Source organism: Electrona antarctica (assembly GCF_951216825.1).
Source record: "Electrona antarctica genome assembly, chromosome: 5".
Classification (NCBI taxonomy): domain Eukaryota; kingdom Metazoa; phylum Chordata; class Actinopteri; order Myctophiformes; family Myctophidae; genus Electrona; species Electrona antarctica.
The window spans coordinates 52,337,847-52,409,935 of NC_136810.1; the positions used below are offsets into that span (position 1 = coordinate 52,337,847).

At 42.5% G+C, this 72,089-nt stretch overlaps 3 protein-coding genes across 6 annotated transcripts in view; 1 reads left to right on the forward strand and 2 right to left on the reverse strand.

Moving 5' to 3' along the window:
• The window catches only part of ambra1b (autophagy/beclin-1 regulator 1b), a 37,712-nt gene extending 29,871 nt beyond the window's left edge, over positions 1–7,841 (reverse strand). For all 3 annotated transcript variants that reach the window (XR_013789975.1, XM_079500749.1, XM_079500748.1), the window contains exons 1-2: positions 7,494–7,841; positions 2,717–2,920 (exon numbers count right to left, since the gene is read on the reverse strand). Coding sequence is in view for 2 of the 3 variants with exons in the window: in XM_079500749.1 (XP_079356875.1) it covers positions 2,717–2,848 (132 nt within the window). In the remaining variant the exon portion in view is untranslated. The remainder of the gene's footprint in view (positions 1–2,716; positions 2,921–7,493) is intronic.
• Positions 7,842–12,810: 4,969 nt separating this feature from the next.
• On the reverse strand, positions 12,811–26,300 carry nox5 (NADPH oxidase, EF-hand calcium binding domain 5; the record flags this gene model as incomplete). The annotated part of the gene is made up of 16 exons (XM_079502381.1): positions 12,811–12,942; positions 13,690–13,856; positions 14,185–14,284; positions 14,954–15,038; positions 16,375–16,499; positions 17,388–17,438; positions 17,801–17,995; positions 18,323–18,462; positions 18,955–19,087; positions 20,319–20,501; positions 21,463–21,635; positions 23,261–23,414; positions 24,274–24,514; positions 24,848–25,058; positions 25,563–25,713; positions 26,181–26,300. 16 exons carry the CDS (start codon positions 26,298–26,300, stop codon positions 12,811–12,813), a joined length of 2,361 nt encoding a protein of 786 aa, XP_079358507.1.
• A 6,747-nt stretch (positions 26,301–33,047) lies between these two features.
• LOC306923133 (neuroplastin-like) lies at positions 33,048–58,965 on the forward strand. 2 transcript variants are annotated; one of them, XM_079501160.1, is made up of 9 exons: positions 33,048–33,334; positions 37,278–37,364; positions 44,452–44,620; positions 45,297–45,391; positions 47,130–47,263; positions 51,686–51,959; positions 55,682–55,703; positions 57,321–57,396; positions 57,747–58,965. In XM_079501160.1, the coding sequence occupies exons 1-8, from the start codon at positions 33,232–33,234 to the stop codon at positions 57,379–57,381; spliced, it is 945 nt and encodes a 314-aa protein (XP_079357286.1). In that variant the 5' UTR covers positions 33,048–33,231; the 3' UTR covers positions 57,382–57,396; positions 57,747–58,965. The 2 variants fall into 2 exon arrangements, with proteins under 2 accessions (XP_079357286.1, XP_079357285.1); XM_079501159.1 differs by lacking the exon at positions 37,278–37,364 and adding an exon at positions 42,701–43,060.
• The last annotated feature ends 13,124 nt before the right edge of the window (positions 58,966–72,089 follow it).

Here is a 72,089-nt window from a genome sequence, read left to right on the forward strand (position 1 = left end):
ACATAGCCTACTTGCAGCAAAACAAGGAAGTGATGTGGCTCGCTCTGGTGGCGCAAAGCGTAGCTACTTTTGTGAATTTAATAGTTTTATTAGGTTAATATTGCTATATGTGTGTAACCGTTTTAGAAAAGCAATACACCACTCGAGGCCCCAGCTTACCGGGTATTTTACAATGGCTGGGAGGGTAGAAGACCCTCGGCAGTGCCTCGGGTCTGCCTACGCCTCCCAGCCATTGTAAAATACCCGGTAACCTGAGACCTCTCGTGGCTTATTGCTTTAATGACATGCGTATCATTGACAGACAACAGCCAGGTGAAACAACTCTGTCACAACCTCCCGGCTGTTGGTTTTGTTCGTTTCAGACGTTCCTTTGTTGGTGCAATCACTGTGTTTTGTTATGCCTTTCCTGTAGCTCCAGACAGAGCTCATAACATTAGCCGCTGTTGTCAGTGGCTCGCTCCGCGCTGCAGCGTTACAGACTCTGGGTTGAGACCATAGAGTTTATAATATATCTATCTAGATAGCGGATGACGAGCAACAGGACCCCGCTATTCACTTCAATGTTAGTCTGGGGGCTTGGTTTGAGACATCCGTGCAGCGTTTCAGAGTATGGGGTCAGACTCCCATTGGCTTAGGCGGCGTTTCAGTGTATGGGGTCAGACTCGGGCAGCCAATCATGACAAGTCGTGCAAAAGTAGCCATAAGTTGCCATAGCCAACAGCAGCGATCATAAGCCAAGTTTCACCTGGCAAAAACATAGCGTACAGTTGCACAACACACCACTATCAAAGGCATAACGATGCAAGAAAGATGATGATTTCCATTGTAGGAAATAAGCAGTTGGGGTGACAGGGCCTTCGCAGTGGCCACGCCCCTTCTCTGTGGAACTCACTCCCAACACACATCAGAGCTGCCCCCACCTTCGAAATGTTCAAAAGCACACTCAAAACCCACCTTTTCAGACTGGCTTTCCCTACATAACCAACCGAGTGTCGAGTTGAATTCTTGGAGGCAGAATTTCTTTTTGCAAAAGAAAATTTACAAGCGACAACTTGATTCATCCAATTGTCAGTTGACAATATATTCGTCCCATCTGTGCGAGCACAACATTTGCATAGAGTATCTGGTGGCAGTGCACAGGGCAGACAGTAGCATACAAAAATGGTTTAGAGCAGCGTTTCCCCAACCTTTCTATTACCACGGACCGGCTGACGGTTCATAAATTGGTCGTGGACCGGCGTGGCTGGGGGTGCGTCGCAGTAGCGCATCATCGTAACAAAACACGGAAGACAGTCGACTGGCTTCACGTAGCCTATACCCACTGCTATATTATTATATCACAACATAATGTTATATCGTGGTCAATGAGCATATCATTGATCCTGGTGACGCAGTGTTATAGATTCACGGTCGGGAAAACTTGGGATTCCGTTCTCGCGTAACACTAGTGGGACTTGGCCCGCGTACCAGCACAGGTACACGTACCAGTGGTTGTGAACCTCTGGTTTAGAGAACAAGTAGGTTCATAGGTTCAGTATTTTGTAGTGCACCCCCCATCCAGTTATTACACTGGCCCGGAGCACAGTCAGAAGAAAAAGAAAAGAGAAAAACATAGGGCAAGACATAGAAGACTAGACTTGCCCATTTTGGGCGGGAGCCCCTTTTGGTGTTAGCATTATGTTATGCTTTAGCTATTGAAAAATAACAGATCTACAAGCTCGTAGCGCGCCACCGAGTGGCGCGCTATGAGCTTGTAGATCTGCTATTTTTGAAAAATCAAAGAACCACTGACATAGAAACATAGCTTTTTCAGAAAACTGTCAGGATGTAGAAGACATTTTTAGAATCTGATCTCAGGTCAAAATGGGCTAGGACAAGTACATCAAGAACTGAGTTACAACAGCAGGGAGTAGAGGCAAAACACACACACATACACACAAAACAACAAGCGAAACCTAGGAGTCCTCTACTGTGAAAAGGTGGGGTCTTAAGCATGTTTTTAAAAGTCCCTAGGGTGGGGGCCAGCTTTGATCCTCAAAGGGAATTCGTTCCTCAACGTCGGTGCCAACGCAGTCAAGGTCTCTAGCACAGTAAGGACATACTGTGCTAGACCGTGGAGTCTTCCCATACAACCAACTGTCAGATCCAGAGTGTCCTGGACCTGGGAGATTGGTCTTACGTTTCAACAATACAGGAAGAACGTTATGGGCCTTGAACACAAACGAAGGAATCTTAAATGTCATCGACGTTTCACTGGGAGTCAGAGGAGCGAGACAAGACTCGCACTTTACACATTCATATGGAATGGTTAGTTACCGTCAAAAATATGGGAGTCAAAAAAATATATATATAACTTTTTGCAATTGAAAACATGACTTTTACAATTACCATTAACACAATTTAACCCATTTAGGCCCGAGATCAGATTCTAAAAATGTCTTCTACATCCTGACAGTTTTCTGAAAAAGCTATGTTTCTGTGTCAGTCGTTCTTCGATTTTTCAAAAATAGCAGACCTACAAGCTCGTAGCGCGCCACTCGGTGGCGCGCTACGAGCTTGTAGATCTGCTATTTTTCAATAGCTAAAGCATAACGTAATGCCAACACCAAAAGGGGTTCCCGCCCAAAATGGGTTAATACATATAGAACAAATGGGTTATTATTATACACTACAGTACACATTCGCAGGATAGACTTCTTCATTTTAGTTTTTTTACCTGACTCTGCCATTTCATCCAGCGCACTTTTTCCTCAACTAGTTGTTGCAGATGTCTCTGGTAGCCGAAATTCTGGGAGCCACGCTCCCGACTGGACAGAATCCGAACAGAGTTCCTCTGGCGTGACGCCATGATGCTGCCGCCTGGCTGGGAAACAACTCACTCCTTCTGCTGCTGCTAAAGTGTCGCCATGCAGAGAGTCACCTAAAGAGGGGAAACACAAACGACATGATCGGATTCGGACCACACAGTTCTCAATAGAGGGTATGCGCGTGACATCATCATCATACCAGGAAGTCATGCAGGAACGCCTACTGAGTGGCAAAAAACTACTTTCTGGCCTTGACAGCCCATACATCCAAACAGAAGAGTCCTATTTGATTGCATTAAACAACGTTAAACAATGCTAAACTCACTTTGCATGTTGCTTTGCCACTCGATTTGCCACTCGACGTGCCCTTCACTTTAAGCATGCGCATACCCTCAATAATACACCTGCTGCTAAATGTGCCCGGCACTGTCAAATTAGAAAAAGATGCTTCAAAGAAATCTACAGTGAGAAGAATATTAAGAATGATAATAGGAGGCCTGGGCCGTGGCTCAGTGGTCCAGGCACCTTGGCTGGTAATCCAGTCTGGCAGTGTGCCGCGGGTTCGACTCCCGATCCCGATGGCATTTACTGCATGTCACCCCCCCCCCATCTCACTCCCCATTTCCTGTCAGCCTACTGTCTGTCCCTCCAAAAAAAATAAAAGGCGAAAGCCACAAAATAAAATACATTTTTTAAGAATGATAATAGGAAACTTCATTGGGCACAGTTGGGAACTTGGGATACATTTATTCCCTAAGTAGCATGTACGTTTTTTACTTTGTGTGTAACTAATAATGTAATAACATAACTAATTTGTTACTACCTTGTGTATGCACAAATGCATGCAGCCACGCACGCACATGCTCAATCTCCTCTGATATACACTACACACACACTCAAAGAGAAGGAGATAGCTGTACACTGTACTTTATTACATATACAAAACCTAGTATATGGCTGGATCACAATGGAAGTAAGTAGGATAATAACTTAATAACTTCACGTTTACATTTATTTAGGCTGAATTTATTTAGTTTCACTCCATTATTCCCAGAACTTTTTAATGGGCGTGGCTAGCGATTCAGGGGCTAGGGGCCAGGCTATTATCCTTGACATTTTCAACTAGAAATGGGCATTCTGGGAGACCTGATGCATGGGCTCAAATACCTGACAGCAAGTCCCCGGTTCAATTCCCGGACAGACGGACCATTGGATTGGATAATGGCTGGTCTGTCCCTGCTCCATGTTCACCATCAGTGTGCATGTATGTATATGTGTACGTCGATTAAACACGCTTAACAATCAATTGTCTTCCTCACACACGCATTTCCTATATAATTTGGTTAGGTTTATGTGCGAGGAATAGGATACAGCATGCACGGCACGCGTCCTGTGGGCACACACCGCAACTGTAGTAAGGACTTGAAATCCAATTCTCATCTATAAATACATAGATTGATGTAATAATAGATTTTTTATGCTTTGTTTTTAAGAAACCCATCTTATGTCAATCAAAATGCAATGGATTTTACATATATTTTGAGTGAAATCTACGCACCGCACTGCCAGCAGTGGTATGCTCTCGGTAGGGCAAGTACCGTAGAAACTTTGATGGTGCAAGTATATTTGGAGAAGTACTTGCCTTGCAGGGCAACTTGGGCAAGTATGAGGAAAAAAAAGTAAAATCAGACCCTGGGGTAGCTGCAGACAGACAGAGATAAACGCATGATCTCCTGGCAGAGGAAATAATAAAGTGTCGCAGTGCTTAGAGGACCACCGGAGGTCTACCCTGTACACTTTTTGTTACCGTATAGCCCTGTTCAGACTAGCAGCCAAAATCTAAAATCAGATTTATGGTCTATATCCACATTGGGAAAAATCTGATTTCAAATTCATTCCATAGCCGCCCGGAATGGGCTGGCAGTCTAAACAGGCCAGGGCCTCAGTGCCAATTATACATTTATATTGCGTCATCATCATGATGAAAAGAAACTGGAATTGGAAGTTGGAACGCCAAGCAAAACTGTTTTGCCCTTTTTCATTTAAAAAAAAGAAATAGTGACAATGCCATGCAGCAGGGAAATGCATCTCCACTGAGTGCAGATAACAAGAACTGTTATCAGACAAGTTGTTCATCATAGTATTTACTGCTTTGTGTGTGTGTGTGTGGGGGGGGGGGGGGGGAGGGGGGTCAGTGCCTGGACTGGATGCGGCCAGGGAGGGAAGCTGGATGAAATAGGGCCACGCTGTGTGCGGCATGCACTGGGGGTGCGTGGGGAGTGATATATATATATATTTATATTGCCAGGGCATATAATATTTAATTAATAATTACCTGGCAAACTTTACAATCCGCTGTGTGAATTACAATTCTAACCATCTCACTTCTACCAACTATTCTGCCAACTATCCTACATCCTTTAGCCCATGCCATCTATGCCCAAGGCCACATCACAGAATAATATTGTTCCCATAACACCAAAGTTTGTCTGCGCTGTATATACTGTAGTTATTTCAGGAAGAGTTTATATAATGTAGTACATCTTTGTCTTTGACAGACTTGGGAAGATTGAAATTGATTAAATTAAATTCAGTGTTCTGAAAGCGCATAAATGCTCTGTGAAAAGTGCCTAGATTACTTCTGTTGTGAGTTGGATTTTGTACTAAAATAAAATTGATTTGACCTTCGGGGTGTCCCAAAAATTGCCCCCCAAGGCAATGATAGGGGAAACACTGATAACGCTAGTTCTAGTTCTAACTAAGAATAATTTATTTCACAAAATGGCAGTCCAAAGATGTGTGTAGTTGAAAACTATGACTTTATCCAGTGTTATTACGTTGTGCAGCGTTTCATGGTGTCAGCAGAACTCTTCCTGATTCGAGATCCACATGTGTTCAAGAGATGACTTCCATTACGAAAATCTCCTCAGGCCTTTCCTGTCACCACAGTCTCAGCCCATAGCCACAACTTCAAACCAACAGACCCAACAGCTGCCTGACAGGGTGCATGAATGGCTCACCGGTTCTACAATTCAGTTATATTTAAAGACTAATTTAGGCCAAATGCTACAGTGAGAAACTGTATGTGAAGCATCGCTTCTACATTTTCATTTTATGTCTAGGCCTAAATCAGGCCTTGGCAACCAAAAGGTAATTTAAATTGTAAACGACGAGGCTAGATTTTGACAAACACGCAGGGTTTAGCCTTGAACCAGAACCAGGACACACACACACACACACACCCACACCCACACCCCTTGGCAGGCTTGGCCCTGCAAATTATTTTAAACTGCAATTCCAAGAAAGTCAACTCAAGAGACATCCAAAATTCCACACAGATCAACATTGTGCTCCGGTCATTTAGATTGTCATAGACGAAAAGAGAGCACCATTTAATTGTCAGATCTCGCTGCAGGATTTGTTTATATCCATTTTAAGTGTTTTTCTGTTTTTGTCCTTAGTGTCTCATGGGGCTGTGGTAGGGTTAATGCTTGACTTGAAAGTCATCCTTAAACTGCTCCAGGAGAGCAGATCAGTAGTTAGTAGTCAGCAACAGCAATAATAGAATCTGGTTGTACTTATACTGGGCAGCTCCCAGGTCTCGAGTGTTAAAGTACACACTAGTGACAAAAACTGGTCTGTGTTCTCTAAATGTTCCCCAGAAGATGTTAGTTGAAAAAACAAAACCACAACACAAGATAAGTTAACACAACTAATAATGTCTGCAGAATTTTCTCAAGAAACTAAAATCAAGAGTAAACTCTTGGACTCCTACGGCTTGAATTCTGAAATTAAAACCTATCATTTAGTCCAGTCAGAGGTGTCCGTCTAAATGTGTCGCAAAAATAGAGCAGTTCTCTCACACAGAAGAAAATGGAAGCCTGCCTTAGTTTCCATCCAGATGTGCAGCAGAGCAGACCAATCGTTATCTGTCTGGAATAACCTACATTCATATAATGGGAGTCTCTGGGGAGAGACAGATTAATTTGATAAAATAATGCCACCATAATGGTAATTTCTGGGCTGAACCTGACAGGCTTGATACTTTCCCTTCCTGAATCTATTATTAAGTACAGTACTAGGCTAGCAGTAGACAAAACTATTTTGATGATGTACATTGTACAAGACTTGGATCGTGCAACTGTCTAAACTATAATGATTTGCTTCAATTTGCTGGAGTATTTTAATATGGTTTCAAGCTTCCTTTTTTATTATATATTAAGCCAGTGACAACTGGGCCAACATTAGAAGTCAGTAATGACAGCTTAATGGCTGGCATCGCCCAGGTTTTTGACACATAATCAAAACTAGCCATATTAAGTCAGACACCACCGGTTCGTTTTGCGGCCAGCAAACAAGCATCCAAATGAAAAATATGCGTATGTTGTTCATGTGTTGACGTCATGTAGCTAATTCAACCGGTTAGATTACATTAGTTATGTGTGTTAATATTGGCTTTAATTAACGGTAAGCTAGTGTTATATCCCGCTTTAAGCTAGCTGATGAGGGGTCCAGGGCTACACATTAGACAATTCCGGTTCTAGCTAGCAAGCTAAAAAAATGAAATATTAAATTGGCTTGTGATACCAAGATTATTTCCAGTAATAATACAAAACGAGTGTTTTCAACGGTGCACGAAAGCACACCGGTATGAAATAACCCCGAAGAAGACCCAACAAGGCCTACCTTCCTTCTTTTTCACCGAGCTTCAGTCTTCAAATTGACCATCGCAGGGCGAAGCTAAAAGACTAGGCTAGCTAGCTCGGAGAAGAGAGAAAAATGTTGCCGTTGCAAACGACAAGCGGTCTGCTCGAACATCGGTAATTGTTAACAACAGCGCCGATGACCGCTAACTAACGTCCACTGCTGGAACCGAAACGAACAACGGTCATATTATCATCTGACAAAGATGGCAACGTAAAAAAAAACCTTTCCTAAACTAAGACATTTGAGAGCTGCCGACCGCCTACTGCGTAACTAGTACTAGCTAGCCTAGCCTAGCAGTAGAGCTAGCTTCGGTATCAGACAGGGCTGTCAACAGATCCCAGAGTCCATCGGTCGCACTGATCGAAATAATCGAACTGACTCAGAGACACCTTTTCCACCGGTTGGGATTTCGGAACCGGTTCAGTTCAGAACCAGTTTTTAGTCCATGAGCCAGACCTCCAAAATTGGAACGTTAATTATGAATTGAGTGGGCAAAACTATACCTATATTAAATTGTTTATAGGATCAATATAAGTCAATTAATATATGATAACACATCCACAGTAGTAGCTTTTTCATATTTTCTATTGTTTGCATATTTTCTTATATAATGCCTCATTTGCATATTTACAAAAAAAAAAATTCATGGTGATAACAATCTAATATAGGTATGGTTTTGCCCACTGAATTCATCATTTACGTTCCAATTTTGGAACTTTGGCTCATTGACTAAGAACCAAAAATAACTGAACCGGTCCCATTGGGAACCAACCGGTGGAAAAGGGGATAGTGAGTTGTTTGACTGTAACTTAAGAGCCATTTAAGGGGCCAGTTTCAAATTGCAGCCGTCCATAGGTGCCAATCAATCAATATCAATGCCCCTCTGAACGATGCCCGTTGAGAAAACATCATGCCCCTCCTGGCCCCCCAGTTATGCATTGTTGTCATAGATACCTTTTGTCCATTGTACCCATCTGTCTGTCTGCCTTCCCTTTATACCCATATATGGAGATCTCTGTATCTGATTGTATGCGGCATACAACGTGCCCATGGAGTGAACAACTTCACATCAACTTTGAAAACAAACCTTTTGCAGAACAAACTCTGACTGACAAGATAAAGTAACATTAAAACATATTTTATTTATTTAATTGATTGATTTTTATACAACGTACGTCAACATGCCAGTCATGTAGAAATTATGGAACTGAAGCTTCTTTGTTGCTGTTTCATGTTCCAAATTCATACTTGAAAATGTATTCATTTCTCTTGCTGTGTTGCCAGTTTTGCAAGATAAACAATTGACCAGGTCTATGAAAACAACCACAAATGAAAATAGCTGATCTACAAGCTCACAGCCACACATTGTGAGGTTGTACATCTGTTATTTAAAAACACATTGAGAATAAATCAAAATATTTTGAATATTTTTTAAACATTTTAATAAAAAAGGCACAAAATATGTTCAGATGGACGTCCGTGGACAATTACATATTAATCTGGGGTTCCTTAATGTGAAGAAATGTGAAAGCAAGCCCAAATAAGCAACTACTGTACACTTTAGAATCAAGCCCAAAAAAAACATCAACCAGCAACTACCAATAATTTATTTATAAAGTGACTTTACAGAAAAAAACAAGTCAAAGGTTGCTTATAATAAGCAGACATGGCAACGCGGCCCAAAGCAAGCAAAGCACACACACAAGGAGCCCCAGTGCCTTGGGGTGCCAGTGCCTCGCCCTCAGGATAACTTTGGGCAACTCCCACAATGGAGGGGTCAAGTGACGTTTATGGCCGACTGCCATGAAGGGTCAACCTCGTCGGGTTTTACTGTACCTCATTTCAACCACTTACGCAGCTAACCCTATACTTAGTTGACCAGATTCCCAAGGGCTATATGCTATAACCCCCCCCCCCCCCCCACACTCTATAATATCTTCACAGGAAATATATCTACAACCAACAACGTCATTGGTGCAACTCATTGTTCGTTTCTAGATCTGCTATTTTGGCTGAATGTTCCCTCAGAAAAAGGTCATTCAAGGGTTTATTCTTCCCCAGGCCATATTCTAATCTAGACTAGACCAGATCTAGATAAACCCTCTCTATGGATTCTGTATGTGGAACCCCCCTATACTGACCCTATATGGTCATATACTATAGTACCCTATTTTGTAATATGTATCACCCTTTTTGAGTGGTGCAAACCACTCCAACAACCAGCTTTGTCTGTACCTGTGTACCTGTACGTGTACCCGTGTACCTGTACGTGGTACCCAAAAAATCACACCCGTGTGAACTGAGTGGTGTAAGGTCTTATATAGACTGATCAGCTGTGGTCTGACGTAATGTCTGACGTAATGAAATCACACCCGTGTGAACTGGGTGACCGTAGCAACCGTGCTCATTTTTTGGTACGAACAGACAGACAGACACGTAAACTAACAAAGCCAGTCGTAGGAGTGGTTTACACCACTCAAAAATGAGCATGGTTACTATGGTCACTGACATTACGTCAGACCACAGCTGATCAGGCTATATAAGACCTTGCACCACTCAGTTCACACGGGTGTGATTTTTATTTAAATGTTTACACAGCTGGGCGAGGAGGTCATGACATTATAACAGTATTCTTTGGTGGTCTGCTAGGGGATATGTCATACTTCAACTGACTTACTACCAATACATGTATATACTTTCTTGGGTGGAAGTGTTCTTTTATATATGGGGTGTCTGGGTGGCACAGAGGTAAAGAACTCCAACGAATACAATTTTGGCAGTGTCTGCAGATGCAAAGCTGGCAGGGGATTCTACTGTATATCCGTGCCGTTTACTTGTACTAGTGACTGCCACTAGTTGGTCTATGCACCTGTTCATCAAGGATATCGAGGGGAACTGCATGGTGAAGATAATATCAACCTCCACATGCACTCGCTGTCAGGTGAAAAGAAGCGGCTTGCAACTCCATGTGAATCAGAGGAGGAACATGGTTGTCAACAGTACACACAAGTTGACAACACACTCCGCTGGCCAAATGTGGAGATTGGCAGCAACAGGGACTGACTGCTGTGCATATTTATTGGTATTGGTAACTAAATTGATTGAAAATGGGGGAAACATTTTAATTTATTCTTGGAATGTCAGTTCTTAAAAAGTGTTAGTATAGATAGATAGATAATAGATAATAGATAATAGATAGATAGATAATCAAAACGATAATAGATAATAGATAGATAGATAATCAAAACGTGTTGAGTGTCAATCAAACTAGAATTTCCCTGTGGGATAACAGACGCTAAATTGTCTCTGGAAAGTACACTCAAATGTATATTTAAAAAATCTGCAAAACTATACAAGTATATCAAGGATTTGATTGGGTATGCCCTAAAATTATGATTGCAGGAATTATTTGGGGTATTTCTGATTCCGGCTTGTGGTTTCCTGCCTGATGACTACAAATCAATGACTACAACATGACGTAAATTACCATCCGCTCCCGACCGGATCATAAACCCGAAAAGGAATGCTTCCCAGGCTTCCCAGGATTTCCCTTCATACCTGAGTTGTATTATGAACAGCTCGCTCAACAGTATGGGCCATTTTTACATTACAAGTTTTTTCCCAGAGTATAATTTGACAGGATTCCTTTGTTCCTTGTTGTCTCATTCTGAAGGGGTCAAAGAAAGGCTATTTTATTTCATTTTTTTTTTACCTTGCACGTCTGGTTATATTAGGTAATGTAGTGTAGTTGGCCCTTGGGTGTTTTAATATTTTCTAATATGGCCCCCTTTGAAAAAGGTTTGGACCCCCCTGGTTTAAACTGTCATCAAAAGAGTTAAGACCACGATGCACCGCCTTTGGGTGATAGGTCGTGGTATGAGGACATGCAGTTTCTCTGTTGTACTGTACTGGTCGATTGGTTTCTTCATTGATTCAGTCAGTACATAACTATGCCTACTTGGCCAAATGACATTGTAACTCAGCCGAGCATCCACAATGACCATTATCTGGAGACTGGATTTGAAGCTATACTGCATGCAGATGGCAGAGTCCTCGAGTGAGTGTTTATTTGAAACCCTTCCTCAGCATTTGTATAAATAAATGGAGATTACTAGTCATCCTATCCTTGTGGTCACTTGATATTAAATCTTGAAAAATAATTAAGTAAACGGAAATTGACCACACCCTCTGGTATAGCGTTCTCGAGGTTGAGAGCTTTAAAAGAGGACACTAAATGATAGAGTAGATTACATACAGTATGAGCATACAGTAGGTCCTCTATACAGTACATGCCCAACCCGACTTAACGACCCTTCCCAAGCAACCCCAGGCCCTTCACTCAAATTACATTGTGTTAAGATTCCTTCATTCAAGTTCCTGAGGTCCTGAGTTTTATGTTCTGCTACAAATTGCAAAAAAATAAAATAAATAAATTGAACATACAGTATACAGTATGTTTCAAACCTCCTCCTTCAATGACAACATTATCTAGGTGGCATGTTGACAATATCTATTCAGGCACATTGTAAATACTGTACTAGTAATGATAACACAAAACAGGAATGCATGTATTTCCTATCCTCCATAACAAGAGAGAACCCACGCACACACACACACACGTGTGCGCGCACACGCGAACATGCGTGCACACAGACGTCACATATACTGTATGCGCGTACACACGCACAATGGTGGTCCCCGGGTTGATTCTAAGTCAGGGTGGTGGTCCCCGGGTTGATTCTAAGTCAGGGTGGTGGTCCCCGGGTTGATTCTAAGTCAGGGTGGTGGTCCCCAGGTTGATTCTAAGTCAGGGTGGTGGTCCCCAGGATGATTCTAAGTCAGGGTGGTGGTCCCCGGGTTGATTCTAAGTCAGGGTGGTGGTCCCCGGGTTGATTCTAAGTCAGGGTGGTGGTCCCCAGGATGATTCTAAGTCAGGGTGGTGGTCCCCGGGTTGATTCTAAGTCAGGGTGGTGGTCCCCAGGTTGATTCTAAGTCAGGGTGGTGGTCCCCAGGATGATTCTAAGTCAGGGTGGTGGTCCCCGGGTTGATTCTAAGTCAGGGTGGTGGTCCCCAGGTTGATTCTAAGTCAGGGTGGTGGTCCCCGGGTTGATTCTAAGTCAGGGTGGTGGTCCCCGGGTTGATTCTAAGTCAGGGTGGTGGTCCCCGGGTTGATTCTAAGTCAGGGTGGTGTCGCACATGTGACGCACCACACCAACCACACCACACGCATGCACAGAAGCATGCATGCACGCACAGTTGCTGAACTTGCTGGGCAGGAGTCGTATCAGAGCAGCGTTCAGAAGTTCTCCTTGTTGAAGGTGAAGCCAAAGTGTTCACACTGGGCTTTGATGATCTTGGCAAGAGCAGGAGCTCCACAGTAAAATACATGGACCTTTCCTTTGTTTTCCTCAGAGACCTTCTGGAACACCTGGCAAACCAACACACCGACACATTACACACATTACAACTGGACACAGAAGATATGGGGAACCATTTAACTACTAGTACAGGAAATCTATGGAAAATACAGGATCAACCTCTAACTAATTGCAAAAAAACCAAACTCAGCTGATTTCGCATCTTCAATATATCCTGAATAACAGAAAAAGAGTTGCCTGGAATTGTCTGAGGGGAAAGTGTTGAAAATGGCCTGTACAGTATGGCCACCATTGACATCCTATTATAAGGCAATATTTTCTAGATTTCCTTATGCTTTAAGTAGCATGTGACATATCAAACTAGGGGGTTTTCATGGTGCTGAATAAAAACACTCATTGGGCTAAATTTGGCCATAGCAACTTGCCCAAAAGTGCTGACATCATCACATTTTGGTTTTAGTTTGATATGTCACATGCTACTTAAAGCATAAGGAAATTTAGAAAATATTGCCTTATAATAGGATGTCAATGGTGGCCATACTGTACAGGCCATTTTCAACACTTTCCCCTCAGACAATTCCAGGCAACTTTCTTTCTGTTATTCAGGATATATTGAAGATGCAAAATCAGCTGAGTTTTTTTTTTTTGCAATTAGATTGAGGTCAAATTACATTATTACTGGACTATACTGTACACTTCATTCTAAATCACCAGGCAGGCACTTCAGCAAAGACAAAATAAAATTAGACTCATGCAACCAAATAATGATCGTGTCTGTCGCAATGTGGTCTGTATACCTTGCCCCACTCAGGTCGTCCTGGCTGCGTTCGGGTCCGCAGGCCCGTGATTGAGTCTCTCTTCTCCTTCTTGGCCAGCAGGTCTAGTGCCATCTGTAAGCCGATGGCCTTCATGTCGTTCTTGCTGAGAGCGGATGTCATGTACATATGCATCTCTAGAAAACGGCCTGGACACAGAAGAGTTATTTAGCCGTAGGGGCCATTTTTTATAGAAATATATTTATAGCCGTTAGTAGAAAGTAGGGCTGTCCCTGACTAAGGATTTTTATAGTCGACTAGGATTCGACTAGGATTGTCATTAGTCGACTATTAGTCGACTAATGGGGGGGGGGGGGGGGGGGTTGATTAAAGTATCATTTTGTTATATATACTAAAGCTAAAGCATAGGTCAAAGTATTTTCTCCCTCTCTCTCTCTCTCTCTCTCTCTCTCTCTCTCTCTCTCTCTCTCTCTCTCTCTCTCTCTCTCACTGTATTTCTATGTTTATGTCTCGTACCCTCAGGCTCTTCATCAGCTTGGTCCATCTCCAGTCTAGTCAGCAGACTGACAAACCATTCAAATGATTTCTGGTCTCTGTTGATCCAGATGAAGTCCACCTGCAAAACACATGCAATCCCGTCTCAGTCTAATGTGAAAATAATGTCACCTAGGTGGGGGAAAAAAAGAACATAACATATTTTTCACTAAGCCAGCTTGAAAATAATACAATGATTAATACATAGAAATTCTAATGTCAATAAGTCTACTAAAAGGGTCCATACAATTATACAAGGTACACAAGGTACAAAGAATAGACAAAAGAAACACGACAGGCTGGTCGTTAAAAGGATTTAAAATAAATAGTGCAAAACTTAACCCCCAGGCACCAGTGCACCCATAGTCTGGATGTACAGGTGCTTTTTCTTCTGTAATATAATTCAAAAAGTAAAACTTTCATATTGTAGATTCATTGCGCATAAAGTGAAAAAATTAAATAGGCCTATTTAAAACCTTTTTTTGTTTATGGCAAAAACAACTAAAAAAACCATGTGACCATCTGAAAAGTATTTTAATTTATGCACTAAATACTTGTTCTGGGCTAATTTAAACTAATTTCATCAATGGGGCGTGGCATGGAGGTGATAAGCCTGTGGCACTGTTGAGGTGTAATGGAAGCCCAGATTTGCTTTGATAGCAGCTTTAAACTAATTGATATTGTTGAATCTAGTGTCTCATCACACCTTCCTCTTGATGTGGCTAGATTTAGCATGTTTGGGTGAACTTACTTTACGAAGTTTCATCTCACTGTCTTTAATATTTTCACACCAGGAGTAGTTACAGTTGGGACAGTTCTGCTTTCTCTGCCGATATCTCAACAAAACAGAACAAACAGAACACATAGAAAACACAACAAGCTTTACAAGCTAGTAGTAGTTGTCTCCACCAGGCCGAAGGCATGGGGAGATGTTTTGCACTCCGTCCGTGTGTGTGTGTGTGTCCTTCCGTCCGTCTGTTACCAGCTAATCTCCGGCACCGTTAACCCGGTCGATGCCAAACTTTGCACACACACTCCCTGGATGCCAACGATGAACCTCTGCCCCACATTTTCCAGAACGGCCTGTTATAGCGCCACCATGAGGCAGCTTTTCACATTTTTTACCTAAAACTGCACCGATCTGCGTGAAACGTTGCATGCACACTCCCTAGAGGCCAAGGACAAACCTTTGACCTGCATTTTCCGCATCTGCCTTTTATAGCGCCACCAGGAGGCCGACTTTTGTAAAACAAATTTTTTGATATTACTCCTCCAGATTCTGTCCAAAAAACTCACACATCGTTACACAGTATCTCTATGGTCATGTGCTCAAGTCGGATCTGTCCGATATTTCATATTCCATCGTAATTGGCTATAATTGGCTTTCAAAGTTTGCAAGATTGCCCCGTTTGGAACAAAAGCCTCAAATCATGAACATTTTCTTACTAGGCTGAGGAATATATCCCACCCTTTTCACATTGGCCTGTTATAGCGCCACCAACAGGTTGATTTTTGCAAAACACATTTTTGGAACAAAATGCAAAATGCCTCAAATCATCCAATTGCCATCAAAGGCGTATGAAGAAATGGCACCCTTTTCACATTGGCCTATTATAGCGCCACCAGGAGGCCACAACCTGACCTGTCCTGGTGGAGACCTGTGCCCCGAGGGGCACTTTTTCTAGTTTCATATCAGATTGTTTTACAGGAGCAAAACAAAGCTTTACTGGATAGATTGTCCATGTATACCTAGTCCTTAGTGAGTCTGTTTGTTAGCTAGCTTGAGAGTGAATGGGACGATTTTCAGGAAACATGGAAGGAATGATCAATCAGGTTCCCTGGACAGATGGTTAACTTTTGGGTAAAAACCCAAACGCCCTGAAGAAATGGATACAACCACTCCCTGTTTAATACTTTTGACCTCGTAGATCTGATATTGTGCTATTTGTATTGCAAGTTTTATAAATTATTTTTGAATCGACGATGTTTCGAAAAGCTCAATATATAAACAAAATCTGCAAAGCAACTATAGTAGCTAAAGCTGTCAAATAATTGCAGTGGACTAAAAGGTGCAATATTTACCTCTGAGTTGTATAATATATAAAAAATACTCAAAGTAAAAGTACCTCTCTTTCTCTCCCCAGTGTGTTTTGATGTGTGTCAGAGTATTACCGGTACATGATGCTTTGTAGAATGGAGGCAAATGGAGTGATTCCAATTCCAGCTCCAATCAGAACAGCGTGTTCAGATGCAAAAATCTGCCTGGTGGGAGTCCCATAAGGACCATCTACATGACACTGACACACACGCACAAGCGCACACACACACGCACGCACACACACATACACACACACACGATTATAGTCCTTCTATAAAAACATAACACAACACACAAAACACCCAATTTAAATATTAATTTCCAAATATTTCCAGCATTTCCAAATGCAGCAAATTCTCAGCATGATAGTCATGCGTTTTGATTATTGCATCTCAGGTCTGGATCAGGCCATAATATCTGATCATCAGACATGTTTGCTCTTGCCAGGCAACATGGGAAAAATGCCCTTGTGTGCTCTAGTCAGTCAACCATGGATAGACTCCAGAGACACATTACCACAGGCGTCCTTCCAGGTGGTTTTGCTGGTTTGCGGAACTTGCGGTTATACACTCTCCACTGCCATTCTGAGAAACATTCCTCAGTCACATTCAGAAATGAGGTATATACATACAGTATATATATACATTATATATTGTATATATATATATATATCCATCCATCTTCAACCGCTTATCCGTAGTCGGGTCGCGGGGGCAACAGCTCCACCAGAGTGCTCCAGACTTCCCTCTCCAGAGCAACATTAGTGACTTCCTCCTGGGGGATTCCGAGACGTTCCAAGGCCAGTGAGTCGATGTGTTTCCTCCAACTGCGCCTTGGTCTGCCCCGGGGTCTCCTCCCAGTGGGACGTGTGTCGAGGACCTCCCTAGGGAGGCGCCCGAGAGGCATCCTAACCCGAACCACCTCAGCTGACTCCTTTCACATATATATATATATATATATATATATACACACACAGTATATACAGTATAGCTAACGATCACTTACACACTATAGCAGGGTTCGTCTGCTACAGTAGCATAATGAATGTGGATGAACGTGAGTGATGATGAAAGTTGTATGAACTCACCTTTATGTTGCAGAAGCGAGTGTTCTCCTTCTCCCCCAGCTTCACAGAAACCTACAGAGAATCAGCTTGTTACTTTGATTTGAAAGGAGAACAGGAATCTTGGACCAGTTGATGTTTTTTAACCCATTTTGACCTGAGATCAGATTCTAAAAATGTCTTCTACATCCTGACAGTTTTCTGAAAAAGCTATGTTTCTATGTCAGTCGTCAGTCATTTCAAATAAATAGCAGACCTACATGCTCCGAGCTTGTAGATCTGCTATTTTTCAATAGCTAAAGCATAACATAATGCTAACACCAAAAGGGGTTCCCGCCCAGATGATGAATAAAAGCGAATCCATGCCCTTGTGTACATGGAGCTAGGAACGTAGCTGTGTGTATGTGTGTGTTTGTATTTGAGCTATTCCACCTGACCTCTTTGAGTGGGGGTCCCTCTCCTCTCTCTGCCTGGCCCAGATGTTCTGACGGGGGCCCCTGGGGGCCCTGCAGAGCTGGTCCAGGATCCAGAGGGGTTCTGGAGCCATTCTGACGGTACATTGTGAGTTCGACAGCCTTGTCCTCGTTGTACGCTACTGTCCCATTGCTGTTGGTTGGCCCAAACAATTCTTCCTGTCAAAAGACAACGAACAAATATGTCATCAGGAGGATAAATGGACTGGAAAAGATGATTATGTTATTGTGGGATGGAAGTTTGACTTACAGTATAAAGTATACAGACGAACAGGATGAGATTAAGAAGATGGATGTGTGTGTGTGTGTGTGTGTGTGTGTGTGTGCGTGCGTGCGTGCGTGCGTGCGTGCGTGCGTGCGTGCGTGCGTGCGTGCGTGCGTGCGTGCGTGCGTGCGTGCTTGCGTGCGTGCGTGCGTGCGTGCGTGCGTGCGTGCGTGCGTGCGTGCGTGCGTGCGTGCGTGCGTGCGTGCGTGAGAGAGAGAGACCTGTGCTTTCAGCTGTCTTCTATTCCGCAAGCTGTTTGCTAGCCTCTTGCTGCTGACTGTCTGACTGTCTGGCTGTCTGAAGAATTCAAACAAACGGTTTGTCCACTGACCCATAGAACGGATGTGCAGCCACAGAGTCTCTGTAAAGGACACAAGAGCTATGTTGACTAAACTATACATCAAACATATACTGTATACAGTACACTATTTATGGTCACTTTTTACACTACAGTATGTTAACTTTTAAAATGAACAGTGTTTACCAATAAACAATAGACGGTCAACTTATTAGGAATAGATGATACACTATTTTAACATATAAATTATACACTATTTTAAATTATACATTATGTTAACTTATAAATAGTACACAATGCAAATGCATAGATGTGTGTGAGTGTGTTAAATTATAAAGGGTACACTAGGTTACATTCTGATCTACTCTGATCTTGTATTTTGTAAGTCACTTTGGATAAAAGTGAGCCTAAAAAATGGAATCATGTAGGATCTACATGGGATTTACTCCAAAAACACAGACAGATAGAGAGACACAAAGAGCGACCTCCTACAAAGAAATGCCGGAAGAAAGACTAAATTGTAATTTATAAAATAACTTATGCACTGTTTGTTACCTGGCTGTTCTGGGGCACTGCTGATAGTGAATGGATGCCACTCGTACTTGGCGATGTCAGGAATGTTTATGTAGAGATAATCTCCAGGTTTAAAATGGAAAAACTGAGGCCGTTTAATCACCAGGTGAGTCACCTGTAGAGAAACGGAAAGATGTACTCACACCCACACCAAATGACATCGGTGATCGCAAACATTTACAGGGTTTAAGATATTTAAGAGATATGGAGCCGGCCAGCAACTCTACATCTGACCTCAAACCCTTAGGGATCTCCATATATGGGAGCTGACCTATGTTCTGACATTCATTATGTTGATCTTACCCCACCCGTCCTTCCTGTTCTGACATTCCAAATGTTGATCTGACCTCATCAAACCCTATGTACACTCAAGACACGCTCCATATGGCCAGTACAGAATTCATTCCATATGTTGATCTGACCCCCCCAAGATAAAGCGCCAGTGCTCGCCCAGCAGTCTGCTGTCACCCAGGTGGATGCGTGCATGTCGCTTCTGCCCTTTTGGGGCGAGGTCGCTTCTCGCCCTCAGGGCGTCTTACTGGTATTTGAATATCATTAAAGATGTGAGAGATGGTGAATTACTTCAACTTGAGTTTGAATCATTGCCCACACCACAGATTGCTATTTAACCTCAATAAAGTGAGCAAATTAATTTCAAATTAAGTTAAGGTGGTGCAAACCCTGCCTAAAAACTTGATTTCAATTTACAAAGGAATCCAATGCAACATACCTCCTTTTTCTACATCTCTCCACATTCCTGAGATATGACCGATTATGTACAAAAAATGTAATTTATATTTTGTATTGATTCTTTTTACATTTTGACAGCATGTACAGTACATTGCTCATAGTGTCTTCTGTCCCAATATTAGGTCAGCATGTAGTATGCCAGAATAAATATAAATTCAAATCAGTACCAGAAGAATAACTAAAAACATTAAAATAAGAAACAGTTAAAGAAAAACAGACAGGAAAAAAATATATATATAGTTGACCAAGATAATAACAAAAATAACATCAGAGAGAAAGAAAAAAAAACTAGATAAAGTGCCCCTCAGGGCACAGGTCTCCACCAGGGCAGGTCAGGTTGTGGCCTTCTGGTGGCGCTATAATAGGCCAATGTGAAAAGGGTGCAATTGGATGATTTGAGGCATTTTGTTCCAAAAATGTGTTTTGCAAAAATCCACCTGTTGGTGGCGCTATAACAGGCCAATGTGAAAAGGGTTCTAGAGTTAGGGGTAGGATGTCGGACTATTGCATGTCGGACTGTTACACCCAAATCTTTTGTATCCATTTTTGGGGGGTTAAACCATATATTGATTCACAGGACAGGTGTAGATAGATACCTTGGAAGGCAGTAGGTTGACCTCCACAATGTAGAGACCTCCCATGTGAGAAATTGTGATTCCTACAATCTTCTCCAGTATGAAGGCCACGCCTGGAACAACAAACCACTTCCAGAAGTTGGCACAGTGGACCACCAGCAGAGCCCAGACCAACACATAGGCCAGGTGTGACCAGTAGAATATCTGTAGGTACAGAAACTTGCAGTAAATAGGCCGACATTGGTAATGCAATTTTGCTTTCCTCTATTCATAGTATTCTCTCTCTTTTTTCTTCTTCTTATTCTTCTTCTTTTTTTTTGTAAAGATTCTTATCCCAAGATATTGTAAGCCCTTTTTCACTCGGTGCCAATTGGCTAAACTGTAATCCTTCAGTGCATGAGGAGTGAGCAGGCCATTTCTTGCAACCAGGTCCATTCCCCTCCATCAGGCTGCGCCACCATACTTCATAGCTTGTTTGCCCAACAATGCCACCACATTGGCCATGGTACCATTAAAGGACCACTTCACCACTTTTCAACCTATCTTCATATAATAGGTCCTCACTAATAATCATGAAAAAATGGTGCAATTTTTTTCTACTCTGTCTGTGTCTCATAGGAGGGCTGTGGGCAGTTCAGAAACCGTCTTCCAGTGACATCATCGATGGGGAATACAAGCTAATAGAAACTGCAGGCTTTGTAGTCCTGAAAAGTTGCAATGCGAAAATGTAAGCCATCGTTCTCACGATAATGAAAATCTAAATATTTTTGTAAAAAAAAATGTTAAAAAAAAATCTGCCTAATGATGATGTCACTGGAAGACGGTTTCTAAACTGCCCACAACCCTCCTATGAGACACAGACTGAGTAGAACAAAATCGTGCCATTTTTTAATGATTATTAGTGAGGACCTATTATATGAAGATAGGTTGAAAAGTGGTGAAGTGGTCCTTTAACAAAATAAAATCACTTACGGCATCTTTAAAATCTGCAACCTGCTAACATATGAGAAGATTCCTGTTATCTCCATTTTCTCTACATCTTTGCGGAATGTTAGGATATTTTAATATGGGTTCAATCCAATTCCACCTGTCCACCTCACTCAGAGGTGGAATGGACCTGAATGACAATTGAATGAGTTCATGTCAATCAGGGTCAGCCCACTACCTCAAAATGTCCGCTGCGGCGCACAAAGGTGCTGGAGCAAAACACCATCAGGCCAATCATGACCTGTAGTATGACACCCGTGATAGAAGCTGTGCCCACGACCCATCCAACACCAGGCCGCGTAGTTAACAGATATTCCCAAAAACTGTAGTCAGTTGTCTCTGAAAGATTGACTGTACAAGAAACAGAGACAGAGTGAGAGAAAGAGAGAGACAAAAACAGACGGAGGGGAGAGAAAACTGGTGTCATAGAATGTAACAACCAACATAAATGATTATCATACCCCATAAGGCATATTTGAAGCTATTTTGGCTGTGTTTGTGTGTTAATTAATTTCACATCCTTCTTTAATATGAATGGATGGTTGAATATATTGTGTATAGTATATCTGCATACAATTTACAATTTACAATTTAGGCATTTAGCAGACGCTCTTAATCCAGAGCGACTTACATTAAGCAATAACAAAAGCATGGCATACATCACATATATAAAAAGTAGTTATCATGAATCATGCGTAAACTAAGAACGTAACAGTGGAGTATCTATGTAAACTATACATACTATGCTATATAATATATTATACATGTGTACTATAAAGTGCTATGACTACATAAAGTGCAGTTCTAGAGCTGTCTACGTAACAAGCTATAAGTCTGTTTAAAATACTATCTAAGTCTACATAGTGTGCTATCTAAGGGGCTAGGCTAGGGCAAGTGCTACGGGCCATGGTGGAGTCTGAAGAGGTGGGTTTTCAGACTACGGCGGAAGATTGGGAGTGAGGCTGATAGTGAGTGAGGATAGTGAGTGAGGCTGATGTGCATGAGTGCATGATAGTGTGTGTGTGGGTGTGTGGGTGTGTGTGTGTGTGTGTGTGTGCGCGCGTGCGTGTGCGTGCGTGCGTGCGCGCGCGCGTGTGTGTGTGTGTGTGTGTGTGTGTGTGTGGTGTGTGTGTGTGTGTGTGTGTGCGTGCGTGCGTGCGTGTGTGCGTGCGGCTCTCTCTCTCTCTGTGTTAAAGTTACTATTGTAAACTGCTTGTGTTTATTTGTTGTGACTGAGAGGCCTGCAGATTGCAAGAATGCCCAAGCCAAGAGCTAAGACATTGGCTAAATTCTGTTCAGTGTCTGTGATAATTGGCCGTCACCACATATATGGAGGAAACGATGCATCTTGTATTCTGAAACACTTGTTGAGTTTCCCAAGTTTTTCCCAAATTTCTTGTTAAATGTGAATTGTGTGTGTGTGTGTGTGTGTGTGTGTGTGTATGTGTGTGTGTGTGTGTGTGTGTGTGTGTGTGTGTGTGTGTGTGTGTGTGTGTGTGTGTGTGTGTGTGTGTGTGTGTGTGTGTGTGTGTGTGTGTTTACAGTATGTGTACATGCAGTGGTTCCCAAAGTGGGGTCCTTGAGGGAGTTCCATGGGGTCCCCAGCTGAATGATATAGTTAGTTAGACAACTATCATTCAGCTGGGGACTCCCTGGAACCCCCTGGAACTATCATTCAGCTGGGGACCCCCATTTGTACACTCTCAGAGTTAAATTAACATTGATTTTATAATATAAATTGGGGGTCCCAGAGATAGAAATGCCATTAAATGGGGATCATGCATGTCAAACTGAGGGTCCTTGAAATTAAACGGGTTGAGAATCACTGCTAGAGCTATAAAAATCTTCTCTTATGGGGGTCCCTGGCATGTCTTTTCAAATGGGGGTCCGCGGGGCTAATTAGTGCCAATTTGGGGGTCCTTGACGTGAAAAAGTTTGGGAACCACTGGTGTACAGTATGTGTGCATGTACCGTACCAAAGTTGAAGGTGTGTGCGGTGGTGTGTAACAGTGTGAAGCAGAGAATAGCGTAGCCGACAATCTGATGCAGTAAGATATTCTGGTCCAGTGGGAAAATCCTCACTACCCAGGTCGTCCTCAACCAAGTTATGCAGCGACGCAGCATCAACACCTATGGGCACACGCACGCACGCACGCACACATGGAAACAGGGATTAACTAGATACTGTAAAGTGCCCCTGGGGGCACAGGTCTCCACCAGGCCAGGTCAGGTTGTGGCCTCCTGGTGGCGCTATAATAGGCCAATGTGAAAAGGGTGCCATTTCTTCTTGTACGCCTTGGATGGCGATTGGATGATTTGAGGCATTTTGTTCCAAAAATGTGTTTTGCAAAAATCCATCTGTTGGTGGCGCTATATGTGAAAAGGGTGGGATATATTCCTCAGCCTAGTAGGAAAGCCTGTGAAAGATTTCACGTAAATTACACGCTACGTTCCTGATTTGAGGCTTTTTGTTCAAAACGGGCCAATCCTGTAAACTTTGAAAGCCAATGTTAGCCAATTAGGATGGCAAAATGTGTTTTACAAAAGTCTGCCTCCTGGTGGCGCTATAACAGGCCGTTCTGGAAAATGTGTGACAGAGGTTCATTGTTGGCATCCAGGGAGTATGTGTGTAAAATTTGGCATCGACCAGGTTAAGTGCCGGAGATTAGCCGGTAACAGACGGATGTCATACGCACACACGGACGGAGTGCAAAACATACTCTCTCCCCATTCCTTCGGCCTGGTGGAGACAATAATCGTCTTTCAATCAAATTAAATAAATATACCTAGTCTAAAGCCTGATTTAAAGTAGACAAGAGAGTAGCCCGAGTTTGTAGGTCAGCTATATTCTTGGCCAATCTTGGTGCACCACACCACTGCACGACAGAGCATAAATTAGGCTCGCTTAAGTATTTAGTCATGATACAGTAGTTATTAGTCATGTCAAAGTCTTTTTGTTTTCTCAAAGTCTTGAGTGTCAAAGACTCACCACGATGAAAGTACAGTTGAAGTTGAGACACTGTCCAAAGCCCTTGGCGATCATGTACCATAGTCCACCCTCTTGTTGATGCTGCCAGATGGCAAAAGTAAAGAGCGTCAGGTTGAGGCAGACGTACGCGCACAAGAACAACAGTTTTCGGGTGTTGTTGTGCCAATAGGCTGGAGTCAGGTAGCGAGGAGTCTGTCTTTTCTTCTGCTCCGATTGTGGGGGCTTCAACCAGTTGGCAGCACTGCAGTGAGAGGGGGCGAAAGAGTCAGTATTATGTGTGTCTTAAGTACCAGGTCTTATTACTTAACTTAAGACCTGGAGGCGTGATCAATGCCATTTGGCTATTCTGAGTGGCCAAACAGCATTGACCACGCCTCCAGGTCTTAAGTTAAGTCATAAGACCTGGTACTTAACACACGCATAATACTGCCCTCAGAGAGTCAGAGAAGGTGAGAAGAAATCCACATACAATACAACAGGGTGTGTAAACGTATAAAGGAGCAATTCTACAGTATGAAAGTTAATTCAAATCTAAACAGATTGTATTTATTATTAGTATTGTTCGGGGTCAGACCTTATGGTGAGGTTCTCCATGACTTCAGGGAAGGTCTCCAGTTCAGCTTTCAGTTCCTCGAAGGTAATGGAGCCGCTGTTGTCCTTATCGGCTGACTCAAACAAAGCGAGGGTCAGGTCATCCAGTTTCTCCTCTGGCAGAGAGATGGCACTCTCACGCAGACACGACTTAAGCACTGTCCTCAGCTCATCTGGATCAATAGAACCACTTCCTGCACACACCAAAAAAAAACAGCCTGAATCCATCTGTCATTATATCAGAGTCTGACAATAAGTTCAAAGTCAGCTGTCACATGATTTCACCCTATACTTCTAAACCTATACCCACAATCTAGAACCTAACCTTGACCCAGAGTCCTCTTGATTGATTGATTGATAGATAGCCCATTTTGGGCGGGAACCCCTTTTGGTGTTAGCATTATGTTATGCTTTAGCTATTGAAAAATAGCAGATCTACAAGCTCATAGTGCGCCACCGAGTGGCGCGCTACGAGCTTGTAGGTCTGCTATTTTTGAAAAATCGAAGAACGACATTTTTAGAATCTGATCTCAGGTCAAAATGGGTTAATAATCTATAATAGTCCTGTCATGTCATTGTTCTGAAGTGCCGTTGTTCCGAAGTACTTCGGACTATATGGTGAGTCCCACGGGTCGGGTCAAGTCGCAATCATTCTGAGAAACAAAGGTTGTGTGGTGGACTGGCTGGTGGTGTCTTACCGTCCACATCATACACTTGGAATAGAAAGTGTAGTTTGTCCGTCTCACTGCCATGGATGAGCAGGTCCATAGCTTTGAGAAGTTCATCCAGACTGATTGAGCTGCTGCCGTCTGAGTCAAACAATGCAAAGAAACGCTCTGCAAAGAAAGACTGCAGAGCACTTTACATTAGAATTCGTTTTAAGACATATACCTGCACGTGACTCAGTATCATCACGTGCAGACCCACACACACACAAGCACATATACATGCACGCACCACGCACGCACACGCGCGCAGACATGTTTCAAACCTCCTTCAATGACATCATTATCTAGGTGGCATGTTGACAATATCTATTCAGGCACATTGTAAATACTGTACTAGTAATGATAACACAAAACAGGAATGCATGTATTTCCTATAATCCATAACAAGACAGAACACACGCACAACACACACACACACACACACACACACACACACACACACACACACGCACACACACACACACACACGCACACACACACACACACACACACACACACACACACACACACACACACACACACACACACACACACAATCTGTCATAGCTGTGTTGGGACGTAGCTTGTGTATAATTCATTGCTAGCTACCTCTTTGACATTGAGTGCTCTTTTAAACTCATCCAGGTCGATCTCTTTATCGTCTCCTGCAATGCTTTCAAACTGCTTGGTGACCCACTCCAACCAGCGAGCATCCTCCTCTAGAGTCATGGCAACCTGTGAATACAAAACACTTGGCTGGGCAGTGCATGGTTACCCAAGTAGAGTGGGTGGGTGGTGTACACTTGGTCAATCTGGACATTTATGTAATGTGTTTTCACCCCTGCATGTCCGTGTGTGTTTCTGTTTGTCTGTCGGTTTGTGAGTTATCCATAGAGTTTTCATTTTTCGCGCAGACGAAATGAAAGCCTGGGTATCGAGGCTATCCATAGAGTAAGATTTCGATGGAAGTTGCTCAGTGGCGTTTTGAAGCACCCGGAAGACGGAAGTACAATTATAACTCAATGGCTCGAGTGAGCGGAAGTTAAGCCCGGACCTCAAAGCCCGAACCTCAAACCCAAGCCCCCAGTAAGGCTATCCAACGTTGAAGCTGCCACTATACCTACTGGCGAAATGTGGAATTGCAGCACTTTCATGGGGCGTGGACGGACGTTCATGACGTCACGTGCGTAAGCCCGGACCTCAAATTTGAGGTCCGGGGCTATAGGCTAGGCTAAACTTCCGCTCGCTCGAGCCATTGAGTTATAATTGTACCCGGCAGTCTTCCGGGTGCTTCAAAACGCCACTGAGCAAATTCTATTCTATTCTATTCTATTCTATTGAAATGAATAGCGGGGGGGCGGGGCCAACGCTCCGGTTCGGTCTCTATCCTTTTATTACTCTATGCCTCAAACGCGTCCACCTCCATGAAAGTACTGCAGTTCCTCTTTTCGCCAGTAGGTATAGTGGAAGCTTCAACGTTGGATAGCCGGGAGTTATCTCACTGTTGGGCTGATCGGCGTGAAACTTAGCACGCACACACCCAAAGAAAGAACCCACCCTCCAAATTGGCCTCATGGAGTTAGCAGCATAGATATATATAAACTCTAGATAGCTCACCCGCGCTGTTGGCCAATGGAGAGCGACGTCGTTACGTGGCGGCCATCTTACCTCGGGACACATAACATTGTGTCTATGGGGCATGTACTCTTAAATGACCATAACTTGCTCAATTTTCAACCGATTTTCAAACGGTTTGGTTTGTTATAAACGTCAGAGACGTCCGCATACTTATATGCTTTTATACGGCGTTCATATAAAAAAATAAATTAAGCCGATAAGTGTCCTGAATCATAGCCACGTTGACAACGTTTGTAATAAACCAACCCGTTTGTAAATCCGTCAAGTTTCAGTTTGAGCTACCATTGAACATACTGTACTGTAGCCCCGAAGTAAGATGGCTGCCGGGTGAACGACGTCAGAAACTCCGCCTTGAGCCATCTAGTGTTTATATATATCTATGGTTAGCAGGGTGTTTTACATCTTGGCTTATAACCCTAGAATTGTAGATCATACATTCAAAATATTTCCTCCTGGATTTCTTGGATAATGTTGCAACTCCCCACATAGACCACAGCCATTTATGTCTCACCAGATTTGAAGCCATGGCATTTTACCTTTTTACAGATTTTGTTCAAAACTCACACAAACCGGTACACATGATCTTGATTAACAGTCTCTCAGAGATACTTCAGCTGGCTGGCTGAAAAGGGGAGCGCATAACGTCCAGGCTGGCTTTCCTTGGGGTTGATTAGATGCTGCATAATGCATGATACAGTAGCCTACAGTATACAGTATGTCATTTTCTTAAGAAGTAGGCCCCACTCACTATGCTTTGAGAGAATTATTATATAGGCAAACCGTACCTTTACGGAACATCAAAACCCTGTTTGATGCTTACTGTCACATGAATCATTCATGAGACTAGCTAATTTGGTGATAGTTTCTGCAACAAACAGTGACATTTGTAGCATTACATGTTAGGGTGTTGTTGGCCCCTCAATGTGATGCACAGTGGTGAAAACATAATTGCTGTACAATGTATACTATTCCAAAAGTAACTTAAGTAAAAGTAATTTAAAGTAAAGGTAATTTAGAGAAAATATGTGCGTGAGAAGAAAAAACCTGCAGCACTCAGATTAGATGAATAGTCTTTTAGGTGCAAGGTTCAATAATGCCCACCTCTTATCACAACGAAATGTTTCAATAAATAATGATGTTTCTTCATGAATTCTTATAAACGATGGTATATAGACTCATTTCATGAATAGTAGATTGATTAATTGTTATGATGGGAGATTACAGTCGATCTTAAACACAGTTTTTATGTCATTGAACGAATGGGGATGTCTGTTGCTGGTGGAAACATTTTGTCGGTTTTCAGGCAGACAAGATACAAAGCTGAACCAAAATATGCAGATTTTCACATGCATGATATGTTTTAAGTTTTAAGTGCTTTTAAAATACTGCAATATAGGAGGATGCAGTACAACACATGCTTCTGTTTTTAACAAACAATATTGTTTTCCTCCATTTCTATCTCAGTTGAACTTTAACTGTTTTTATGTATTCAAAATCAATTTGAATCAATTTTCAATTTTCATTTCATCCAACATTTCTAAATACTGTCATTACTGTATCACAATGCAAATCTTGTCAATATTCATACATAATCCAAATACAATCTTACCTCTATTCGTTTTACCCTCTCAGATGCGAAGAAAGGTTTCTAAAGGTCTTGTCTTTCTTACTAACAAGCTGTCTCTCTCTGTTGTCTATAACCCGTCCCTCTGTCTCAGGCTGGACACATGCTCCTACCAGGGTGTCTATCTGTGCAACAGCCTGTCTATCTGTTTGTCTTATGTCTCAGACCGTCGGCAGGCCAGCTGTCAAATCCAGCTGACATCAGACATGGAGAGTCTCTGAACAGCTCCATAGTATCATCGTCACACATAGGCCATAAGGGCTGCTATAGAACAACCTGAAATAAATGACCTAGAAAATTAATCCACAGACTAGGTGAGATGGTAGTTTTTGATTGAATTTATAAAAAATTCAATCAATCAATCAATCAATCAATCAATCAAGTATCTAGATGGTCATCGTATCATGGATATCAATATGCTTACGCAGATTGTGTGTTTCACCACTGGGTCAAGCAGATATTTTAAGGTGTAATATTTTTCATAATAATATTCATGACAATCGGTGAAAGAGACTCTGTTCTTCCTAACCTGTTTTTGAGGGGCGCTAGCCCCTTCTATATTCAGCTATACAGTGTAGATTTTCGTCTTACACACACATTAAATTCCCATTGACAATGAATGGAGAATTTACGTCATATGTAGGCCCTAGACGAGCAAATCGGCAATTTTTGTCCTGCACATAATTCCCATTGACAATCAATGAATGGATGATGTGAGCGCTGGTGTGATTTTTGGTGCTGTTGCCAGTAGTTTCAGCTGCATAAAGACAAAGACGGTTGAACACATACAGTGGGGTGAAAGGCCCCCCTTAAAGTGTATTGTATGACCACTTAAAAATGGTAAATGGTAAATGGTGCATTTATATAGCGCCTTTATCCAAGGCGCTTTACATAGATTGTGCATTACATTCACCCATTCATACACCGATTGCGGCGGAAGCCATGCAAGGTACCAACCAGCACATCGGGAGCAATTTGGGGTTCAGTGTCTTGCCCAAGGATACTTCGACATGTAGACAGGAGGAGCCGGGATTCGAACCGCCGACCCATGGATCATTGGACGACCTGCTCTACCTCCTGAGCCACAGTCGCATAATAAAATACATTTTGATATTAATTCTGTATGTACATAAATGGTAGATTGTGCATTATATTCACCCATTCATACACCAATGGCAGCGGAAACCATGCAAGTCACCAACCAGCACATCAGGAGCAACGCTGGCTCTGGGGGAGCCCTGCAGGTTCGAGCTAGCAACCTTGCGGTTGCCATCCGGCCACTCTACCCCTGAGCCACCACCATCCACGGAAAAGCATTGCTACATGTTAGCAATGCTTTACCGAATACACTTATATGGGCACCATGTTGAAACATTGGATACATTTGACGTTATAGTGGGTAGCAGGTTGAAAAGGCCCTCAGCTCTGAACTCGGTAGAATCTGCACCTGGCTCGCTGATAACAAACTATCTTTACACCTGGGAAAAACTGAATCTATTCTCTTTGGCTCTAATAGTAATCTCAGCAAGGCAAATGGCTTCTTGGTTAGAGTGGGTGACAATGTTATCACACGTAAAGATGAAATTACCTACCTAGGTTCCATCCTGGAGGCTAATCTTTCCGGTGATAAAATGGCCACCAACATAATCAAAAAAGTCAACCAAAGAACAAGATTCCTTTACAGGATCTCCTCACTGGTCAACAAAAACACCTTGAAGACCTTAACAGGAGCCCTCGTTCAAGGTTTCTTTGACTATGGATGCACCTCCTGGTACCACAGCACCTCAAAGGCCCTTAAAACTAGGCTCCAGACTTCCCAAAACAAACTGGTCAGGGCGGCTCCTACTTGGCCTCACCCCCCGAACCCACCTCACCCCTGCCCACTTTGACAGGCTGGAATGGCTTAGAGTCGACGACAGAGTACAGCATCTTGCAATGGGTCTGGTCCACAAGATTCGATACACCACCAAGATACCCATGTACCTGTCTAGATACTTCCTTAATGTTAACGAAGTCCACACCCACAACACCAGAGGGAGTGCAACGAACCATGTACAACCCAGATTCGGCACAAACAAGGGACTAAATTATTTTCGCTCCTATGCCACCAAAATGTGGAACGCCCTACCAACAGTCATTAAGACATGCAAATCCCTTGACTCCTTCAAAATCGCTCTCAAAGGGCACCTACGGATGTTTCGAAATCTGAATCCCCCCCCCCCACCTTTTTCCCTCACTGTATATGTTTCTTTTCCCTTTTTACCTCCATTATGATGAATTCCTGTTCTGTTCGTTGTCTATATAGAAGTGTCTATTTGTACGTCTCTAACTGTTTTGATGAATTGAACATGGTGGACCCTCTTGTAAACAAGTGTAATGCTTAATTGGGTCGTCCACTCACAGTTAACAGCCTTTGTATTGAGTTTGTGCTTGAAATGTACTGTAATTCTGCAAACTGTTAATAAATATTTCAATCAATCAATCAATAGTCCAAACATATTTTTAAAGGGCTAAATATTGCCCCACTGCATGGGCACAACACAAGAGAGGTCTTTCTCACCACAAAGGCACCTCTATTCATCAGACTCATTTTCGACATTTTACTGTGTCATAAATATATTTACATCTGTAGCCTATATTGTGATTGTGCTATCATGCCTTGACTTAATTATACTTATATATTATTGTAGAAATTGTTGTTGTTGTTGTTGTAAAGTTCTGAAAATAGACTACTTCAATATCCAATAGGAACTATGTCACCATTAGTTCAGTAAAGTATATAAAAGAGCTCAAAGGCTACATATTCAGTCAGACAACTCACCCCGAAAGTGAAGACATCTCACCCCTGGTGAGTTGTCCGGACGTTCGGGGTGAGTTGTCCTGACAACTCACCAAAAGTGGCAAAAGGGGTGAGTTGTCTTGTTACCGCTTTAGCCACATGGGCTTGTCCCAGTTTCAGGGCGGACACTCTAACCACAATAATAATAATCTGTTTAAAACTTAAATTTACTGATTTGCACTAGTCTAGTGACTCTGAGTCACGCACACATGTATTTTACAGTATAGTACAGTAGGTGGCAGCACAACACTCTATTTTCTACACACTGTGGATGAAACCTGCGGCCTTCCCCAAATACACACCATTAAAAAAGATCTCCTCACTGGTCACTTGGTCAGCCCTCGTACAAGGTTTCTTCGCCTATATGCATGCACCTCATGGTACCACGTACAGCAAAATCAAGGCTCCAGACATCCCAAAACAAACTGATCAGGCTACTATACTTGGCAAGTTGGCCTTACTCCAAGCCATCTCACCCCTGCCCATTTTGATATTGAGCAGCATCGTGCAATGGGCCTGGTCCAAGATTCGCTACACCTGTCAAAATACTTCCTTAATGTCAACAAAGCCGATCACAACACCAGAGGGAGTGAGGGAAATGTGAATCCCCAGACTCCTTCAAAATCCCTCTCATAGAGCACCTACGGGCGGCTGCTATTTGAAACTGGTCCCTATAGGCTATAAAAAAAGTAAAAGCCCCCAATCCGCTTTTTGTATAGGCTACTGTACATGTTTTCCTTGTATTCCATAACCTATGACATGTTAATGATGATTTGTTTTTGTTTTTTCATAAAAGTGTATATTTGTATGTCTTAAATGTTTTGATAAATTGAAAATGGAGGACCCTTTAATATGTAAACAAGTCTTAAAGCTATTTCTGGGTTTCAATCAATCAATCAATCAATCAATCAATCATGTGGGAGTTAGTGGTTGACAACCAGTGGTTGACTGACAATGACAACCACTAATTGTCCAATTTATGCTCCATCGTACAGCGGTGTCGCGCACCTAATATATGACTAATTGATGTCTGTAGTCGTGCAGCAGAGCAGACCCAGCTGGTAATATCTCGCGATAGGTTTGAATGCATGAGGTACTTTTTAACCCTACATTTTCCATAAGGCACGTGTCTGTTGAACTGTATCTTACTAATAATATAGCCTATATTTTTAATGTAGGCCTATGTGCAAAAAAAATCAAAAATGATCAAATTACTTATTTTGAGTTTTTGATTTTGATCTTATTTGGTGTGTGAAGGACAGTGTACACACACTACACAACACAAGATATGATTTAAGAATACGATGTTGGGGGGAAATTACCCTAAGCGTATAGGCTGCGCGCACAGGTAGCTACTATAGCATTATTATGTGGCCAGTCTACCTAGAGACGGAGCTTTTGCCTGACCCGATTGGAGTAAGTGCCACCTCCGCTCTGATTGCAATTCTGCTCCACATTTGATCCCATTGGGTTCAGGTCACTGTCCTTATACCACCACCACTTGTCTACCATACCGGCATATCTTTCATCCCAGCCCGTTGTCCTCTTTTTAAAAGAAGATGATACCTGGCAAACGATCAAGAGCTGCAATAATGTCCTTCTCGGTGGCGATCATATTTGGATCACTGATGCTGAATTCCGTTTCTTCACAATCACAGAACGGTGAGAATCTGCACGCCTTGACAAAAATGACACTATGAATATGAACGTTGGAGGTAAATAAATAGCTTAGATACATTTGATCTTGTCAGTTATATATAGAATTTAACTAGTTATTATTTTAATTATTTTTTTTTGCAAACGGATCCTTTTGACCAGTTAAACTGGCTAGGCTACCCATCTTGGAATGCGTCTTATCTATGCTGTTGCTGTGTGTGTGCGTGCGTAATGGGGCTGTTTATAAACTGCGAGTGGTGGTGAACCTTTTGGATTAGCGTTTACGAGAGAGAGAGAAAAAAAAAGAAGATAAAACGAAACGTGTTATGATTATGATGATCAATAGTTTACAGTGTGTGATTATGATATCGGGTAATTAAAACGGGGCACCACCACCACGGATCAGGCCCGAGTTGTGTGTGACTGTGTCCCTAAAATGTCCTTTGAAGTCTGAAGCGAATAGGCTTGCGGTCCGACCGACTTGCTGAGCAAGGACAAGTTATTTCACAAGGTTAGAAAGAAGCACAAGCTAAGGAGACTGCAGATCGGGGACAGAGCTAACACTATACTATAGGCTACATATGTCCCTCGACTCGAAGACAAGACATTACACACAGGCACGCACGCAGAATCACACGCACGGCGCAACCAACCAACCTGTCATGCATAGCGGTGCGCTCAAATATGTGTAATATGACTCAGTGATTCGCAAATCCCGCATTATTCTACCATACTGGGTGATCTGATCACAATTCCCCTTGTCCTTTTCACTGAACACAACACGTAGGCCTATATTTGACAGGATGTAAAACCTATGATGTGAAGCACTGTAAATAGGCATAGCCACCAGTCCATTTTGCTGCATGTTTCTATTTTTAGAGCCAATGCTGCACTGGGAACCATGGCTTTAATGTCCTCTTGCGAGAATGGTCTTTTAACTCCTTCACTGAGATGCACGTACTGCACACTGCAGAATGGCATTGATTTCTCAATTCAGTATCACTCTAACAAATGGCCCTCATGTTCATAAATCCTGTGCTCATCCAAGCTCTGTGTGTGTGTGTGTGTGTGTGTGTGTGTGTGTGTGTGTGTGTGTGTGCGTGTGTGCGTGCACGCGCCTGTACAAGAGTGCTTGCATCCCAGACTGGATTGTCTGTCAGAAGATATGTGTGCATTTCCTTGGAATATAACCATGTGTAGGAATGTTAGTTATGCAACTAATCATTCTATATGTTTTCTTTCATCTGTGCTTTATAAAACTCCAAGACAGTTGTTGCCTAAATTTAGCAGCATTGTAAAATAAAATCAGATGGCAGGACCGAAGAAGTGTTTCCTGATGAGTATATGTCTTATGAAGAGATTTTAAAAGATGGCTGACTGATATGTCCTTTTCTTCTCATCTCCCCAAGTTCTGAATGTAAGATTCTATGATGGAAGCTTGTATAGACACAGAGCATAGCTATAGCTTCTATATATTCTTCTTCATCAATAATTTATTGCACAGGTGAGAGACTGGAACGTTTGGAGACTGCTACAGATTACAATATATAGTATATATATATATAATGTTATTTAACCACCTAATAAACCATATATTTTGTAATCTAATAGTTGACCAGGCTCTGTACTTGGTCCACACTTTGGGTGAATGTAACCCCAAGAATATGGATGGTAGAGTGGTTTTAACCCATTTTGGGGCGGGAACCCCTTTTGGTGTTAGCATTATGATATGCTTTAGCTATTGAAAAATAGCAGATCTACAAGCTCATAGCGCGCCACCGAGTGGCGCGCTACGAGCTTGTAGGTCTGCTATTTTTGAAAAATCGAAGAACCACTGACATAGAAACATAGCTTTTTCAGAAAACTGTCAGGATGTAGAAGACATTTTTAGAATCTGATCTCAGGTCAAAAGTCACTACACCTTCCTCTCCAAGACATTTCTCTGTCCAATTGCTCAGACTGATACAGTACACCCTACACCGTATACAACGACTATGTATCCAATTCCAAACGCAATTAGTTTCTCTGTTGATTATCATTATCTACACTCTACAGTATGGACATTTGTATTTATTATCATTTTATTTGTTTATGCAGTCAATGGAATTGGATACATATACATTCACTATGATGGAATTTGGCGAAGCCTGAGTGGTAGGTTGCGCAAATGGTTAAGCCATTTTGACCTGAGATCAGATTCTAAAAATGTCTTCTACACTACATCCTGACAGTTTTCTGAAAAAGCTATGTTTCTATGTCAGTCGTTCTTCGATTTTTCAAAAATAGCAGACCTACAAGCTCGTAGCGCGCCACTCGGTGGCGCGCTATGAGCTTGTAGATCTGCTATTTTTCAATAGCTAAAGCATAACATAATGCTAACACCAAAAGGGGTTCCCGCCCAAAATAGGTTAATATACTCTTTCAACCATTTCCGTTATTGTCTTCCTCTTCGATGTTCTTATCGCATCGCTTAATTATGCCATTGCTGTTCCGTTTCATTATTGTCAAAAATAAACAGAGCTTTAATTTCTCTCTGATAAGGAACAGCATCAACCATAAGGAAGGATGCTCAGTGCGGATGGAGGAACTGGCTGTGATCTAGATAGGCCTATATACGTACACTAGACAGCAGTGTGCCGAATATAGTTCCTATTTGGTTTAGAGGTCAGTTATCTTAATTGCTGTGATGTGGACCATTACGGTGTACATGAAGCCAGACTACAGTCATTTTACAATTAAGTTATTCACCATTCTTTTATTATTAGGGATGGGAATTGAAGATTTTCTTGATACCGGTGCCATTAGTGATTCTGCTTATTGGTTTGATTCTTCTATACAGATTGCCTTATTGATTCCTGATACATTTTCTGTGACGTAATAGAATAGACCTGCAATGGTTTTCAACTGCTTTATTATTTCCGAACCCCAACAGCGTAGAGAGACTGTAGAAAAAAAGTATACGTAAGTTAAAGATGGAGTGCCGTGATTTTAGTATTTTTCCCCCCAGTTTTTCATGTGTTTATGAGGTGACATTATACTTCTCCCCTTGGTGTGGTTGTTACAGTATGTGCAATCAAAGATGGTCTATTTATGAAGATGGGCAAACTTCATTGGCGCCACTAGAGGCGCAATGGACTACAAATCCTACAAATGGTCTCCTAAGTAGGCATGGTTTGCTCCTCCCCCACCCCTCCCCTCCTCCCCCTCCCCTCTCCCAGGCTGACAACAACACTGACAACACTGTCATGTGGATGAGCATTGAGAGCATTATATGGCAAATGCTCATGATTCCCATTTCCCAAATCAGCCCCCAACAACCAAGAGTCTAAGACAGTTATGGAAAATTATATTATTAAGCATTGGGAACACACATTTTCATTTCACGTTATAATATTCACATATTGTCATCTTAAATATGGGGCCAGAGCCCCCAATGTGTCGTCCGTCAAATTGCAGATGGACAGCCAGACTCTTCCGGACTCGATCCTCTCAAATCTCGCGAGAGTTTAAAGCTGGGATAAAGAAAGGTCGATAACAAAGTAGATTTTCTCCTGATTTGTCTCGCTAAAAGAAGCCATTTTAGTATGAATATCTTGTAAATATTGTGTGCCTTGTGATGATTGGGTCCAGTATTTAGTAAGTGTCCATGGAGTTAAGGAATGGATCATAAGCTGTGTTCACGTTCATTCTTCCATTGGAAATGAATAGACTCCAACATTATTCCCGTCTCCTAATAATGTGTCCGCCCCCTTCACGCAGATACGGGAAGTAAAGTTGAGTTCGTGCCTCTTGCATATTTTCCTCTTGGGTGCAATGATGTCTTCCCTTTTGTATTTAGGGTTTCTTCCTGGAGGCTGAAACCTTGACAGTCAAACGTGCCAATGAAAAAAACAATAATATAGTGACATCACATCATCCTCTCCCCTAACCCCTCCCCCTTTATCATAAGGTACAACAACAGCTGTGGGGGCCGGGTTCAGTTCAGGTGGTTTCATCACCCATCACCACCCACCAGGAAAACCAGGCATACCCACTGGTGAGCGTGTCCACATAAAAACAACATTTTAACAAATAATAGACAAGTGTCTATTATTTGTTAAAATGTTGTTTTTAAATATTTAAATATTCTTCCTCCTAATAATAATACCTCATGATCATGTTTTAGGGTGGTAAAAAATCATGGCACTCCATCTTTAAACATGATAATTGATAACATTTATTACAGTGTTCCTTACAGTATATCCTTTTCAGCAGTGTAGAAGACAGACACATGATGATGTCATGGTTTTACAATGAGTAACTGTCAGAAAAGGGGATAGATGAAGGAATTGATAAGCTTGGAGGCATACAATGTCGATTCTTGGGATAAAATAAGGAATTGATAAGCTTGGAGGCATACAATGTCGATTCTTGGCGTTAACAATTCTTATTCTTTAACAATCCAATTCTCGATATCCCACATCTGATTTTTATATAAACAGTAGGCCTAATGTAGTTCTGGGGTCAATTCTACTGTTAAATTAGATAAGTAATTGTGGGCTCACTAAGGTAGGCTCTTAGCTTACGTATGATTATTCTTGATGACTATTTTTCAACTACTCCAGTCCTATCGACAGCTATGTGTGTCCCTGGGTCTCTGAATAGCGTTTGATTGGTTTTCACTGTTCACAAGTGTCACTGTTGCACAGCCTAGCACACACACACACACACACACACACACACACACACACACACACACACACACACACACACACACACACACACACACACACACACACACATTAACTGTATATGTATATGATGATGAAAGTCTGGTTAAAGATTTTAGACTCCATCATAGACCCCTTTTCCCTCTATGGTTGCCAACCAAGAACTTGAGAAATGGGATAAACACCAAACTGAGACTCGCAGAACTCTGCAAATCCATCCTCCGTACCCAACGAAAAACAACAAACAAGGCTTGGCAGATTTAGGGCGACACTTGTTATCAAAATAAAGAAGAGAGCACTTAAATTTCATAACCACCTAATATAAAAGAAAGCAACCCAGATACGCTCCATAACATAGCTCTCAATCATAGCGAAAAACGACAGGGATGCCAGTCAGCTGGTCCAGGGACTATATGCACAAACGCAAGCACAGCCACCAGACGGAAAGCCCATTGGACTTAACCACATTATAAGTAAACAAAAAGAAAGCTACCTGACATACTGGAAAGAGACTACCCAAAACCAAAGTAAAATGGAATGCTATCTATCACTAAAAAGAGCATTTACATTGGCTGAATACCTGAGCATGGTAAACGACCCAAAACTTGACTCGGTGAACACAGCCTTGCAATAGAGAAAGGACACACACACACAGACAGACCCCGCTCCCAAGGGAAGACAGACTATGCACCCACTGCACACAAAATATGGTGGAAACAGAGCTACACTTCCTAACCACCTGCCCACTATACATCAGACATATATTTCCCACAGATTACACACACCCAAAGCGAGTTTGAAACCATGACCAACGAGAAAAAAAATTGCCATTTGTCCCAAAGTGACGGCAAAAAAATGCTGCTATTTGTTTAAAAAAAGCTTTATACCCTGTATGTATATAACGATGCAATGTGACAGCTCTCTCTACAAAATGCTTTATACTTTCCCCATTTTCAACTGTTTTTGAGTGGTGCAACCACTCCCTTATGGAGCTATGTGTGTGTGTGGGTGGGTGGCTGGCTGGCTGGGTGGCTGGGTGGGTGCCTGGGTGGGTCTGAGCACGAAAACAGCATGGTTGTTTTTCACCACCTGTGCGCAACCTAACACACACACAAACACACACGCACATATTAACTGTATATGATGATTTTGGGTGTGCCAGTACAGTACAGTGACAGTACAGTACAGTAGAGGGTACAGTAGGGACCCCCACACGGTAACTGTCGTTTCTCAACCGTTTCGGACGCGGGGCGGCTCGCCAGAACCGGGCCGGCACCCTGGGTGCCTTCCTGTGCGTCCCCCCCTCCCCCCGGCGACCCCCACGCGGAGTTGCACCACTCACTTCACACGGGTGTGATTTTTATTATTGTATTGTGACACTTGCTTTGGCAATGTAAACGTATGTTTTCTCATGCCAATAAAACCCCTTTGAATTGAAAATTGAATTGATTTTGGGTGTGACAGTACAGTACAGTAGAGGGACCCCCTGGGGACCCCCACAAAGTAACTCTGTCATTTCTCAACCGTTTCGGACGCCGGGCGGCTTGCCGGAACCGGGCCGGTACCCTGGGTGCGTTCCTGTGGGTCTGGAACTTCTGGGGACCCCCACACGGAGTTGCACCACTCACTTTACACGGGTGTGATTTTTTTAATGTATTTGATGTATTACCATGTTTTGTTCTTGCTTACTGTAAATCGCTCTGGAATCTTAAGAGCGTCTGCTAAATGCCTAAATTGTAAATTGTGAGGACCCTTGTGAGGACCCTTTTCAGAAAATATTTGGACCGAAAAGGAGTAGGCTGAAGCTGTAGCCTGTTGGTAGGGCGTTCCATATTTTGGTGGCATAGGAGCGAAATTAAGTTAGTCCCTTGTTTGTGCCGAATCTGGGTTGCACATCGTTTGTTGAATTCTCTCTGGTGTTGTGGGTGTGGACTTCGCTGACATTAAGGTAGGATTTAGACAGGTACATGGGTATCTTGGTGGTGTAGCGAATCTTGCGGACCAGACCCCATTGCAAGATGCTGTACTCCGTCGTCAGCCCTAAGCCATTCAAGCCTGTCAAAATGGGCAGGGGTGAGGTGGCTTCGGAGAGTGAGGCCAAGTAGTTGCCTGACCAGTTTGTTTTGGGAAGTCTGGAGCCTTGTTTTAAGGGCCTTTGAGGTGCTGTGATACCAAGAGGTGCATGCATACTTGCATAGTCGAAGAAACCCTGTACAAGGGGGAGGGGCAGTGTTTTCCGTTCACCTCCACCATCTGTTCTCTCCCCTCCAGGTAGGATTGCATTCAGCTCACTGATGTGCTATCAAAACCAATATCACATATCCGTCCTTTAGATGCATATGTGTGCTGTGTATTTGCATATTAATCTAAAAAGGCTACTGGAAGATGACTAGTACTATGTCTACTAGATATAAATGTGGGAGTGCATATTCCAGATTACTGGAAGGCTACTGGAAGATGACTTCCTTACTGGAACTAGCAACCTTTTTAATTTGCTGGTTAGGCTCTGTACTGCTAGGCCACCTGCCACCCCTGATGTGTGTATGAAGCAAGGCTTAGGTAATAATTAGTTAAGTGGAAACAGGTGTCGTCTGGTTGACGGAGGCAGATGGCCAGTGGAAGTTGATTAAAGGTTCAGTGGCATGGTGAAATAATTAACGTAATGCTCAGCTAATAAAATGTATGACATAAGAAAAATCCTCAGGCTTAACTATCCATTGTAAATCGATTGATGGTTGATGCACTGTGCATAGTAAACAAATATCTCCCACACATGGGCAACGTATAGTGCACCAGTGTCGTCCACCAAGAATAGCAAGCTCACAACTCCTCGCACCGCAATGAATTGTAAGCTTGTAGATCAGCTACCTTCGGTGTGTGACACGCCGCAAAATCAAGTATACATCAGGCATGAGGTATTGTGAACTATAGTTTCAGAACATTATTTATTGGCATAACATCTAAGCAGCATATTGTCAGCACAGTAAGGGCTCCATTTCCGTCACAGCTAAACCCCTTATCCCTAAACTTCTTTGCCTTTTTTACTATTTTGCAAAACATTTTTGAATAGTGCAACTAGCCAATCTACATTGACACGTTGTGAGCTTGTAGACTGGCCATTTGAACTATTCAAAAATGTTTTTGCAAAATAGTAAACAAAGGCAAAGAAGTTTAGGGATAAGGGGTTTAGCGGTGACGAAAATGGGGGGGGGGGGGGGGGGGGGGGGTGTGCCTATAGACCTGATTTTTATGGCTAGAGGTGGGATGCTCTTTTCGAAATCTCCAATGGCCGCTTTCCACCTTCTCATAGGGTGCGTTCGGAAATGCGCACCGGGAATGTGGTCAGTTTGTTGAGTGTGGTGGGCGGTGACGTCACAGTGTGCCTTATTTACGAACGACCACAGCTGTGACGCATTCACACCGCCAACACCGGACAACCCCAGCTTCAGGGTAGGGTCGCTCAGTGCGGGCACTCGGCACACCCTGTGCGCAGCACACGGGATTTTCGAACGACAACGCACCGAGTGCACTGAATAAACAAAGTTAACGAACGACAAGAGAGCACACCAGTGCGTTCAGGGCGCATTTCCGAACGCACCCCTAGTTATCGCCAATGGAGATATTTTGGTTCACTTGCAGAATGATAAACTTGGAGTTAAACACCTTCATCCGGTGGCATGCCTGTTTTGGGTATGCCATAAGGCCGGGCACAATAACATTTTTTTAAATAAAATAAAATGTTAACAGAAGATTTCAAATTTATGCTATACACACGATCACAATAAAGTACCACAGACGAAAAACAGTCTAAGTCCAAATTTCATTCTGACCCCTCCACGAAAAGGCCTCGTTGTCCTGAACCCTTATCTATCATTTATACATTATGGATCAATAGTGTGGACTTAGACTGTTTTTCGTCTGTGGCATTTGGATTGGAGTCTGTAGGGTTAATGTTGTGCTTTGCAAATGGCAAGGTCACATGGAGGACTTTGGAGGTGAATGGCGGATAACAGCCAGCCAGATACAAATTAATTCAAAGTCCGTTAATAATGCCAAACCAAGTGAGAGCTCCCTTATTGCATGATTACTGCGGAATTGAATTATATGTTCCCAGGAATAGCAGGAGGAGGGATGACTGGAATAGAAGTGAGGTCATGTCTCCGATCCCAAAATGTTGATGTGATCGCTGTTGGCATATCTTAGCTGTTCACTTTCTGCAAGACATCATGCGCGGAGAAGCTAATCTAATGTTTTAGTTAACCCTTGAAGACCTATTTTATACAGCCACATCTACAGTTTTTTGTTATTTTGGAACATTTTGGAAAATGGGTGCCTATAAATGACATGCTCTGAATAGCTTGAAAGGTTGAAAGTGAAAGTGTTTAAAGTATACTAGAAGAAGAGCATTATACTTCACTTTCCTTCTCACTACTCTTCCATCCTGTTTTATCATGGTCTTCGTTTTCATTTAACTAGTTTCTTAATGGATTTGTTTTGCCTAACATGATTTCCTTTCGTCTCCCTAACCGCTTCCTTCTTAATTTATCTTTTTATTTCCTGCCTTTCCTTTATACTTCCTACATCCACTCTTTCCCATGTGGTTCCTCTTATATTATTGCGTCGACCGACTCCGTGGACAACACGGCACCGTTCCACCCTTCAGCCGCTGGCTCTGCTGGCTTTGTGAAGTCACCACTGTCCGAGACTAGGCTAAGGGGGGACAACTTTGAGCTATACTGCAACGTGGTGGGCAACCCCACGCCGGAGATCCAGTGGTGGTACGCCGAGATCAACCGAGCTGAGAACTTCAGGCAGCTGTGGGACGGTGCCCGCAAACGACGCGTGTCCATCAACACGGCGTATGGCACCAACGCGGTCAGCGTGCTAGGCGTCACCGGTCTCAGCGGTCTGGACGACGCTGGGACCTACGAGTGTCGGGCCAGCAATGACCCGCACCGCAATGACCTTCACACAAATCTTCAAACCTGGATCCGTGCACAGGCCACAATTGCCGTGCTGCAGAGTGAGTGGTCAGTGTACAGGAAGAACCCCCTAGCTACCCCGCTCCATCCTGAGGCTTAGTAAACCACTCCAAAACCTTACCGTGGTGTGTCGTCGTCACCCTCAGAAAACCTCCAGAAGACCTCCACTTTCCTCATAGAAACCTCCTACCATCCACAGACCTTGAAATAGAGAATATTCAATTCCACTATACTCCCTTCACTCTACAACCTGTAGCATCAAACCCTGGTCGTCCTTACCATACCTCTCATACCATAGCTACTCTGTTCGGCATATTAGTTTGTCATTCTTCAAAGTCATGACTTTTATATCATCATACTTTTTGTTGTAGTTTCCTTGTCAGTGTAACACAACGTATTAGATGATCATGTAGCCTATTATCTTTCCCTGCAATCCTGTCATATTTCAATCCAGATTTACATGTTTAAAGTGAGGTTTATGAACAATTACGCTATATTTTAAATGGATGGGTCTTTCAATTTTAAGGGATTCTTCCTGTGACGGGCTGAAGCAAAACAATCTGCAGGAAAGCAATCAAATCAGTCAGTCAGTTCTGTATCACGGTTCTTTAAGAGGAGCTGAGGGACCTTGACCCATTGATTGATTGATTGAAATATTTATTAACAGTTTGCAGAATTACAGTACATTTCAAGCACAAACTCAATACAAAGGCTGTTAACTGTGAGTGGACGACCCAATTAAGCATTACACTTGTTTACAAGAGGGTCCACCATGTTCAATTCATCAAAACATTTAGAGACGTACAAATAGACACTTCTATATAGACAAAGAACAGAACAGGAATTCATCATAATGTAGGTAAAAAGGGAAAAGAAACATATACAGTGAGGGAAAAAGGGGGGGAGGGGGGGGATCCAGATTTTACGGGGGCCAGTTTCGAATTGCAGCCATCCGTAGGTGCCCTTTGAGAGCGGTTTTGAAGGAGTCAAGGGATTCGCATGTCTTAATGACTGTTGGTAGGGTGTTCCACATTTTGGTGGCATAGGAGCGAAAATAATTGAGTCCCTTGTTTGTGCCGAATCTGGGTTGTACATCAGGTTCATGGTGCATGAGCCTGAATCTTTTGTCGTGCTACAACTGCCTATACAGTATATAGTATGAACATTTAACTCGTATTGGTTTGTATTATTGCTAGTAGCTTATGTTGGGGACAGATCTTATGTTAATCAAAACATCCGTGAAACATGGCTGGCTCATCACTATTATGTATTACTACTATATATTATTATTATTATCATTATTCATCCACAGCTGACTAATGAGATGGTTCTTTGTGCATCGGTGGTCATATCCTGACAACCCATCATCATCCATGCAGGTGAGGTGGGGGAGTCTTTTTGCAGTCTTTATAATTTCCTTTTCTCATTGCAGAGCCGACGATCGTGTCCTCTGAGCACACCACCCTGGAGTTCCACAACCCCCCCATCACCCTGCAGTGCAACCTGACCACCACCCACGGTCCCCACGACGAGAGCTTCTGGATGAAGAACGGCGAGGAGATTGTGGACACTCGCACCGCCAACAAGAACACTGAATACAGGTAGGAAGTCCCCCTGTCCTATAGAGCGTCGCAGTCCCGCCCCCTGTCATGACGACACCAGGCCCAGGAAATGATTCCCAATGCATTTTTCCCATAGACATTTCAAAAAGTATTTATTTAAAGACGGTTACGCCGCGGACAAAGCCAACTGGAGTCGTGACAAATCATAACAATAAACACAATATTTTGGACCAAACAAATAATTACAAAGAAGAAAAACAACAAAAAAAGTGTTGTAACCTGCCGTATTTCTTCTTCTTTCTAATTCTTTTTTTGGCCCAAAAATGGTGTTTGTTGTCATGATTTGCCACGACAAGAGTTGGCTTTGTATGACGCTTAAAAGGTCTTTAAATAAATACATTTTGAAAAGTCTATGAGGAAAATGAACGGAGAATAATTTTCCTGGGCCCTGGTAGGGGGCGGGACTGCGACACTCTATACCAAACCCCAAACCCCATGATGGTGGCAGGTTTTGAGAGGGTTTTAAACACATTATTTACTTATGAGCTTCAATATATTGGGTCTTGACCTCATGGTCACAGTGTGGAACCAGTATATGCACCAGTTCGCTGGTAGGCCTGTTCTTTTTTGGCAAGCAGCACTGTCATACAGTATAATTGAGGCTTTATAGATTTCCTGGTGTTTGTTTAATTGAGGTTTTGTTTTTGCTGTGCAGGCTGAACAAACCAAGAGGAGATGATGCCGCAGAGTACATGTGCGTTTACACCTTCCAATTAGCTCCTGCAGTCAATGCAACCATCGAGGTGAAAGGTATACATGACAATTCACAATAAAGCTAAAGGTGCCTTTTTGGTGCAATTTTTCATCTTGAAACCCGCCGTTGAGATGTCAACACACTAGTACAAATGATCTTGGTAGCCTTGAGTGTTGACAGGCCTTTCATGGAAGGGTTTGAAATGGCTCAAAAGGCCAAGCAACGTCCTTGACCCCTCTCTGTCTAACTGATGTCTAATACTAGTTCAGTGGCAGCAGATGGTGTCTTGTGTGATGGTGAGGGATTATGTCTCAATGGTTAAACCTGCCTCGATCTAGCCCTTTTCTGCTGTCAGGCATGCATTGCTATGTGTAGGTAGATTCTGCTTGTTTTCATTTTGTGGGGCACATGTGTCCATTTGAGTAGGAACATTGGCAAGTGGGCATCTGTTTGTTACATCATTAATAATTACTTGTGATTAAATGGGTACTAAACAAATATTAATGATGCATGCATTATGATGTACTTATGTTCCTGCTCCCAATGGATAACATATTCTGTAATGATTATATAAGTTTTTTTTGTCACCCGCAACCGCAACCGCAAATTCATTATCCGCCCGTTATCCAACCGCATTAATTATATCATCCTATGTATATTAACCGCACCGTCCGCCAACCGCGAGCAGCGCAGGGAAGCACATGGGATTCTATAGCTATACTGTACACCGATATTTTGTGCGTTTTAAAAGCTATAATAAACATATAGATCAGATGCCATTCATTTATTTCCCGTATTATTTCACCCGCGGTTTATCCAATATTAACTAATAATATATTTTATTCACACAAATCCATCCGCAACTGTGGTTACCCGCAGTTATTTTTTCTTTTTTTTCAAAATGGGAAAACTGAATGTGCAATTACATGTAGTACAGTACTTTATTTTTTTACTTTAAACAGTGAACGTCTAGATGAATAATCTAGATGAATTTACTAGATTATTGTTGAGTCCCCCTTCATTCCAGTTGACGCTGTAGTTTGTCAGGCTTCTGCTCTCCTGATTGTGCATAAAATCATTTTATGATTCCCTTAATTTAATGGCTTAGGGGGAAACTGCATAGCCAAGTGTTTATGTATGGCAGCTGTTCAGTCCCTAACAGTAGGCTACTTAATGCATACAGCACTTTACTCAGCATTGCCAAACAGCAAGATTGCAATGATGCAAGTTTGACATAATTTATGATCAGAAAGTTGACCACTTAAGCACTATTTTATACTATATCATAATGATGGGGTAGCTTGGCGAAAATAGCTGATATACAAGCTCACAACGCGGCACGAAGCGACGCTGTGTGAGCTTGTAGATCTGCTAGTATCACTAGTTTGGGTCCCGGGCAAATTTGTCTGATTTCTCTTTTGGGTCTTGAACTAAAAAGATTGTGAATCACTGCCCTAGTAGTAGGGCATTCACTTCTAGTCATTTTTACTAGTTGACTAGTTGCCTAGTTTACTAGTCGACTAGTCGACTAGTTGTTTAACCACCTATTATGTAAAAAAGAAATAAATATTTGTACATTTAAAAACGGTGTACATTGGTGACTATAACTATAATATACCTGATCTTGAGGCCTACAAAATCGGGTAAAAAATAAATAAAAATAAAAATAAAGTTTACTAGTCGACTAGTAAACTAGTCGACTAGTTGCTTAATGCCCGACCTAGTAGTGAACCTGTACCTTTATACACAAATGTGTGCCTTTGAAAGATCCCTGCCTTTGCTTTCTCTGTGTAGCTGCTCCTGACATCACAGGCCACAAGCGCAGCGAGAACAAGAACGAGGGCCAGGGCGCCATGCTCTACTGTAAGTCTACAGGCTACCCGTACCCCATGTGGACCTGGCGCAAACTGGACCGTGGCTTCCCCATGGTATGTATGTCTTCTTTTTTTTCCAATGTATTTTTATTGAGGCTCTGAATTTTCACAACTGTTCAATCACAAATCAATGTATATAGAACCACACTTTTCTTTTTTCAACACAACATAGGAAAACAACCAAACACGTACCACAATACGGACATTACAATGCACAGACAAAACAAAACAAAAAAAACGAGTACACCACAGTCTTGACATGATTGTACATTACAGGTCACCAGAGTCTTTGTTATTCACTACCGTTCAATAAGGTACATTGAAGCGCAGTCTAGAAGGGTCCACTGTATCTAAGACTGGTTCCCATACCTTCGTGAACCCTTCCATGTTATCACGGAGGAGATAAGTCAGTTTCTCCAAAGGAACCACAGTCATTACCTCCTTGTACCAATCATCCAGTGTGGGAACGTCTCTATGAATCCAAAGCTTGAGTATAGTCTTTCTCGTGGTATGTATGTCTGCGCTATAGTACGCTCATATAGCTCAGCAAATTCATATTTCTTATCGTAAAAAAGGCTAACGACGGCCTGCAGAACAAGCTAGCTTTAACCACCTAAACCCTATGTAGGCTACGTAGTTGACCCGGGTCTCTCAGGGTTCTATGCTTGATCCGCTCTTTTTCCCACCTACACCAAATCTCTTTGTAAAGAGAGACGCAAGTGGGGCACGGTCCGGTGAAATTCTCACGTTCGTTTCAGGCCCGCGCCCGCGAGTGGCAAGAGCTGGATTGTGGTCAGCTCCTTTTTGCACGCTACGGGTCTGCACAGGGTCTGCTGATCCAAGCGAAAACGCCCGCGGCACTCTCTCCACGTCTGAAACGGCCTTAAGAGGTCAAGTGGACTCAACATGCCAGGAAAATGCCCCCACCCCCCCCCCCCCCCACACACACACACACACACACACACACACACACAACACACACAAAAAAAGACACTCATGCACTGAGCCATGTTGGTTTTAATGAGCCGTTGTTGTGTATGTATACTTATCGCATTCTGCATTTTTTTTTGGTTTGTATTCTGGATGTTTGTATATTTATATAGACAGTCCTACTATAGGCTATGAACTTGAGTAAGTCAACAGACACACTGCAGCACATTGACTGCACCTGTGTGTATCACCAAATCACTGCCGCCCAGAACTGATTGGAGGCTAGTCTGAAATGTTTGCTATTTAACCCATTTAGGCCTGACGTCGAAATAAAAAAAACGTTCGCTCTGAAAGAATATATATTCAAAGATTTGCGCCCAGAGTGTTAAGTCATATGCCACAGTCTGATGAAGTCTCTGTGTCGAAATGTTAATCTATAATACAGCCTTGTAGCCTAGTAGCCAAAAAGTGAACCCAATGAGTGTTTTTTTGCAAAACTAATGCTTGGAATGGATTCAGCATCATGAAAACCCCCTAGTTTGACACATCACATGCTACACAAAGCATGATGACATTTTTAATATTTTGCCTTCTATAGGTTGTAATTGGTATGGTCACATATTATGCCAATTATGAAAATTGCTCAACATATGCAAGTTAGCATCCGGCAGTTTCTACATGCTGGGGACCCATACTAAACATTTCTAACATAAAACCTTGGTGTACTCAACATGTCCGGGTTCACAATGGGGCTCTATGGGCTGGCTACTTGACTATTGGACTGGGAACTTTACAAAGTTCCAGTGGGCAGACTTCTATTTTCTTATATTGCCATACTGTTGGTCCTGCACCTGCCGTCCAGTGAATGTTGCCAGCCTGCCAGTTCTATTCTTTCTTCTTGTTTATGCACTGCAACCCTCCTACACCCTCCCCCTCTATGTCGTTGTTGTCGACAGACTCTTTTTGCTGACACAGTCTGATCACTTGAGGAAGACTTGGGCTTCACTCACACGGTCACAACAGATTGTTGTATAGCTCAGAGGTTCCCAAACTTTTTTGTACCAGGTACCCCTTTTGGTGTAGACATTTTTCCAGGTACCCCCTCATCTGAAGCGGCCGCAGAAACCTTTCAAGTGTCCTGAGTCTTTTTGTTGTTTCTGCAGCATGCGTCCTGCTGTTACTGTTTGGGGTCACGACAGGTTGACTGATGTTGTAGTTTTAGTAATCATGTCAGCTATTGGCCCAAAGCAAACATGGGAGAAACACAATGAACAACACAAAAAATACGTTTATTGCGCAACTTGGCAGAAATGACCACGTAGATAAACATAATTTTAATGTTAAAAAAAGTTATTATTATTTTTTTATTTTTTTGAATTATTTCGGGTACCCCCTGGCTATGCGTCGCGTACCCCTAGGGGTCCGCGGACCCCACTTTGGGAACCGCTGGTATAGCTGATGCATGAGACTTGTTTACTGATGCAAGCTCGCAATTCATTTCCAAAGGGAGTCACATGGTTTGACACAACATTTTTGTTGTATGAGGGGGAGGGGGGCAGTCGAAACACAGCCGAAAGCCGTACAACACAAATGTTGTGTCAAACCATGTGACTTCCATTGGAAATGCATTGGGGCGGCCATGACACTTACCCTTTGTTTACATCTAGCATCCAACAATGTTGGATGCTAGATGCAAAGGTGTGAGTGAGGCCTACGTCTTCTGTTTTTCCTTACATATCGCACTAATGCATGAGCGTTATGGACTTATATTATGGTCATAGAATACACGCTTTTGACCACAATTTACGATCCTATACTCACTGATGTTTTTTGTACACTAGTAGTCACTGTTCCCATTGAAACACTAGCCAGATATAAAGATGGATATAACGAGGCCGTGGGCGAAATAGCTACTTTTTACTCGTCGTTTGCTCTTTCTTGCACTCTTTATTCTGTCCCTTTGTTTGCTGTGCTTGCTGTGATTGATGTTTGATTGTGTTATGTATGCTGCTGCATTGTCTGAAGGAAGCCAAACAAAAATAAGTTTTACTCTTGAGTCTTATGTACCTTGTGTTCCTTGTTCCACATTTTTGTCTTTCTGTTTTGGAGGTACATTTGCGTTCCGTATTAAACTAGTTAACAGCATGTTGACAAGTACTGATTCATGGTGACATGGAATGTTTTGGCAGTTGTTGATGAGGCAGAAGAACCCCAATAGACAATGATTTACGGACCGGTGATGATAATGATAAATTCCTTTTTTTGTTATACCGAGATGTCTGGAGATTGATGTGAATTTACTGTAATAGTTCTCTGTCCGAATGGTAAAGACTGTGCAAATAAATGGAGACAGAAACTTTGTCAAACTATCAAGGTGGGATACATTTATTCCCAGCGAGACATACCATTACAGAACATATAGCCCAACAAGTCTAAATCCAAAATGACGAGGGGTAAAAATCACACTGAATGAACAGAGAATGACTCCTTAAATACAGACTTCTCAATGATGTCGTCTGGGTCGAGGGTCTGCCTTTAATTAGAAAGAACCCTAACTTACTGACCAACCAGAGAGATGCAGGCCTGTCTGTCATAGAGTGACAGAACAGTTGCTTGCACAGAAAATAGCTGATTCACAACTTGAGTGATCCAAGACTAAACCATACATTTGTAATGTACACAGAATATGCTAATAAGAATGAATGACAGATGGACATAATTCCTGTAACCAAATAAAACAATAAATCATATCAACGAGTTATAAGTCATGACCTAACAAAGTTGAAGATCAAAATGAATGAACTTATAGCAATACGTATTATAAAGGTGAGTAATAATGACAATTAAGTTGACTTATAGAGAATCAAATTAAAGTAAGCTAGATATTTAAGCGAACTGATTATTTTAAGATGACAAAGACCATTGAGAGCAGCCGTAAAGGGCTTGGAGGGAAGATTCTACAGAAAGTATTTGTGGATAGTTGAACAGCTGTGAATCTGGTTGACCATACAAGCACCTAAGTAAGACCGCGGGGGTTGTACTGGTCAGTGATCTAATCACGTTTGAGGGTTTGAAAAAGGACACTTCTGACTGAAACAATGTCCACGAGCTGGACAGAGATATCTTCCTGCTTTTGTCATTAAAAAACTGCCCAAAACTACACAGTATATGTAATTATTTACACACTCACTGGCCTGACTAGACACACCTCTCCAAATGCATGTTTATGCACAATTCTAAATCGTCACACTGGCACATGACCCTTTGCATATGAAGAACGAGCACGCACGCACGCACGCACGCACGCACGCACACACACACACACAGAAGTGTCTATATGCATTGTTTCTCCAATCATTTACTCAGGATTTTACTTTCCTTGTTCAATTCGGTTTGTATTTTGTGGCAATCTCTCCCACTGGGATAAGTCGTTGCTGTGTATAAGAGTAAGATCGAAAATGGCCTGTTGCCATACTCATGTCTGTATGACACATCCACTGTGGATCATGTCATTCAAGTTCTGTTGTCTGTTGTTGTCTTTGTTAGGATATCGATAACTCGTCTGGACGATTCTTGATCGCCAACAAAGACAACTACACGGAGTTGCACATTCTCAACCTGGACATCGGCTTAGATCCCGGCGAGTACCAATGCAACGCCACCAACATGATTGGCACGTCCTCCATCGTCTCTGTGCTGAGGGTGCGCAGCACACTGGCCCCCCTCTGGCCTCTGCTGGGGGTCCTGGCCGAGATCATCATCCTCGTCATCATCATCGTCGTCTATGAGAAGCGCAAGAAGCCAGAGGACATAGGAGATGGTGAGTTCTTCAATATACCGTAGCTTGACATATTATAGGTTATTTGGGGATAACTGTGACTAGTTCCTTGTGCAGTCCAGGTGTGTCCGGGTTTTATGCTGCCTGGGACCTTTTGATGAGAACTTGTGAGGCACAGGTTGGACACTTTGTTGCATGCCAAAAATAGCGACTGAGCAACACCATTGTGCGACAAAGTATAAATTAGGCTCTAGACTAACCGTATTGTAGGTAAAATATGTCCAGGACATATTGATGTGCCAAGACACACTGATGTGCCAAGACGGGAATAGGGTGTTCTAGAAAGTGAGGGTGCCACACTTTTCACATCGCGACAACATGTCACTCCTATGCACTCACTAGTCACCTGACACTGCACTGTGCCCAGCACTCAATAATTCAGCCCAACAGGTGGACTCTGTTGCATTACCGGGCGGCACACCTTGTCAGGACTGTTTCACCCATTTAATATTCATGGGGAAATGGGATACTGCAGTGTAGTGAGAAGTGGACAAAAATCAATTATTTATTATTTTCCTGGGAACTTTGGGCTCCATTTTCGTCACCACTAAACCCCTTATCCCTAAACTTCTTTGCCTTGTTTTCCTATTTTGAAAAAAAATTTGAATAGTTCAACTAGCCAATCTACATTGACACGGTGTGAGCTTGTAGACTGGCCATTTTAACTATTCAAAAATGTTTTGCAAAATAGTAAAAACAGGCAAAGAAGTTTAGGGATAAGGGGTTTAGCGGTGATGAAAATGGAGCCCTTTGTCTTTGTCCCCAAGTTCCAGAAAAGGATGACCAATTGAAAGACATCGTTAGTTATACTGTCAGCCTGCTACGCAGTGCTTCACTAATAATATTATGTGCTTAACTAACGTAAATTATGCATTACTGGTATTTTGACGACCTTTTCCTCTCCAGCTGAATTTTAATGTTATCACATGATTAAATACAGCTCTCAGCGGGTGAATGTAAAAATGCATTGTGGTAGAATAGAACTGAATTTGAATTACAATTCAGTATGTGATCATAACTGAACACAGTAGATTTTAAGTTTTTTTTTAAAGAAAATAATGACTTTTGCTACCATGATGCATTTCAACGTTGTTCTATCTAGGGCACAAATTTCTTGCACACAAATTCTTACTGGCCATTTTTATACACATTATTTGCAAACTTGCAACTTTTTACGGTATTGGGTGTGCTCTTGAGTATTGAATATTTTAACAGATTATATCTCCCCCCTTTCTCAAATCGCATAACCCAAACCATGTTTGTGGTAAGTGAGAGTACTTTGCATGCCTCATGAATTTCTATAAGCATCCAGTCTCATCTACGCTCCTATACGCATTACGCATCATAGTGCCGACACGCCAAGATTTGACCTTTTATGTAAATTAGTAGAACAAGTCTTAATTCAACAGGCTGAATGTTTCAGTCAATTATTAACCACAGTAAGACAAGATTTGTACAGTTTACAAATGTCATGCATGTTACTGCATTTAAAGATATAAAGCTTATAGTTCTTATCGTGCTAATTGATGATACAGTAGGTAGTCTCGCGTAGCCGGGCGATCTGGGATCTCCGCCTACTGGTACGTCTAGTAGTGACATCTGAATTCAATGTAGTTGCTAAAACTGTGTGGAAACAATTGAGAGAGATATATATAAAAAAACTTGCACTTCAGAACCAATGCAAAGACTTTAGGGTGGTCCTTCATATACCGTGTGTATATATTGATGATATGAATAGTGTTCAAAACAATAGAGCACCGAAGTCCTGACGTCACTGTCAGTAGAGGGCGTCAATCCACAGGTTCGTCTACTTTTTATTTGCATTGTAATCTCCATAGGGGGATTTTAGATCGCCTCATATAAGAACTGTGTAAACCGATCACCCCGGCCTTTTCACTCATATGGATATGAAGCATCGACTGAAGGTGGAAATGTACATATATACCCAAAGAGTAACAGAAAAAGCGTTAGAAACGAGTGAAATAACCCAGAGACTACATTTCCGGTATAGGCGGGTGGCTGCATCTGCCCGTCGCACAACAGAAACTGAATGTTAATTACGTTTATTTTTATTTTTATTTTATTGATATTTAATGTCTCGTGGTTAGTACGAGTCGAGTCACCACCAGCTGAGCTTACGTCAACGAGGAGTTGACAGCTGGGCGTGACGTATATTAGCATCGACATTGCCTTCATATGTAGTTTCAAGGCTTTTGCGGCCACATTCATTCCATTTTCTCCAGAAACTGGCTGTATCAAATATGAATGGACATCATTAACGACGCACAGCCACTCCCCTGACAGAAAGGCCGGGTGGTCGGTTTATTTTTCAAACACAGTTCTTATATGAAGCGACCTAAAATCGCCCTATGGGGATCTCAATGCAACTAAAAAATAATCACACCCGTGTGAACTGAGTGGTGCAACTATTTTTTTTGGTTGCTAACCATAGCAACCATGCTCGTTTTTTTGGTACGAACAAATACGGGTACACGGGTACAAAGCCAGTTGTTGGAGTGGTTTGCACCACTCAAAAATACATGAACCTGTGTATTGGCGCCCTCTACTGAAAGTGACGTCAGACTTCGGTGCTCTATAGGTGTAGGTTTGTTAGTGACCGTTTTAGGAACTACATTGAAAATAGATGTTTAATACTAGACCAGACATATCGGTCAGTGGAGATATAACTCTAATCGTCTGGCCACACGAGACTAGTCATTAGTCAAGTCAACCGATGGCTGTAACATATAGTTTGGTTCGTATCGATGGAGCTGCTTTCCGAGTTTTTCTGAGTGAACTGAGTTTGAACAGTGCTTGTTTGTGCATGACAGAAATGGTTTTCAACTGACCTGCCTGTATATATTTGCTCTGACTTAACAGAATTTTTGTTCTGTTCGTTTGTTCTGCTGGTTTTAATTGTGCAAACAGAATGTGTTTTTGACGCTTTATGGTCTTGTTCCCTATTCAGGCTGTGTGTTTCCATTAGTGCTGGGCAATATATCTGATGGCTAAATTACACCAAATATATATACTGTGTGTGTATATCTATATAATATATATATATTTGGTGTAATTTAGCCATGATCTGTGCTACATTATCATTTTATTGTTAAATGTGTTCTGATTGTGCTCCATGAAAATGTAAGAGTTAACGTTGTGAAGTATCTAATATACGCAAAATCTAAAAATAACAGAAAAACGGTCTGTTTATGAACGATATGGCCTTAGCTAACAATGGCAATCTATTTATGGCGTATGGTCCTTTTTTTAGAAAAGAAAAAAACGACAATGAGACATCAAACATCGAAGTACAGGCCATCGTTTATCATTTCTTTAAGCAATATCGTCCAGCACTAGCTATAGCTACGCAGTAAAATCCTCAGTTTCCATTTTACTCTTGAGAGCGTACGCAGGGAACCAAATGGACCCCGTCCCGTCCGTTTGGGTGCATTTGTACACTCAGGATTTTACAGTGTGCCGTCCTGTGAGCATGACCGCCCTCTGTGTGTTAAAGCAGATGTCCAGGGCAGCTGGTCCTCAATACGCTGATGAATGACTGGTCCGCCACTGAAACATGTTGCCATTTGTCATGCTCTCTCTATAAAAGCAATTGTCATTTCATCCGTGTGTGCATGAGTTGTTTCCCCCCAACTCTTATCTTTCTCTCTCATCTTCTCTCTCAATATTCACTCTCTCTGCTGCAGATGATGAACCTTCAGGACCAGTGTAAGTATATGTCACAGTACACTTCATTTGCAATGTTTCGTTTTTTGGAGATGTGTTGTAGGCCTATAGCTCAGTGATTGTCAACCTGTGTGATGTGTGGACCCACAAACTGATGTGTATGTGTCTGTTGCATAATGCGAGTTTATGAAATCACAGCAATGTATTAACCCATTTTGGGCGGGAACCCCTTTTGGTGTTTTAAACATTGTTATAATTTAGCTATTGAAAAATAGCAGATCTACAAGCTCATAGCGCGCCACCGAGTGGCGCGCTACGAGCTTGTAGGTCTGCTATTTTTGAAAAATATATACATTTTGAGGTCAGGCCTAAATGGGTTAAGTACAATTCAGTATGATTTCCTGTGATTGGTGATGCCATGATGTGGCCTGATCTGTACGGTGTTGATGCTGTACGAACCGGACCCAGTGGTCGAAAGTAATTAAGTGCATTTACTTAAGTACAATTTTTAGGTATTTGTACTTTACTTGAGTAATTCCAATTTCCAATACTTTGTCTTTTAGGCCTCACTCACACCTTTCGATCTAGCATACAACATGTCATTGATGCATGCTAGATGTAAGCAAGATGTAAGTGTCATGGCCGCCCCAATGCATTTCCAATAGAAGTCACATGGTTTGATACAACATTTTGGACTACAAGCTGTTGTATGGCTTTCGGCTGTGTTTCGACTGCCCCCCTCCCCCTCATACAACACAAATGTTGTGTCAAACCATGTGACTCCCATCGGAAATGCATTGCGAGCTTGCATCAGCTATACATCTCATACAACAAGCATACATCAATCTGTTGCGACCGTGTGAGTCACCCCCCTCAGAGACAAATTTGTACTTTTACTACAATTGCTACAATTATTTGAAAACTTTAGTTACTGTAGTTATATTGTAGATTTTGATTATTATTACAAAACATATTTAACCACTTAAGCCCCACCTACATTTGGGCCATTTGAAAATAGAACTTGTAGATCTGCTATTTTCAAATGATTTTTTATACATTTTAAAATGAGACATTCTGCATAATGAGTAGGCCTACTTTTACTTTTGGTACTTTACGTACATTTTGATACCAGTACTTTTGTACTTAGTTGTAGCCTACTTGTAACAGAGTATTTCTACATTGCAGTATTGATACTTTTACTTAAGTAAAACATTTGAGTACTTTCCCCACCACTGACCGGACCCATCTGACTCTCTGGGCAGGCTAAAACTAGCTGATGAGTGTATATTATACTGCATGTATATACAGTAAAAAAGAAAAGAAAAAAAGAAAATACAGTCTGCACACTGCACATTGCTGTTCTCAATGTTTCGAGCTTACTCAGAAACAGAATCATCTTTGTTGTCACATAACAGTTTTACTCGACGTTCATCAGCATTTTCTCAAAGTCCTGCTGTCCTCATTGAGAACAGCAATAAACAAGTGGAGCTGAGAACCAGCGTGCAGATTTTATTCTGCACGCTGTTGATCGTTGTCTCCAGCATGTGGATGAGAGATTGGATGTGCATGCACTGCACTATCGTCTTTGTACTGTATATATACAGTAAGCCCTTTATTTTGAGACAGACACCTAATTGTTTCATATCCTCCCCACTTAAGGAAAACTAATTCCACCAACAATCACAAAGACAAGAACCTCCGCCAGAGGAATACAAACTGAGTGATTGTCTACTAGGTAAGTATTTAATCCTCTTGACCCCCACCCCCCCACACGCACGTACACACACACACACACACACACACACACACACACACACACACACACACACACACACACGTACCAGAAGAGAGGATATTAACTGTCAGTCATTCAGTAAATCCACTGTCAAGTTACCGCTAAACATCAAATAAGCCCTCCAATTCTTCACTCGCACATGACCACAAATTACCAGATGATGCGAAATGATCAGTGATGTGAAATGATCACCAAAAGCTCTTGTCAAACCAAATAAGCGCTGAATAAATGATGATGATGATGATGCTGCCCAGTGCACTAACTGCCCCATTTCTCTCTTTTGCTTGCAGATTATATTATATATGTATTGACCACATGAAGGTAAAACCAGAAGGAATCCATAGCAATTGTTTAAAAGTATTATATGCCATTAAGTATGGTCGTTGTCAGAAATATGGGCTTAAATGGCTGTACCGTTTGAGGCATGCCTTATTATTTTGTTGTGTGTGAGGGTGTTGTTGAGGGAGTTCCAAAATCCAAACCATTATGGAATTGTATTATAACCATTGTTGCTGCATGCAGTTGTTGAAGTTTTCTTTAGTTTTTAGCGTTTTTATTATTATCTTTTTCACTTATCAACTCGACTTATTTCATATACATTTTTCTCATTTAGAAGTAAATGCATGTAAGATGTTGACCTGCTGACCTGCTGCACAGAAAAGGTTTTCTATTATTTTATTTATTCTGAGAGTGGCTTCATGTTGATACATTTGCACTTTGTGTTCTATTAGGGGAGAAGACTAAACTTTGCAATGTACTGTGTAAGAAAGAACATGGCACCATAATCTGGTATGGCAGTCATGTACAGTTTTATCATTCCACTGCATACCATTTTATAAGTTGGTACACGTTTATCAGATGGTACAGTATGTGACTGTGTGACATTTCAAGGGCTCCGCAATGTCCCTCTAAGAGTTATCGGATCAAGGTTCTAAGATGTATCGGATCAAGGTTCTAAGATGTATCGGATCAAGGTTCTAAGATGTATCGGATCAAGGTTCTAAGATGTATCGGATCAAGGTTCTAAGATGTATCGGATCAAGGTTTTATTTTGCTATATGTACTGTATGTATCAAATCACTATAAAACTATGTATGTATCAAGTAATATGAGAGTTATTCATGCTGTATAATGAATGCACTTAAATGTTATGAAAAATGCGGAGGGGGGGGGGGGGGGGGGTGGGGGGGGGTGCTGTATCTAATTTAGGAAACCTGTAGTCAAATCATTCTAACATTTCTTTTTCTAACGTATATGTATTGTATAGCATGGCTATTATCCTATGCAATTATTATTCATATTGATTATATTGAAAAATATAAAAACCTTGCAGCTTTTGATTTCTGTGTGGCGAAGCTTTAAATTAGCCTAGTAGGTTCACGTTAGAGCGTTGATGACATACATGCTACACAGCTGCATGAATTCTCTATAACTATAGTGGGAGGCAGTGGAAGAGCGCCCATATCAGGACTGAGACATGTAAAGCAATCCCAAGTCATTTTTAAGAATAAAAAAAGAAATGTCAAAGAGTTGTGAACTCTGTGGTTTGTCAGAATGGTTGTGAGTAGAGTATTGCTATTTCAAAACACATAACGTGGGTGCGATTTGCCAGACGGGGGGGATCAAAAATAAATGCACAACGAAGGTTTGGATTTATTTTTATTTCTTGGCAGGGTTTCAAAACATTTCATTCTAAAAGCATCTAGTGCTCCTTTGTCCACTCACAAATAGCACACTGTTTGTAAGCAAGCAAGGGCACTATACAGGGCACTATACACTAGTGCACTATATGTGTGTACTACTAGTACACACATATTTTCATGTCATTGGTTGCAGACTCTTGCACACACTATCTTGGGATATAAAGGAAAGAGGTATAATATGTTAAAAAACGTTCTGTACAAAAATACACACATTTTGCAAGTGAAGAAGATAGTGTGTGAGACTCCTTCTGCATTATAGTCAGCCCATGGTCTTCTCCGGTGCACCTGTCGAGGTTTTGCTCTTTCTGTTGTCATAACAATGGTGACACTACATTTCGCCCAGTGTAATACACGACTGCACCACAGACAGTGATGTATACTAATGTGTAATCTCAAATGCTTTGTACAGAAACGGCGCCATCTAGTGGGCTGTTTGATCGGTTGTAACGTGACCTGATACAGTATGTCCTGGATTCCTTTGGAACTCTAGTATAACCTCAGAAACACAATAACACCAGACCTTAAAGCATGAATAATTATATCAATTACAACAATGAAGACAATAAGACTTGGGAACCTATTTTCATCAGTGCCTTATTATCCCTAAACTTCTTTGGCTTTTTTTTTTTTTTTTTTTTTAAGAAAATCAACTAGCCGATCTACATCGACACATTGTGAGCTTGTCGATCGGCTATTTGAACTATTCAAAAATGTTTTTCAAAATAGTAAAAAAAAAAAATGAAAAAATAAGGCAAAGACGTTTAGGGATAAGGTGATGAAAATAGTCTGGTACATCATTTAGACCCTCAGGTGATTCCTGTCTTAAAACCCATTTTGGGCGAGAACCCCTTTTGGTGTTTTAAACATTATGTTATAATTTAGCTATTGAAAAATAGCAGATCTACAAGCTCATAGCGCGCCACCGAGTGGCGCGCTACGAGCTTGTAGGTCTGCTATTTTTGAAAAATTGTGAAAATATTTATTTCAGAAAACTGGAGGATTTAGAAGATTTTTTTTAAATTTCGAGGTCAGGCCTAAATGGGTTAAAATGGCTAATCACAGTCATCCCCATATAATGTCTGAAACCCCCATGTGACCAGTTCTTACTCTGCAATGCATGGTCCGCTTCCATTCATGAACCTATACTGTATACTCTCTGCTCTAGCTGACATAATAAGGTGACCCCCCTTTATTAGATCTTTAACTCTTGAGAGTGTAAAATTAAACCAAATGGACCCTTTAGTTTCATTTTACGCTCTCAAGAGTTAAATTATTGTTAAACATCTGCGTTAGTTAATTTACAAGAAGTGTACACAATTAGAGAATGTAGAAGAATTGTTATTTTGATCAACGTTTGCCTGTTATCTCTCCTAATGGTACCAACATCAATTCAGCATTGGAGTGTTGGATCTGAGAGGCTGAACGGAAAATGAACGTACCAAGTTCAAGATATCAATGAATTCCAAATATTATGAAAGTATTCTGCGGCACCCCTGGACTTGTGTGATGCAAGTCACCCACTTTGAGAAACCCTAGTCTAGGTCACAGGTTACTAAACACAAATAAAAGCATACTTGAAATAATAAATATTTGCCTTTGGAGTGAAAGTCATAAGTATCCAAAAATACAAATACTCAAGTAAATACTGGACAATGTTGATTGATAGAATACTTTATTGTCAGAAATGTTATCGGTACTACAGGGGTAATCAAACAAACAGGAAGGTAGGAGCGCACACCAGTAGTGGGGAGGTGCTGACCGCAGGAGATAAATATGACTGAAAAAGGAGAGAGGCCGCACAGCTCGTAGTCACGATGCCATCAAAATCTTTATTTTTCCAACGTTTCGGCAACAAGTTGCCTTCTTCAGGGAACTTCAGTACTACAGGGTACAGTCAAACAGAAATGTTATCAGTACTACAGGGTACAGTCAAACAGAAATGTTATCAGTACTACAGGGTACAGTCAAACAGACAGTCATGTTTCCATTCAGGTCCTGGGTATTCAATTCATAATCATGACATGAAAAATAACAACAAAATTCTAATCATCGTAAAAATAACAAAAATATGTACAGGTTGGGGAACAAAGAAGTAAGGGGGTTATACTGAGGTGGGGTCACTAGACTAAGGGGGGGGGGGGGGGGTAATCATTTCCTCTCCCTTTGGCATGCTGAAAGGTGAATTTTCAGGCCAGTTTTAAAGGACGCCAGGGATTTGCATTTGTTGAGGGAGGGAGTCAGTCCACACTTGGCAGTGGCAGTGCTGTAGAAGGAGAATTTGCCCATGTTTGTTTTGAAAGTGGGTGGTACCAGATCGTTGTTCTCGATTCCTCTTCTATTGTGGCTGTGGGAGTCGCTCACTTTTTTGAGGTAGTTTGTCAGGTACGCGGGTACTCGTACACTTACTCAACCAGTACTGCACTTACTGTAGTAAGTTACTGCCCAGTTCCCCCCTTTAACACACATTTTAACCAAAAAAAAGCACTTACCCTACCTTTTAAATATATATTTTTAAAGATTAGTCTGGGATTAGCCAAAAGATTCACTCTGTAAAACTACACAAGAATAACAATTGCACTAGTGCTAAAATTACTTCATCTTCACATCAAGCACAGAATGATCTTAGGCTATGTGACATTTTAAAGTTCAGTTTAATATAAAAAGCTAAATTGGAGACATATCCTACAAGAACACCTAAACATACTAAGAATTATATCCAATTGCTTTACAAAACAATACTTATGATGCAATTGACGATATGCACACGGCCGCCATCTTGCCAGCAAGGTGCTAACTAGGTGCCCATTCATCCAAACAGAAAAGTCCTATCTAATTGTATCAAATAACGTCACCAACATTGTAGCTGTACTGTAAAAGCTTGAATTATCCTCTTTCTATCTGCAAAGTGTTTGTTTGTTTTGTTTTGTTTTGTTATGAGCTACTGACTGCCAAGAAATTCCTTGCAGATTATATTTTTGTAAGTGTCTTCTGGTAAAACCACATACAGTACAAATGCATTACAGCAATGCACCAAAGGGGGCACCATTTACTTTGCCTGTGCTGCTACCATTGACAATAAGAATGAGCTTGGGCTTCTCTATGAATGCCTCCCTGGAGGCACTGAAATGAGTGTGCAAATGGAAAGGGTCCATTTGGTTCCATTTGTACACTCGCAGTGTGATGTCCCCTAGGGACAGTACCCTCACAAGAAACATGCAGTGTGCCCGGACGGTTAGCTCAACCGTCTGGGCACCTATAGGCTGCCAAGCCAGCCGGACGGCGTGCCATGGGTTCGGCTCCCGAGCCCGGCGGCCTTTGCCGCGTGTCAATCCCCATCTCTCTCCCCCTTTCCTGTCTGTATACTGTTCCCTATCAATAAAGGCATAAAAAAACATGGAGTGAGTAGGCTAATCCTGATTAGTGAGCAGAACCTCCTCCAATATTGTAAAATAAAACGCAGTTTCTGGAACAGTACATTTCACTGTGGCAGGCTTAATAGGAGAGAGACGATAGCAGGCTTTTCAAATTTGGTCTGGGCACCTAGGCTGCCAAGCCAGCCGGACGGCGTGCCGCGAGTTCGACTCCCGAGCAGGGGGGGGGGGGACTTAGCCCCCTCTGGTGGAGGCTTAGCCCCCCATATAAGCCCCCCTCAAAACAAGCCCAATTGACTGACTTCTATGTAAACCAAGATTCATTAGCCCCCCCTCTAAATAGCCAGCCCCCCCATACCACCCGCAGTCACAGTTCTCTCTATACTAATCTCTATACTGCCTCCCCCTGTCCATCCGGGGCACCTGATGGAGGGGAAAGGAACTTACATTAGACAATTGACACTGGGTGAAATTTAAATTGTTTCTCATGTAAATAAAAAAAATCACTCTCGTCTGAAGTGAGTGGTGCAACTCCGTGTGGGGGTTTCCGGGGGGGGGGGGGGTCCAGACCCCCAGGAACGCGCCCAGGGGGCCGGGCCGGGCCGGTTCCAGCGTGCCGCCCCGTGTCCGAAATGGTTGCGAAATGACAGAGTTACCGTGCAGCAGTCCCTATACTGTACCCTGTACTGTACTGTCACTGTACTGTACTGGCACACCCGAAAGCAGCTACCCAGCCACCCACCCACACACATAGCTCCGTAAGGGAGTGGTTGCACCACTCAAAAAAGGAAATCATCATATACACGGTTAGAAAACAAGGGAAAAGATGCACAGTATAGAAAGCGTGACATTTTTTCGTTAAAGAAGCTTGCATTGATCCAATTAGTGAGCAGAACCTGCTCCAATAGAGGGTATGCGCGTGACATCATCATCAAACCAGGAAGTTATGCAGGAACGCTATACTGAGTGGCAAAAAAACTACTTTCTGGCCTTGACAGCCCATACATCCACACAGAAAAGTCTGATTGCATTAAACGACATTAAACAATGTTAAACTCACTTTGCCTGTTGCTTTGCCACTCGATTTGCCACTCGATGTGCCATTCACTTTATGCATGCGCATACCCTCTATAGAAAGCGTGACATTTTCTTGTTAAAGAAGCTTGCATTGATCCAATTAGTGAGCAGAACCTCCTCCAATATTGTAAAATAAAACGCAGTTTCTGGAACAGTACATTTCACTGTGGCAGGCTTAATAGGAGAGAGACGATAGCAGGCTTTTCAAATTCACTTTTAGTGCATCAAGATAAGAATATTCAGGCCCAGACGGTTAGCTCAACCGTCTGGGGCACCTAGGCTGCCAAGCCAGCCGGACGGCGTGCCACGGGCTCGACTCCCGAGCCCGACGGCCTTTGCCACGTGTCGCTCCCCATCTCTCTCCCCCTTTCCTGTCTAATTACTGTACCCTATCAATAAAGGCAAAAATAAAAAAACGCCAAGATAAGACATTTTATGAGTCCTACGACCTTAAGGTCTCCACACACCGGGTGCGAATTCGGATCTTTAAGCAGCGTTTCTCCATCAGTTTTCCAAAAAACGCGGCAGGTGTGCAACCACCTTTAGAGTACAGTACTGAGTACAGTATTGCATCCCAGGATCCCCGGAGGCTGACATGATTGCGTCCCTTTTCAATTTAGTGAGTCTAAGGATGCAGGATGCAGGCTATTTGCATCTCAAAGGCCCAATAAATAATGAACGCACCAAGTTCAAGATATCAATGAATTCCGAATATTATGAAAGTGTTCTGCGGCATCCCTGGACTTGTGTGAGAAACCCTAGTCTAGGTCACAGGTTACTAAACACAAATAAAAGCATACTTGAAATAAAAAAATAATAAATATTTGCCTTTGGAGTGGAGTGAAAGTCATAAGTATCCAAAAATACAAATACTCAAGTAAATACTGGACAATGTTGATTGATAGAATACTTTATTGTCAGAAATGTAATCAGTACTACAGGGTACAGTCAACCAGAAATGTAACTAATCAGTACTACAAGGTACAGTCAAACAGAAATGTAATCAGTACTACAGGGTACAGTCAAACAGAAATGTAACTAATCAGTGCTACAAGGTACAGTCAAACAGAAATGTAATCAGTACTGCAGGGTACAGTCAAACAGAAATGTAACTAATCAGTGCTACAAGGTACAGTCAAAGAGAAATGTAACTAATCAGTGCTACAAGGTACAGTCAAACAGAAATGTAATCAGTACTGCAGGGTACAGTCAAACAGAAATGTAACTAATCAGTGCTACAAGGTACAGTCAAACAGAAATGTAATCAGTACTGCAGGGTACAGTCAAACAGAAATGTAACTAATCAGTGCTACAAGGTACAGTCAAACAGAAATGTAATCAGTACTGCAGGGTACAGTCAAACAGAAATGTAACTAATCAGTACTACAAGGTACAGTCAAACAGAAATGTAATCAGTACTACAGGGTACAGTCAAACAGACGTCCAATGGGATCACCGAAAGAAAAGTCCTTGCGGTCTTGTTTCCATTCAGGTCCTGGGTATTCAATTCATAATCATGACATGAAAAATAACAACAAAATTCTAATCATCGTAAAAGGTAAAAATAACCAAAATATGTACAGGTTGGGGAACAAAGAAGTAAGGGGGTATACTGAGGTGGGGGTAGTCACTAGACTAAGGGGGGGGGGTAATCATTTCCTCCCTTTGGCATGCTGAAAGGTGAATTTTCAGGCCAGTTTTAAAGGACACCAGGGATTTGCATTTGTTGAGGGAGGGAGTCAGTCCACACTTGGGTGGCAGTGCTGTAGAAGGAGAATTTGCCCATGTTTGTTTTGAAAGTGGGTGGTATTACCAGATCGTTGTTCTCGATTCCTCTTGTATTGTGGCTGTGGGAGTCGCTCACTTTTTTGAGGTAGTTTGTCAGGTATGCGGGTACTCGTACACTTACTCAACAAGTACTGCACTTACTGTAGTAAGTTACCCAGTTCCCACCTTTAACACACATTTTAACCAAAAAAAAGCACTTACCCTACCTTTAAATATATTTTTTTAAAGATTAGTCTGGGATTAGCCAAAAGATTCACTCTGTAAAACTACACAAGAATAGCACAAGAATAGTAATTTTAGCAATAACATCTTCCTTCCACTAGCTATGTCCAACCGGGGAACCCAGGATTACATTAGACAATTGACACTGGGTGAAATTTAAATTGTTTCTCATGTAAATAAAAAGAATCACTCTCGTCTGAAGTGAGTGGTGCAACTCCGTGTGGGGGTTTCCGGGGGGGGGGGGGGGGGGGGTTCCAGACCCCCAGGAACGCGCCCAGGGGGCCGGGCCGGTTCCAGCGTGCCGCCCCGTGTCCGAAATGGTTGCGAAATGACAGAGTTACCGTGCAGCAGTCCCTATACTGTACCCTGTACTGTACTGTCACTGTACTGTACTGTACTGGCACACCCGAAAGCAGCTACCCAGCCACCCACCCACACACATAGCTCCGTAAGGGAGTGGTTGCACCACTCAAAAAAGGAAATCATCATATACACGGTTAGAAAATAAGGGAAAAGATGCACTGTATAGAAAGCGTGACATTTTTTCGTTAAAGAAGCTTGCATTGATCCAATTAGTGAGCAGAACCTCCTCCGATAGAGGGTATGCGTGTGACATCATCATCAAACCAGGAAGTTATGCAGGAACGCCTACTGAGTGGCAAAAAAAACTACTTTCTGGCCTTGACAGCCCATACATCCACACAGAAAAGTCATATCTGATTGCATTAAACAACATTAAACAATGTTAAACTCACTTTGCCTGTTGCTTTGCCACTCGATTTGCCACTCTATTTCCCATTCACTTTATGCATGCGCATACCCTCTATAGAAAGCGTGACATTTTCTTGTTAAAGAAGCTTGCATTGATCCAATTAGTGAGCAGAACCTCCTCCAATATTGTAAAATAAAACGCAGTTTCTGGAACAGTACATTTCACTGTGGCAGGCTTAATAGCAGAGAGACGATAGCAGGCTTTTCAAGTTCACTTTTAGTGCATCAAGATAAGAATATTCAGGCCCAGACGGTTAGCTCACCCGTCTGGGGCACCTAGGCTGCCAAGCCAGCCGGACGGCGTGCCGCGGGCTCGACTCCCGAGCCCGACGGCCTTTGCCGCGTGTCGCTCCCCATCTCTCTCCCCCTTTCCTGTCTAATTACTGTACCCTATATATAAAGGCAAAACCCCCCCGCCAAGATAAGAATATTCAGCTGCTTGCTATCCATATCGATATAAACCCAAATCTGCTAAATCCACTATAAGATGGTACAAGACAAACCAAGCTGATCAGTGATCATGATGTCATGGCAGCGGCTCTGGGGACAGATAATACTGTGTACGTTGATTAGCTCAATACAAAGATTTAGACCCTTGTAGATGTATTTTATAGATTCTGACAGTTCCTCGGGTGACTTGACTAATTCTAAAATAAACAACACAGATAAAATCCCTCTTAACTATTCTGAGGCAGGGGGTGTCGCTCTCACCTTTGGTAATTAAGCCTTAGACTATCGTAGATTGAAAATGTCAGAATCGATTAAATACATCTACAAGCGTCTAAATCTTAAGCTAACTCAGATCTACAGTATATATGCAACCAACCCGTTTGGGAAATTCACAGTTGCACACCGGGAGCGCACTCGCCTATTAGTCTGTATTGGCAGTGCAGTCAGCGTGCCTATATCGAACACACCCAGTGCCACACTCCCGGCCGATAGGGGCGTGTTGAAAGCCAATGGCAAAAAAACTCGGATAAAAATGCCTTTTATTAAACAACGCGGGATGCAGCAATGCTAATCGCTGTACCAGTAAATTTCTAACACATGTGGTGAGTACTTTATTTAAAATCTGAATGTTTGTGTACACGTTTACAATGTAAATGTAGCGATCACGTAAAACAGGCGGAAGTTAAGCCATGACGCTCGTGAAGTACGAGCGTCATGTGAACCACGGCTAGGTGCGAGCATAGAGCAGTGATTCGCAACCTGTGGGACCTGCGTCCACTGGTGGGTCATGAGGGTATTGCAAGCTGGGCCCCCTAAACAAATACCTAAATAAAAACAATTTAATGGGCCTGGGCCATGGCTCAGTGGTCCAGGCACCTTGGCTGGTAATCCAGTCTGGCAGTGTGCCGCGGGTTCGACTCCCGATCCCGACGGCCCTTACTGCATGTCTTCCCCCATCTCTCTCCCCATTTCCTGTCAGCCTACTGTCTGTCCCTCCATAAAAAATATAAAATAAAGGCGAAAGCCATAAAAAAAAACAACAACAATTTCATGGTATTTTGTCTTTAAAACCTTAATGAAAAAAGGTGTTTTCGTTAAATCGATAAATAGGAGCTTAGATACACTATGTTCCATTGATCAAAGCCGGAACACGATTGATTGATTTAAACATAATCTGAAAAATATGGGGATGAATGCTTTCGAGATTTTAAAATCTCGCCGCTGGCACAGAGAGCCGTGGACTTGCATTCCTTTAGCTCGGCCGAATCACTGGGTGCAAAAAGGAACAATAATTCAAGATCAATGTATGGCTCTGTGTAATTATGTGTTATGGCATGTTGTGCAGAAACCCACTTATCCATGATGGACAGCTGTTCACACCTCAATACAGTTGCATGCATTGTTATAGAAGAAGTATACATTTTAACCCATTTTGGGCGGGAACCCCTTTTGGTGCATTATGTTATGCTTTAGCTATTGAAAAATAGCAGATCTACAAGCTCATAGCGCGCCACCGAGTGGCGCGCTACGAGCTTGTAGGTCTGCTATTTTTGAAAAATCGAAGAACCACTGACATAGAAACATAGCTTTTTCAGAAAACTGTCAGGATGTAGAAGACATTTTTAGAATCTGATCTCAGTCAAAATGGGTTAAAAATAAAATAGATGAGAATGATGAAAGTTAACATAGATGAGGCAAAAATGTCTTTATACAGTACTCACCGTACTTACTGCCCTATGTCTATGTAGGGTAGGAGAATGGATCTCCACTCCTCATCTTCTTTGTGCTGAGCTTTTTAGTCGTACTGCAGGTCTGCTACACTAGGGCCTTGAGTTATCCCTCCACTGTTCGACACCAGGATTATTGCAGTCTTCCTCTCTTTCAATTTCCCTCTATAGTGTGCATTGATCTTCAATCTGTTGTGCAAAGATGTCGATTTCAATTTCCCTCCAGTGTGCATTGATCTTCAATCTGTTGTGCAAAGGTGTCGAAATGGCATATTTTCCTGCATTTGGTGTTGAGTATGGGAGACATGTATACTGCACGTATACAGTACATATACTGTACATACAGACTCTACGTCTTTACATTCACAGCACATACAGTAGGTACATGTCATGATGCACCAGGATCCTGGACAGCTTGATTCTATGCAGTTTGACTGCTAAACACGAGTTTCCTGAGCTATTGATACTGTCTTTCCCTGCTAAACACGACTCCCCCCCCCCCCCCGGCGGCCTTTCTGTGTGGAATTTGCATGTTCTCCCCGTAGGTACCCTCACAAAAAACATGCCGTAAATCCTGGTCTCTAAAACTACCTCCCCCTGGCCAGCCGGGGCACCTGATGGAGGGGAAAGGAACTGGTCGGAATAACGTGTTCCTTCCATGCGCTACGTCCGGCCGGGGAAACTCTCCCCTGTCAGGTGAAAAGAAGCAGCTTGGACTCCTCCTCATGCATAGAAGGAAGCATGAGGTCAGTCCGCTGCCCTCCCAGGTTGGCAGAGGAAGTGTAGCGCCCAGGATTACATTAGATAATTGACACTGGTGAAAAAATGGGTTGCAAAATCGTGGAATACATTTTAGAAAAAAAGAAAAAACCCACGACTTTCCTGAGTTATTGTTAGTGTCTTTCCCTGCTAAACACAACACGAGTTATGTTTTATTTGTTTTATTGGGCGATTTTGATAACCTATGAGGTTTTTACGCGGCTACTTTGTGACACGTCACACGTTTGGATCACGTGACCGGAAAAAAACAAAGTCTCACTATAGCTTCTGCATGGGGGCCAATGGGCAATCGCTCTCCAATGCAATGCTATGGACAATGGCAGCATGCACCAAGCGGCTGTACTGTATCTTTCTACCTTGTTGTCACTGGCCATCATGGAATATTTTCCGACATTAGGACATGCGATTGTGCTATTTTAAGGCACACTAACGGGTGATTCTTCAAAGGTTAGTGAAACTGTTTCTCCACTCTCAGGAGGTGGGTGTTGAACTGTGAGGGGTAGACTGTTTCTCCACTGTCAGAGGTGCGTGTTGAACTGTGAGGGGTAGACTGTTTCTCCATTGTCAGAGAGGTGGGTGTTGAACTGTGAGGAGTAGAGTGTTTCTCCACTGTCAGAGAGGTGGGTGTTGAACTGTGAGGGGTAGACTGTTTCTCCACTGTCAGAGAGGTGGGTGTTGAACTGTGAGGGGTAGACTGTTTCTCCACTGTCAGAGAGGTGGGTGTTGAACTGTGAGGAGTAGACTGTTTCTCCACTCTCAGAGAGGTGGATGTTGAACTGTGAGGAGTAGACTGTTTCTCCACTGTCAGAGAGGTGGGTGTTGAACTGTGAGGGGTAGACTGTTTCTCCATTGTCAGAGAGGTGGGTGTTGAACTGTGAGGAGTAGAGTGTTTCTCCACTCTCAGAGGTGGGTGTTGAACTGTGAGGAGTAGACTGTTTCTCCACTCTCAGAGGTGGGTGTTGAACTGTGAGGGGTAGACTGTTTCTCCACTCTCAGAGGTGGGTGTTGAACTGTGAGGAGTAGACTGTTTCTCCACTCTCAGAGGTGGGTGTTGAACTGTGAGGGGTAGACTGTTTCTCCACTGTCAGAGAGGTGGGTGTTGAACTGTGAGGGGTAGACTGTTTCTCCACTCTCAGAGAGGTGGGTGTTGAACTGTGAGGGGTAGACTGTTTCTCCACTCTCAGAGAGGTGGGTGTTGAACTGTGAGGGGTAGACTGTTTCTCCACTGTCAGAGAGGTGGGTGTTGAACTGTGAGGAGTAGACTGTTTCTCCACTGTCAGAGAGGTGGGTGTTGAACTGTGTGGGGTAGACTGTTTCTCCACTGTCAGAGAGGTGGGTGTTGAACTGTGTGGGGTAGACTGTTTCTCCACTGTCAGAGAGGTGGGTGTTGAACTGTGAGGGGTAGACTGTTTCTCCACTGTCAGAGAGGTGGGTGTTGAACTGTGAGGGGTAGACTGTTTCTCCACTCTCAGAGGTGGGTGTTGAACTGTGAGGGGTAGACTGTTTCTCCACTCTCAGAGAGGTGGGTGTTGAACTGTGTGGGGTAGACTGTTTCTCCACTCTCAGAGAGGTGGGTGTTGAACTGTGAGGAGTAGACTGTTTCTCCACTGTCAGAGAGGTGGGTGTTGAACTGTGAGGGGTAGACTGTTTCTCCACTGTCAGAGAGGTGGGTGTTGAACTGTGAGGAGTAGACTGTTTCTCCACTGTCAGAGAGGTGGGTGTTGAACTGTGTGGGGTAGACTGTTTCTCCACTGTCAGAGAGGTGGGTGTTGAACTGTGTGGGGTAGACTGTTTCTCCACTGTCAGAGAGGTGGGTGTTGAACTGTGAGGGGTAGACTGTTTCTCCACTGTCAGAGAGGTGGGTGTTGAACTGTGAGGGGTAGACTGTTTCTCCACTCTCAGAGAGGTGGGTGTTGAACTGTGTGGGGTAGACTGTTTCTCCACTCTCAGAGAGGTGGGTGTTGAACTGTGAGGAGTAGACTGTTTCTCCACTGTCAGAGAGGTGGGTGTTGAACTGTGAGGGGTAGACTGTTTCTCCACTCTCAGAGAGGTGGGTGTTGAACTGTGAGGGGTAGACTGTTTCTCCACTCTCAGAGGTGGGTGTTGAACTGTGAGGGGTAGACTGTTTCTCCACTGTCAGAGGTGGGTGTTGAACTGTGAGGAGTAGAGTGTTTCTCCACTCTCAGAGAGGTGGGTGTTGAACTGTGAGGGGTAGACTGTTTCTCCACTCTCAGAGAGGTGGGTGTTGAACTGTGTGGGGTAGACGGTTTCTCCACTCTCAGAGAGGTGGGTGTTGAACTGTGAGGAGTAGACTGTTTCTCCACTGTCAGAGAGGTGGGTGTTGAACTGTGAGGGGTAGACTGTTTCTCCACTCTCAGAGAGGTGGGTGTTGAACTGTGAGGGGTAGACTGTTTCTCCACTGTCAGAGAGGTGGGTGTTGAACTGTGAGGAGTAGACTGTTTCTCCACTCTCAGAGAGGTGGGTGTTGAACTGTGAGGGGTAGACTGTTTCTCCACTGTCAGAGGTGGGTGTTGAACTGTGAGGAGTAGACTGTTTCTCCACTGTCAGAGAGGTGGGTGTTGAACTGTGATGAGTAGACTGTTAGACTGTTTCTCCACTGTCAGAGAGGTGGGTGTTGAACTGTGAGGGGTAGACTGTTTCTCCACTCTCAGAGGTGGGTGTTGAACTGTGAGGGGTAGACTGTTTCTCCACTCTCAGAGAGGTGGGTGTTGAACTGTGAGGGG

What these genes read in the sequence shown, in the direction of transcription:
- LOC306923133 (XM_079501159.1), top strand. Translation starts at nt 33,232, where the DNA reads ATGATACCTGGCAAACGATCAAGAGCTGCAATAATGTCCTTCTCGGTG. An exon ending in TGGACCGTGGCTTCCCCATG is followed by an intron (nt 47,264 to 51,685) that starts GTATGTATGTCT and finishes TGTCTTTGTTAG; the next exon opens with GATATCGATAACTCGTCTGG. An exon ending in GATGAACCTTCAGGACCAGT is followed by an intron (nt 55,704 to 57,320) that starts GTAAGTATATGT and finishes TCCCCACTTAAG; the next exon opens with GAAAACTAATTCCACCAACA.